Source organism: Aegilops tauschii, chromosome 3, assembly GCF_002575655.3.
Source record: "Aegilops tauschii subsp. strangulata cultivar AL8/78 chromosome 3, Aet v6.0, whole genome shotgun sequence".
In the NCBI taxonomy this organism is placed as follows: domain Eukaryota; kingdom Viridiplantae; phylum Streptophyta; class Magnoliopsida; order Poales; family Poaceae; genus Aegilops; species Aegilops tauschii.
In genome coordinates this window covers 51,461,032-51,533,120 of record NC_053037.3, presented here as the reverse complement: position 1 = coordinate 51,533,120, position 72,089 = coordinate 51,461,032, and the positions used below count along the sequence as shown (strand labels likewise).

Here is a 72,089-nt window from a genome sequence, read left to right as displayed (position 1 = left end):
GTCGAAAGTTGTGCTCCGAGGTTAAGGACCAGGTAGCACAATTAAAAAGTTTGCACGATTATGATATAGCCGTTAAGGCTAGGAATGACTTGAAGGATTATTAAACTCGTAAGCAACAAGAATTACTTAGAGTTATTGAATCGGAGTGCGGAATCGATTCACTTATCGGTGTTCTCGAGTGACTAATAACTCAGAGCCCGTGGAAAATTGGAATCGGTGAGAATGTAGCACTTGATGAAAAACTCATAAGAAGTTATGCAGTTCCATGATAATCTCGAGATACCAGGGGGTAATACTCGACGACAGATCAAGGTAAAGGTTGGACTAGGGTATTGCCCTGCAGAAGACAAGTGCTCAAACTTGCACGAGAAACGGAATCAAGGAGAAACATGGTCGGAACCACGTCCACGGATACCAGATGAACTTATTACAAGGGGGTAATTATTATAAGAGAAGCTTCCATGATAAGGTATACATCGTGTCCATGGGCATGAACACAGGGTTCAAGGTTGACTCCCACTTGTTCAAGGCATAACCTTTCATTTACCTCTTGTATTTCGAAAATGACATTAGTTGTTGAAAGTTTTTACCTGATGCAATACCAGATAAGTATGACCCGTGAAATCTTTCGGGTTCACACGGATTAGGGAAAGAGTAGGTTCAACCCATCAGGGCATCTTAGGAACATATACCACAAACTTCGGAGTAAATAATACAAGCTCGAAAGTAGAGCATGGTTCACAAAGCAGAGGATACAATTTACCAAAGGCATCATGTATCCGAGGAAAAGCTCACAAGCTTATTTAATATGAAGGACATTGTCGGATAAAATCCAACAAAGGAACTGGTGGTCCACAAGGGATCTGACGTGAGCAACGGTACTCCAGTAGAGGAAGAAGAATGCAAGGAGATCAGGTTATAGAAACAACTGACTAACTCAAAGCTCAATGCAAAGGAATTTATAATTTCAAATCCAAGGGATCAGAAGCAAACACTCTGATTGAGGATGGATAAGTCGAGTAAACTTACGGGTACAATTGATGGCAAATTTGATTAGTCGAGAACCAGCTCACGTTTCAAATGACGTCTGAGCCGGAAGGATGAATTCTAGGCTATGATTGAGGATTGCGAGCCTTCGCAACAAATTGAATCAACGGACTCAAAATGATAATGACAAGAGATGCCAATAAGATTATAGACTTATGGGATTAACCATAATGCAAGCAAGTAAGAATTTCATGAGCAATAGGCTACTCAGGATTTTTGGAAGTTCAAATAGTATTTTGAAGACTTTTGTGAAATATATGAATCAACTGGGGATGAGCGGATACTCGGTAAGTGTGAGAATTATCCGTAGGGGTATTCAGGTGACAAAGAACAGCAAGGTAGTAAGCTCAAAGGATTCTCGGAACAACGGAGAGAATTTCGAGGTATCTTGTAATAACAAGATCAACTGGGAAACATTGTATGAATGGCGAGTATACGTGGTCATCTATAGGAGTTTATCGATGAAAGGGAATTGCAAAAGCGATGAACACAAGTTCTCGGGTTATCAACGGAGAGTATCTTTAGGGTCTTCACGTGTAGCAGACGATCATCAGTAATAAGGGGCTCTCCGGGTGAAAGTGATAACGAGATCCTAATGTTAGATTTAGCAAAACTCACTTAACCCGAATAGAAGAGAGATCAGAGTCCCAGAGTATAGACAAGGAGTAAAAGATCCTAATACCACCCAATGGCGACGTGGGCCCATAAGCCACACAACCATGTCAGTAAAAGTTTAGCAATGACTAGACTCGACTTCGGCCAAGGAGTTGGAAAGGGGGATTCCTACAGGCAGTTGGCTCTGATACCAACTTGTGACGCCCCCGATTTGACCGTACACTAATCATGCACGCAAATGTGTACGATCAAGATCAGGGACTCACGGGAAGATATCACAACACAACTCTAAAACATAAATAAGTCATACAAGCATCATAATACAAGCCAGGGGCCTCGAGGGCTCGAATACAAGTGCTCGATCATAGACGAGTCAGCGGAAGCAACATTATCTGAGTACAGACATAAGTTAAACAAGTTTGCCTTAAGAAGGCTAGCACCAACTGGGATACAGATCGAACGAGGCGTAGGCCTCCTGCCTGGGATCCTCCTAACCACTCCTGGTCGTCGTCAGCGGCCTGCACGTAGTAGTAGGCACCTCCAGTGTCGTAGGAGTCGTCGTCGACGGTGGCGTCTGGCTCCTGGACTCCAGCATCTGGTTGCGACAACCAGATAGAAAGGCAAAGGGGAAAAGAGGGAGAGAAGCAACCGTGAGTACTCATCCAAAGTACTCGCAAGCAAGGAGCTACACTACATATGCATGGGTATATGTGTAAGGGGCATATCAGTGGACTGAACTGCAGAATGCCAGAATAAGAGGGGGATAGCTAGTCCTGTCGAAGACTACGCTTCTGGCCATCTCCATCTTGCAGCATGTAGAAGAGAGTAGATTGAAGTCCTCCAAGTAGCATCGCATAGCATAATCCTACCCGGCGATCCCCTCCTCGTCGCCCTGTTAGAGAGCGATCACCGGGTTATATCTGACACTTGGAAGGGTGTGTTTTATTAAGTATCCAGTTCTAGTTGTCATAAGGTCAAGGTACAACTCCGGGTCGTCCTTTTACCGAGGGACACGGCTATTCGAATAGATAAACTTCCCTGCAGGGGTGCACCACATAACCCAACACGCTCGATCCCATTTGGCCGGACACACTTTTCTGGGTCATGCCCGGCCGCGGAAGATCAACACGTCGCAGCCCCACCTAGGCTCAACAGAGAGGTCAACACGCCGGTCTAAATCCTATGCGCGCAGGGGTCTGGGCCCATCGCCCATTGCACACCTGCATGTTGCGTGCGCGGCCGGAAGCAGACCTAGCCTAGTAGGCGTTCCAGTCCAATCCGACGCGCGCCGCTCCGTCGCTGACGTCAAGAAGAGCTTCGGCTGATACCACGACGTCGGGATACCCATAACTACTCCCGCGTAGATGGTTAGTGCGTATAGACCAAATGTCCAGACTCAGATCAAATACCAAGATCTCGTTAAGCGTGTTAAGTATCTGCGAACGCCAACCAGGGCCAGGCCCACCTCTCTCCTAGGTGGTCTCAACCTGCCCTGTCGCTCCGCCACAAAGTAACAGTCGGGGGCCGTCAGGAACCCAGGCCCACCTCTACCGGGATGGAGCCACCTGTCCTTTCAGCCCCCTCATCAGAATCACTTGCGGGTACTCCTCGAGCCGACCCGACTTTAGTCACCACATGTGTCATGTATATAATGTATATGGATATACCCGTGATCACCTCCCGAAGTGATCACGGCCCAATAGTATAGCATGGCAGACGGACAAGAGTGTAGGGCCACTGATGGAACACTAGCATCCTATACTAAGTAGTAGGATAGCAGATAAGGGTAACAACTGTAGCAACAATGACAGGCTATGCATCAGGATAGGATTAACGGAAAGCAGTAACATGCTACACTACTCTAATGCAAGCAGTATAGAGAAGAATAGGTGATATCTGGTGATCAAGGGGGGGCTTGCCTGGTTGCTCTGGCAAGAAGGAGGGGTCGTCTTCGATGTAGTCGAACACACGAACACCGGCAGCGGTCTCGGAGTCTACCGGAAAGAAGTAACGGAGGGGGAACACAATAAATAACAGAGCAATCAAATGTAACACAAAGCAAGACGCGGCGATACGTTGTGCTAGGGGTGACCTAACGTAGGGATAGGTGATACCGGCGAAGGGGGGAAACATCCGGGAAGGTATTCCCGGTGTTTCGCGTTTTCGGACAGATCAACCAGAGGTGAAATGTTACAGGTTCACTATGCTAGGGATGTGTGGCGGGCGAACGGGCTGCGTATCCGGATTCGTCTCGTCGTTTTGAGCAACTTTCATGTAGGAAGTATTTTCATCTGAGCTACGGTTTATTTTATATGATTTTCTAAAGATTTAATCATTTTCGGATTTTAATTATTTATTTAATTCCAACATTATCCAGAATAGTGCATGCTGTCGTCAGCATGACGTCAGCATGACATCAGCAGTCAACAGGGGAGTTGACTGGTCAACTGACGTGTGGGTCCCATTCGTCAATGACTGTTTAGTCTAATTAGGGTTAACTAATCTAATTGCTATTTAATTAAACTAAATAGTTAATTAGATTAATTTAAATAGGATTAATTAATTAATTAATTAATTAATTATTTATTTTATTAATATTATTTTTAATTCTCTCTTTTTTTACGTTCTAGGGCTGGGCCTCTGTGTCATTGGGCCAAAGGACCACAGCGGGTCGGGCAACGGGCGCCGCCCGAACGGGCGCGGGGAAAGCGGGCGATGGGCGAACGGGTGCTCGCACCCGAGGCCAAGGGAGGTGAGGGCGAGTGCGCCCGGGGTCTCGGTGGCCGGCGACGGTGGGAGCGGTGCCGGGCGCGGGGAGCAGCGGGGCCGCGTGGGGCCAGTGGCGGAGCAGCGTACGACAGCAGCGGCTGCACGCAGGGCTGGCCGACGTGGTCGGCGAGCAGGGGGGTGTGCGAGCACGGCCGGACCTGGAGCGCACGGGGTACGGGGCGGGGCGTGCTCGACCGCAAGGCAGAGACGGGGCGGAGGTGAGCGCCGTGGGGGGAGGCAGGAGGGGCCGTGCGGTCTGAGGGCTCCGGTGGCTTGCGGCCGGTGGGAGCGAGGCGGCGCGGCGGAGCAGATAAGAAGAGGGGAGTAGGGGCGGCGAGCGGTCGCGGTGGCGCGGCGAGGCGGTCAGCGTGCGGGGCCGGCGACAGGAGGCGCGGCGCGACGGGACGGATGCGGCACGGGTCAGGCGACGACGCGTAGCGAGGCAACGACGGGCAATGGGGCTGCGGAGCGGAGGCAGGGAAGGGGGAGGGCGATGCCCTCACCGGTGTTTGAAGAGGAGCGGGGCGGCGAGTCTCGACGTGGTCCGGTGGGGAGGAGGTCGGAGACGAGCGACGGGGACGGGGAGCGCCGGCGACGGAGTCGGGTCGGCGACGAGGCGAGGCCGCGGCTCTAGGCGGGCATCGCGCGAGGGAGAGGAGAGGCACGGAGGAGGCCGGGGGTGGCGGTGCTCGGCACCGGCGGCGGCCTCTGGGGGCGCGGCCGCGGGGCAGCATCTGAGCCCGATCCCGATTGGATCGGGGGAGAGGGAGGGGGAGAGTGGGGGCGCGAGTGGGGGGGATTGGTGGTGGCTGCGGGTGGGAGCTAGGGTTACGGGGGATAAGGGGAGGGAGTGGGCCGGCCAGTTGGTTGGGCCAGGTGGGCGGTCGCCTGCTGGACCTAAGCTTAGTGGGGGGAGGGTTTGCTTTTTTTTTTGGCTTTGTTTTCTGTTTTCTTTTATTTTTTTCTTTTAATTCCTGTTTTATAAAATATAAATACAACTCCTAAATTAATGTTATAATTTATTCTACTACCCCAAAAAGTTTGACACCTAATTAAAATAGTTTGCATTATTATTATTTTTAAAAGGCATTTAATTAATTGTCATAGCTGCTGTTTTAATTACTTTAGAGCCTTTAAACATTTTATAAAAGTGTGGTTTCTCCACAATAATTACCTATGCATTATCTGGCAACACCCCAACATTTTAGTTTTAATATTTGAAAATCTTTACCATTTGACTTTATTTTAAGTTTGAATTTCGAATCGATTTTGAACTAACACGAGATTAACAACAGTAACCGTGGTGACGTGGCATCATTAACGTGGGATTACTGTAGCCTAATTATCCGGGCGTCACAGGTGGCTACAGAGGCTTGCGGCGGCGGAACTCCCGATCTATTCTGTTCCCCGATGTTTTTAGGGTATATTGATATATATAGGAGGAAAAAATACGTCAGGGGAGCCACGAGGGGCCCACGAGGGTGGAGGGCGCGCCCAGGGGGGTGGGCGCGCCACCATACCTCGTGCCTTCCTCGTTGCTTCCCTTACGTGCACTCCAAGTCCCCTGGATTGCTTCCGTTCCAAAAATAACTTTCCCGAAGGTTTCATTCCGTTTGGACTCCGTTTGATATTCCTTTTCTGCGAAACACTGAAATAAGGGGAAAACAGGAACTGGCACTAGGCTCTGGGTTAATAGGTTAGTCCCAAAAATAATATAAAAGTGTTTAATAAAGCCCATAAAACATCCAAGATGGATAATATAATAGCATGAATACTTCATAAATTATAGATACGTTGGAGACGTATCAGCATCCCCAAGCTTAATTCCTGCTCGTCCTTGAGTAGGTAAATGATAAAGGAAAGAATTTATGAAGTGTGAATGCTAGCAGGTGCATAAGTTTGATCAATGATAATTTCAATCACCTTTTCTAGCATCATTATATGTCACAACAGTAGCTCATATCATAAAACTTTGCATGATCAAGTAACAAACTATTCACATGTTAAAGTATAGATCATAAACTTTCTTGAAAACTAGCAAGCCGTGTTATTAGTCATGAAACAATTACAATTCATCTTATTGTCAGGAAGAGTCTATGTCAGATTTGATTGAGCAAACTTCACATACTCGACTATCATTTAGTCTTCCATGATTGCTACCACTTGATGACCCACAAGTATAGGGGATCTATCGTAGTCCTTTCGATCAGTAAGGGTGTCGAACCCAACGAGGAGCAGAAGGAAATGATAAGCGGTTTTCAGCAAGGTACTCTCTGCAAGTACTGAAATAAGTGGTAACAGATAGTTTTGTGATAGAATAATTTGTAACGAGCAACAAGTAACAAAAGTAAAAAAAAGTGCAGCAAGGTGGCCCAATCCTTTTTGTAGCAAAGGACAAGCCTGGACAAACTCTTATATAGAGAAAAGCGCTCCCGAGGACACATGGGAATTATCGTCAAGCTAGTTTTCATTACGTTCATATGATTCGCGGTCGGTACTTTGATAATTTGATATGTGGGTGGACCGGTGCTTGGGTGTTGTTCTTACTGTTGGGAATCGTAGCATAATTTTAAAATTTTCCTACGCTCACCAAGATGCATCTATGGAGTCTACTAGCAACGAGGGGAAAGGAGTGCATCTACATACCCTTGTAGATCGCGAGCGTAAGCATTCCAATGAACGTGGATGACGGAGTCGTACTCACCGTGATCCAAATCACTGATGACCGAGTGCCGAACGGACGGCACCTCCGCGTTCAACACACGTACGGTGCAGCGACGTCTCCTCCTTCTTGATCCAGCAAGGGGGAAGGAGAGGTTGATGGAGATCCAGCAGCACGACGGCGTGGTGGTGGATGTAGCGGGTCTCCGGCAGGGCTTCGCCAAGCTTCTGCGAGAGAGAGAGAGGTGTTGCAGGGGAGGAGGGAGGCGCCCAAGGCTGTTGTGTGATGCCCTCCCTCCCCCCTTTTATATAGGCCCCCTGGGGGGGCGCCGGCCCTGGAGATCAGATCCAAAGGGGGGGCGGCGGCCAAGTGGGGGGGAAGGGGTTGCCTTGCCCCCCAAGGCAAGGGGGAACTCCCCCCTAGGGTTCCCAACCCTAGGCGCATGGGGGGAGGCCCAAGGGAGGCGCCCCAGCCCACTAAGGGCTGGTTCCCTTCCACTTTCAGCCCACGGGGCCCTCCGGGATAGGTGGCCCCACCCGGTGGACCCCCGGGACCCTTCCGGTGGTCCCGGTACAATACAGGTAACCCCCGAAACTTTCCCGGTGGCCGAAACTGGACTTCCTATATATAATTCTTCATCTCTGGACCATTCCGGAACCTCTCGTGACGTCCGGGATCTCATCTGGGACTCCGAACAACTTTCGGGGTTCCGCATACATATATCTCTACAACCCTAGCGTCACCGGACCTTAAGTGTGTAGACCCTACGGGTTCGGGAGACATGCAGACATGACCGAGACGCCTCTCCGGTCAATAACCAACAGCGGGATCTGGATACCCATGTTGGCTCCCACATGTTCCACGATGATCTCATCGGATGAACCACGGTGTCGAGGATTCAATCAATCCCGTATGCAATTCCCTTTGTCAAACGGTATGTTACTTGCCCGAGATTCGATCGTCGGTATCCCAATACCTTGTTCAATCTCGTTACCGGCAAGTCTCTTTACTCGTACCGCAATGCATGATCCCGTGACTAATGCCTTAGTCACATTGAGCTCATTATGATGATGCATTACCGAGTGGGCCCAGAGATACCTCTCCGTCACACGGAGTGACAAATCCCAGTCTCGATCCGTGCCAACCCAACAGACACTTTCGGAGATACCCGTAGTGCACCTTTATAGTCACCCAGTTACGTTGTGACGTTTGGCACACCCAAAGCACTCCTACGGTATCCGGGAGTTGCACGATCTCATGGTCTAAGCAAAAGATACTTGACATTGGAAAAGCTCTAGCAAACGAAACTACACGATCTTTTATGCTATGCTTAGGATTGGGTCTTGTCCATCACATCATTCTCCTAATGATGTGATCCCGTTATCAATGACATCCAATGTCCATAGTCAGGAAACCATGACTATCTGTTGATCAACGAGCTAGTCAACTAGAGGCTTACCAGGGACACGTTGTGGTCTATGTATTCACACATGTATTACGATTTCCGGACAATACAATTATAGCATGAATAATAGACAATTATCATGAACAAAGAAATATAATAATAATCATTTATTATTGCCTCTAGGGCATATTTCCAACACTTACTTGAACAAGCATCCCACTTATGATTAACCTCTATTTCAAGCATCCGCAACTACAACAAAAGTATTAATGTAAACCTAACCATAGCATGAAACACATGGATCCAAATCGGCCCCTTACGAAGCAACGCATAAACTAGGGTTTAAGCTTCTGTCACTCTAGCAACCCATCATCTACTTATGACTTCCCAATGCCTTCCTCTAGGCCCAAATAATGGTGAAGTGTTACGTAGTCGACGTTCACATAACCCCACTAGAGGATAGACAACATACATCTCATCAAAATATCGAACGAATACCAAATTCACATGACTACTAATAGCAAGACTTCTCCCATGTCCTCAGGAAAAAACGTAACTACTCACAAAGCATATTCATGTTCATAATCAGAGGGGTATTAATATGCATATAGGATCTGAACATATGATCTTCCACCAAATAAACCAACTAGCATCAACTACAAGGAGTAATCAACACTACTAGCAACCTACTAGTACCAATCCCGGACTTGGAGACAAGAATTGGATACAAGAGATGAACTAGGGTTTTGAGAGGAGATGGTGCTGGTGAAGATGTTGATGGATATTGCCCTCTCCCGATGAGAGGAGCATTGGTGATGACGATGGCGATGATTTCCCCCTCTCGGAGGGAAGTGTCCCCGGCAGAACAGCTCTGCCGGAGCCCTAGATTGGTTCCACCAAGGTTCCGCCTCGTGGCGGCGGAGTTTCGTCCCGAAAGGTTGCTTCTAATTGTTTCCTCGACGAAAGACTTCATAGCAGAAGATGGCCACCGGAGAGCCAACAGGGGGCCCACGAGGCAGGGGGCGCGCCCCCACCCTCGTGGCCAGGTGGGGCCCCCTCTGACGTACTTCTTCCGCTCAATATTTTTTATTATTTCCAAATTTAACTTTCGTGGAGTTTCAGGACTTTTGGAGTTGTGCAGAATAGGTCTCTAATATTTGCTCCTTTTCTAGCCCAGAATTCCAGCTGCCGGCATTCTCCCTCCTTATGTAAACCTTGTAAAATAAGAGAAAATAGGCATAAGTATTGTGACATAACGTGCAATAACAGCCCATATTACAATAAATATCGATATAAAAGCATGATGCAAAATGGACGTATCAACTCCCCCAAGCTTAGACCTCGCTTGTCCTCAAGCGAAAGCCGATAACAATAAATATGTCCACATGTTTAGAGTTAGAGGTGTCGATAAAATAAAATACGGACATGAGGGCATCATGATTATTCTCATAATAGCAACATATATGGATATTGTCATATGATTTCTTATGCTCAAGTAATAACCTATTCACAATGCAAATGTATGAATCAGAAACTTTATTGAGAACTAACAAACTATAACCTCAGTCATTGAAGCAATTGCAATTTATCATAACATCAGAATGAGTCTATGTCAGAGCTTTATAGCAAGTCCACATACTCAACTATCATTTAGTCTTTCATAATTGCTAACACTCACGCAATACTTGTGGTTACGGAGTTTTAATCGGACACAGAGAAAGATAGGGGCTTATAGTTTCGCCTCCCAACCTTTTACCTCAAGGGTAATGTCAACAATAATAACTCATGCTGACTTACATCCGATTAGATATATCTACAGGATCTTTCCAACACCCTGTGCTTGCCAAAGGATAAAATGTAAAAAAGGAAAGGTGAAGATCACCATGACTCTTGCAAAAGGTAGAAGATAATAATAAAAGATAGGCCCTTCGCAGAGGGAAGCAGAGGTTGCCATGCGCTTTTATGGTTGGATGCACAAAATCTTAATGCGAAAGAACGTCACTTTATATTGCCACTTGTGATATGAACCTTTATTATGCAGTCCGTCGCTTTTATTTCTTCCACATCACAAGATCGTATAAAGCTTATTTCCTCCACACCAATCAATCATACATATTTAGAGAGCAATTTTTATTGCTTGCACCGATGACAACTTACTTGAAGGATCTTACTCAATCCATAGGTAGATATGGTGGACTCTCATGGCAAAACTGGTTTAAGGGTTTTTGGAAGCACAAGTAGTATCTCTACTTGGTGCAAAGAATTTGGCTAGCATGAGGGGGAAAGGCAAGCTCAACATGTTGGATGATCCATGACAATATACTTTATCTCAGATATAAGAAAACATAACCCATTACGTTGTCTTCCTTGTCCAACATCACCTCTTTAGCATGTCATATTTTAATGAGTGCTCCCAATCATAAAAGATGTCCAAGATAGTATATTTATATGTGAAACCTCTCTTTCCTTATTACTTCCTATTAATTGCAACGATGACCAAAGCTATGCTTGTCAACTCTCAACAATTTTTAATCATCATACTCTTTCTATGTGAAGTCATTACTATTGATAAGATCAATATGATCTCTTTGTTTCTTTTTATTCTTTTTCTCTTTTCTTTTATTCACTCAAGATCATGGCAAAATAATCAAGCCCTTGACTCAACACTAATCTTTATTATATACAGCTCTCAGACTCGATTACATAGAGAGATCATAAAGCAAACTCAAAACTAGATCATGCCATAACTTTATTCTACTAGATCAAGATACTACTAATGGGATCAAACTAAGAAAAATGGTAAAGATAGGAGTGTGATGGTGATACGATACCGGGGCAGCTCCCCCAAGCTTGGCAGTTGCCAAGGGGAGTGCCCATACCCATGTGATTATGTCTCCTTCTTTGGTGATGGTGTAATATTCTTGGCGATGATGCCCCTCAGGATACGATTCTCCTCCTCGAGCTTATTGACTTGCTGCTTGAGGTCCATTATTTCCTTACGAAGCTTTCCTGTAACGGCTAAAGCTCCTTGCACCCAAGGGTGTTGCATAGCTGCAGGAGAACAAGCGACACTCTTCTTCATATTTTCATAAGAAAGAAACCTAACAGTGGAAGGGATAACCGAGTTTGGAATGGCTGAGCTCTGTAGTTCTCCCATCGTGAACCCAGCTCGGAAGCGAGAAGTGACTTCTTGATCCTCCATGGCATCTATCCTCATCAAATCAGCCTCCATCTCTTCCTCTGTTACTGGCCCAAAGTGGTCAGCGTCGCTGTTTGTCCTTGGTTCCGATGCCGGATGAGACACCCGGCTCTCCCCGACTGACTCTTGAGAAGAAATCTTGCTCTAATCTGCAGCAGCAACAGCTCAAAACAAGAACAGAGAATATTTGCGTGATACAGGAGTCAAAACCTTCGGGAGATTATATAATGAATTTTTACCAACCAAAATACGTATCGTGCAAGAAAACAGAGTCCAGAGAGCACACGAGGTGCCCACGAGGTAGGGGCGCGCCCAATAGGGTAGGGCGTGCCCTCCACCCTCGTGGATCCCTCGTGTCCTTCCCGGACTACTTCTTATTTTTCTATTTTTCTAAATATTCCAAAACGGAGAAATATTGCCTTAAAAACTGTTTTGGAGTCGGTTTACTTACCGTACCACATACCTATTCCTTTTTGGAGTCTGAAACGTTCCGGAAAGTGTCCCTTATGTATTCCTCCGGGGTTACGGTTTCAATAACATTGGTTTCAACATTTATGGGATTACCTGAGATATAATGTTTGATTCTTTGACCGTTCACCACCTTTGGATTGGTGCCTTCGAAGTTGTTGATTTTTATGGCACCGGAACGATAGACCTCCTCGATAACGTAGGGGCCTTCCCATTTAGAGAGAAGTTTTCCTGCAAAAAATCTTAAACGAGAGTTGTATAGCAATACATAATCACCTACATTAAACTCACGCTTTTGTATCCTTTTGTCATGCCATCTTTTAACTTTTTCTTTAAACAACTTGGCATTTTCATAAGCTTGGGTTCTCCATTCATCAAGTGAGCTAATATCAAATAACCTATTCTCACCGGCAAGTTTGAAATCATAGTTGAGCTCTTTAATATCCCAATATGCCTTATGTTCTAGTTCGAGAGGTAAGTGACATGCTTTTCCATAAACCATTTTATACGGAGGCATGCCCATAGGATTTTTATATGCAGTTCTGTAGGCCCATAATGCATCATCAAGTTTCTTGGACCAATTCTTTCTAGATCTATTAACAGTCTTTTGCAAAATTAATTTGAGCTCTCTATTACTCAATTCTACTTGACCACTAGACTGTGGGTGATAAGGAGATGCAATTCTATGATTAACATCATACTTAGCAAGCATTTTACGAAAAGCACCATGAATAAAGTGTGAACCACCATTAGTCATTAAATATCTAGGGACTCCAAACCTCGGGAAAATAACTTCTTTAAGCATTTTAATAGAAGTGTTATGATCATCACTACTAGTTGGAATAGCTTCTACCCACTTAGTAACGTAATCAACAGCAACTAAAATATGTGTATAACCATTAGAGGCAGGAAAAGGTCCCATATAATCAAAGCCCCAAACATCGAATGGTTCAATAACAAGTGAATAATTCATAGGCATTTCTTGACGTCTACTAATATTACCAATTCTTTGGCATTCATCACAAGATAAGACAAACTTACGGGCATCCTTGAAGAGAGTAGGCCAATAAAAACCAGATTGCAATACCTTATGTGCAGTTCTATCTCCAGCGTGGTGCCCTCCATAAGCCTCGGAGTGACACTTGCGTAGGATCTGTTCCTGTTCATGCTCAGGTACACAACATCTAATAACACCATCCACTCCTTCTTTATAAAGATGTGGGTCATCCCAAAAGTAATGTCTCAAATCATAGAAAAACTTTTTCTTTTGCTGGTATGTGAAACTAGGTGGTATAAATTTAGCACCAATGTAATTAGCATAATCAGCATACCATGGAGTACTACGAGAGGCATTTATGACATTTAATTGCTCATCAGGAAAGCTATCATCAATGGACAGTGGGTCATCAAGAACATTTTCTAACCTAGACAAGTTGTCTGGAACGGGGTTCTCAACTCCCTTTCTATCAACAATATGCAAATCAAATTCTTGTAGCAAGAGAACCCATCTAATAAGTCTAGGTTTAGCATCTTCTTTTCCATAAGATATTTGATAGCAGCATGATCCGTGTGAATAGTTACCTTAGAATCAACAATATAAGGTCTGAACGTATCACAAGCAAATACAACTGCCAAGAATTCTTTTTCAATAGTAGCATAATTTCTTTGAGCATTGTCTAGAGTTTTACTAGCATATTGAATAACATTTAATTTCTTATCAACTCTTTGCCCTAGAACAGCACCTACAACATAATCACTAGCATCACACATAATTTCAAAGGGTAAATTCCAATCAGGTGGCTGAACAATAGGTGCAGAGATCAATGCTTTCTTAAGTATTTCAAATGCTTCTACACAATCATCATCAAAGACAAATGGTATATCTTTTTGTAATAAATTAGTCAGAGGCCGAGAAATTTTTGAGAAGTCCTTAATGAACCTCCTATAAAATCCGGCGTGACCAAGGAAACTTCTTATACCTTTGATGTCCTTGGGACATGGCATCTTTTCAATAGCATCAACCTTGGCTTTATCAACCTCAATACCTCTTTCAGAAACTTTATGCCCCAAGACAATGCCCTCATTAACCATAAAGTGGCACTTTTCCCAATTCAAGACAAGGTTAGTTTCTTCACATCTCTGCAAAACTCGATCAAGGTTGCTCAAGCAATCATCAAAAGAGGATCCATAGACGGAGAAATCGTCCATGAAAACCTCACAAATCTTTTCACAAAAGTCAGAGAATATAGCCATCATGCATCTTTGAACGGTAGCAGGTGCATTACATAAACCAAAAGGCATACGTCTAAGCAAAAGTACCAAAAGGGCAAGTAAAAGTAGTCTTTGATTGATCATTGGCTGACACAGGTATTTGAGAGAAACCAGAATAACCATCTAGAAAGCAAAAATGTGTATGTTTGGATAATCTTTCTAGCATTTGATCGATAAAAGGAAAGGGGTAATGATCTTTGTTAGTAGCTTTATTTAATTTGCGGAAATCAATTACCATCCTATAACCTGTAATAATTCTTTGCGGAATCAATTCATCTTTATCATTAGGAACAACGGTAATACCTCCCTTCTTAGGGACACAATGGACAGGACTAACCCACTGACTATCAGCAACGGGATAAATTATACCTGCCTCAAGGAGCTTGAGTATTTCCTTTCTTACCACTTCTTTCATCTTAGGATTCAACCTTCGTTGATGATCACGAACCGGTTTGGCATCTTCTTCCAAATTTATTTTATGTTGACATAGAGTGGGACTAATGCCCTTAAGATCATCAAGAGTATATCCAATAGCAGCACGGTGCTTCTTCAGAGTTTTCAATAGTCTTTCTTCTTCATGCTCTGAAAGGTTAGCACTAATAATAACAGGATATATCTTTTTCTCATCAAGATAAGCATATTTAAGAGTATCAGGTAAAGGTTTGAGCTCAAACACGGGATCACCCTTGGGTGGAGGAGGATCCCCTAGGATTTCAACAGGCAAATTGTGTTTCAGGATAGGTTTCTGTTTAAAGAATACTTCATCTATTTCCCTTCTTTCATTCATAAACATATCATTTTCATGGTCTAGCAAATATTGTTCTAAAGGATCAGTAGGAGGTACGGCAATAGAAGCAAGACCAATAATATCATCCTTACTAGGCAATTCTTCTTCACGGTGTTGTCTACTAAATTAGAGAAATTAAACTCATGAGACATATCACCCAAGCCAATAGTAACAACACTTTTTTTGCAGTCTATCCTAGCATTAACTGTGTTCAAGAAGGGTCTACCAAATATAATGGGAAAAAAGCTATCTTGTGGGGAACCAAGAACAAGAAAATCAGCAGGGTATTTAGTTTTCCCACACAAGACTTCAACATTTCTAACAATCCCAATGGGTGATATTGTATCTCTATTAGCAAGTTTGATGGTAACATCAATACCTTCTATCTCAGCAGGTGCAATTTCATGCATAATTTCTTTGTATAAGTCATGAGGTATAGCACTAGCACTAGCACCCATATCACATAAGCCATGATAACAATGATCTCCTATTTTAACAGAAATAACATGCATGCCTACCACAGGTCTATGTTTATCTTTAGCACAAGGTTTGGCAATTCTAGCAGTTTCACCGCAGAAATAAATAACATGCCGATCAATATTATCAGCCAGGAGATCTTTAACAATAGCAATATTAGGTTCAACATGCTCAGGAGGTGTATAAGTTCTAATATTGCTTTTACGAACCACAGTTGAAGCTTTAGAATGATCCTTTATCCTAACAGGGACAGGTGGTTTCTCAACATAAGAAGTAGGAACAATAGGATCATCATAAGTGATAGTCTTTTCTTCAACTTTAATAGGTGCAGCTACTTTTACTTCTATGGGAGGATGATATTTAAACCACTTCTCCTTGGGGAGATCAACATAAGTAGCAAAGGATTCACAGAAAGAAGCTACTATCTCAGAGTCAAGTCCATATTTAATGCTAAATTTACGGAAAACATCGGTATCCATAAAAGATTTAACACAATCAAACTTAGGTGTCATACCTGACTCCTTACCTTCGTCGAGATCCCAATCTTCAGAGTTGCATTTAATTCTATCCAATAAATTCCATTTGAATTCAATAGTCTTCATCATAAAAGAGCCAGCACAAGAAGTATCGAGCATGGTGCGATTATTACTAGAAAGTCGAGCATAAAAAGTTTGAACAATTATTTCTCTTGAGAGCTCATGATTGGGGCATGAATATAACATTGATTTGAGCCTCCCCAAGCTTGAGCGATGCTTTCTCCTTCGCGAGGCCAAAAATTATATATATAATAGCGATCACGATGAACAAGATGCATAGGATAAAATTTCTGATGAAATTCCAATTTTAATCGTTTATAGTTTCATGATCTCGTATCATCACATAGCCTATACCATGTTGATGCATCTCCCTTCAAAGATAAAGGGAAGACCTTCCTCTTAACAACGTCACCGGGTATACCTGCAAGCTTAAATAATCCACAAACTTCATCCACATATATTAGGTGCTCATCAGGATGCTTTGTTCCATCTCCTACAAAAGGGTTAGCTAGCAGTTTTTCTAACATACCCGAAGGAACTCCAAAGGGAACATTTTCATTATCAGTAGGTTCAGTAGGTTGAGGAGCAACTCTTTGCTCTACTGGTCGGGGTGAAGATACCCCGAACAAGCCCCTCATAGAATTACTTTCCATAGTAACAAGTGACAGTAAATTTCAGCACACTATATAAATTTTTCCTTACCAAATTCCACCTACCAAAGGCGCTTCACTCCCCGGCAACGGCGCCAGAAAAGAGTCTTGATGACCCACAAGTATAGGGGATCTATCATAGTCCTTTCGATAAGTAAGAGTGTCGAACCCAATGAGGAGCAGAAGGAAATGATAAGCGGTTTTCAGCAAGGTACTCTCTGCAAGTACTGAAATAAGTGGTAACAGATAGTTTTGTGATAGACTAATTTGTAACGAGCAACAAGTAACAAAAGTAAATAAAGTGCAGCAAGGTGGCCCAATCCTTTTTGTAGCAAAGGACAAGCCTGGACAAACTCTTATATAGAGAAAAGCGCTCCCGAGGACACATGGGAATTATCGTCAAGCTAGTTTTCACCACGTTCATATGATTCGCGTTCGGTACTTTGATAATTTGATATGTGGGTGGACCGGTGCTTGGGTGTTGTTCTTACTTGAACAAGCATCCCACTTATGATTAACCTCTATTGCAAGCATCCGCAACTAAAACAAAAGTATTAAGGTAAACCTAACCATAGCATGAAACAGATGGATCCAAATCAGCCCCTTACGAAGCAACACATAAACTAGGGTTTAAGCTTCTGTCACTCTAGCAAGCCATCATCTACTTATTACTTCCCAATGCCTTCCTCTAGGCCCAAATAATGGTGAAGTGTTATGTATTCGACATTCACATAACCCCACTAGAGGATAGACAACATACATCTCATCAAAATATCGAACGAATACGAAATTCACATGACTAGTAATAGCAAGACTTCTCCCATGTCCTCAGGAACAAACGTAACTACTCACAAAGCATATTCATGTTTATAATCAGAGGGGTATTAATATGCATATAGGATCTGAACATATGATCTTCCACCAAATAAACCAACTAGCATCAACTACAAGGAGTAATCAACACTACTAGCAACCTACTAGTACCAATCCCGGACTTGGAGACAAGAATTGGATACAAGAGATGAACTAGGGTTTTGAGAGGAGATGGTGCTGGTGAAGATGTTGATGGATATTGCCCTCTCTCGATGAGAGGAGTGTTGGTGATGACAATGACGATGATTTCCCCCTCCCGGAGGGAAGTGTCCCCGGCAGAACAGCTCTGCCGGAGCACTAGATTGGTTCCGCCAAGGTTCCGCCTCGTGGCGGCGGAGTTTCATCCCGAAAGGTTGCTTCTGATTTTTTTCCTCGACGAAAGACTTCATATAGCAGAAGATGGCCACCGGAGAGCCAACCGGGGGCCCACGAGGCAGGGGGCGTGCCTAGGGGGGTAGGGCGCGCCCCCCACCCTCGTGGCCAGGTGGGGCCCCCTCTGACGTACTTCTTCCGCTCAATATTTTTTATTATTTCCAAAAATAACTTTCGTGGAGTTTCAGGACTTTTGGAGTTGTGCAGAATAGGTCTCTAATATTTGCTCCTTTTCTAGCCCAGAATTCCAGCTGCCGGCATTCTCCCTCCTTATGTAAACCTTGTAAAATAAGAGAGAATAGGCATAAGTATTGTGACATAACGTGCAATAACAGCCCATATTACAATAAATATCGATATAAAAGCATGATGCAAAATGGACGTATCACCACTCAAAGCATATTTTTAAAACAAATATTATTCATCGAACACAGAGAAAGATAGGGGCTTAATGTTTCGCCTCCCAACCTTTTACCTCAAGGGTAATGTCAACAGTAATAATTCATGCTCAAATATATTTGAATGGCCATATATGCTTAGATTTTTCCATCACATGATGCTTGCCAACTAAAGAGTAGGTTGGAATGAGAAGGAATACTACTGACTCTTGCATAAAAGTAAAAGATAGGCCCTTCACAGAGGGAAGCAAGGATTTGCAGAGGTGCCAGAGCTCGAAGCAAAAACAGAGATGAAAATAATTTTGAGAGGTATGCTTTCATTGTCAACATAACGACCAAGAGTTCCCAATATCTTCCATACTACATACATTATAGGCAGTTCCCAAATAGAAAGGTAAAGATTTTTACTCTCCCTCCACCAACAATCATCAATCCATGGCTTTCCCGAAACAACGGGTGCCTCCAACTAACATCAATCCTGGGGGAATTTTGTTTGCAATTATTTTTTATTTGATTTCGATCTTTTGATCATGGGACTGGGCATCCCAGTTACCAGCCATTTTCTCGTGAATGATGAGCGGAGTCCACTTATCGTGAGAATAACCCACCTAGCATGGAAGATACTGCTAGCCCCTAGTCGCTACATGAGCGATTCGGGCATACAAAACAGATTATTATTTGAAGGTTTAGAGTTTGGCACATGCAAATTTACTTGGAACGGCAGGTAAATACCGCATATAGGTAGGTATGATGGACACTCATGGAAGAAACTTGGTTCAAGGATGGATGCACAAGCAGTATTCCCGCTTAGTACTGATATTTTGGCTAGCAAAGGATTCTAAATAGCAAGCACCACATGTTAGAGGATCCATAACAATATAACTTCTATACAAATATACCCAAGGATAACTCATTATGTTGTCTTCCTTGTCCAACTTCAACTAATTTGCTCAGGTTTGAAAATAATTAATGGGGATCACAATCATAGAAGATGTCCAGGATAGTATATTTATATGTGAAATCTCTCTTCCTTCAATATTCTTTCATGAATTGTTCAAGTGACCAATACAATGTTTGCTAACCTTCAAAAAATTTACCACCTCTACTTCTTATATGTAAAGGCATTACTCCCCATGGGAAAGGCATATGAAACATATATAATTTCAGATTTATGATATTCAATTCATTCAACCATTTACTCAGAGGATATAAGTGAAGCACACAAGCAAATGACAAACTACTCCAAAAAGATATAAGTGAAGATAAATGAGTAGTTAAATAATTATGTAGCTATGTGAAGACTCTCTCTCAATTAAGAAATTTCAGATCTTGATATTTTATTCAAACAGCAAGCATGACATTTCAAGGATAGCACTCATCATGTGAAGAAGCAAAAACTTAGGATCAACCGATACTAACCAATAGTTGTCGAAGAAGAAAGGTGGGATGCCAACCGGGGCATCCCCAAGCTTAGACGCTTGAGACTTCTTTAAATATTATCTTGGGATTCCTTGGGCATCCCCAAGCTTGAGCTTTTGTGTCTCCTTAATTCCTCTCATATCACGATCTCCCTAAATCTCAAAAGCTTCATCCACACAAAACTCAACAAGGACTCGTGAGATAGGTTAGTATAAATCCATGCAAAACCTTATCATTCTCTACTGTAGAAAATCACTAAAATTATTATTCAACATTGCATACTAAATGCCTCTGAATATTTAATAGTCCTATCCTCAAATAGAATCATTAAAGAAGCAGACATATGCAAACAATGCAAACATAACAGCAATCTGCCTAAACAGGACAGTCTGTAAATAATGCAGCAAGATCCATACTTCCCCAGCTCCAAAAATTATGAAAGAAAAATCCCACTGTACTAAATTTATCAGAGCTTATTATGCAAAAGGTTTCAACATTTTATCACATTCTGACATTTCTAGGGAATTTTTGCAACAGCGGTAAACTTTCTGTTTTGAAACAGCAACATGTATACTTGCAAAATAAGCATGGTAAAAGCTATCCTTGACATTTTTATTGAAAATAAAGATGCAAAACATTAATCTAAATAATAGCAAGCAAATTCTAACAAAAGAAAATGACGCTCCAAGCAAAACACATATCATGTGGTGAATAAAAATATAGCTCCAAGTAAAGTTACCGATGAACGAAGACGAAAGAGGGGATGCCTTCCGGGGCATCCCCAAGCTTAGGCTCTTGGTTGTCCTTGAATATTACCGGGGTGCCTTGGGCATCCCCAAGCTTAGGCTCTTGCCACTCCTTATTCCATAGGCCATCGCATCTTTACCCGAAACTTGAAAACTTCACAACACAAAACTCAACAGAAAACTCGTAAGCTCCGTTAGTATAAGAAAATAAAACCACCCCTTAGGTACTGTTGTGAACTCATTCTAAATTCATATTGGTGTATTATCTACTGTATTCCAACTTCTCTATGGTTCATACCCTCTGATACTACTCATAGATTCATCAAAATAAGCAAACAACACATAGAAAACAGAATCTGTCAAAAATAGAACAGTCTGTAGTAATCTGTATCAAACGTATACTTCTGGAACTCCAAAAATTCTGAAAATAAATTGGTGGACCTGAGTAATTTGTCTATTAATCTTCTGCAGAAAGAATCAACTTAAAATCACTCTTCTGTAAAAAAATGACAGCTAAACTCGTGAGCGCAAAGTTTCTGTTTTTTACAGCAAGATCACATTAACTTCCACCCAAGTCTTCCCAAAGGTTCTACTTGGCACTTTATTGAAACAAAAGCTATAAAACATGATTACTACAGTAGATTAATCATGTGAACACACAAAAACAGTAGGGGTAAATATTGGGTTGTCTCCCAACATGCGCTTTTCTTTAATGCCTTTCCAGCTAGGCATGATGATTTCAATGATGCTCACATAAAAGATAAGAGTTGAAACATAAAGAGAGCATCATGAAGAATATGAATAGCACATTTAAGTCTAACCCACTTCCTATGCATAGGGATTTTGTGAGCAAACAACTTATGGGAACAATAATCAACTAGCATAGGAAGACAAAACAAGCATAACTTTAAAACTTTGAGCACATAGAGAGGAAACTTGATATTATTGCAATTCCTACAAGCATATGTTCCTCCCTCATAATAATTTTCAGTAGCATCATGGATGAATTCAACAATATAACCATCACATAAAGCATTATTCTCATGATGCACAAGCATATAAATTTTACTACTCTCCACATAAGCAAAATTCTTCTCATTCGGAATAGTGGGAGCAAACTCAACAAAATAACTATCATGTGAGGCATAATAAAATTGAAAATTAAAATCATGATGACAAGTTTCATGGTTATTTTTATTCTTTATAGCATACGTGTCATCACAATAATCATCATAAATAGGAGGCATGCTTTCATCATAATAAATTTGCTCATCAAAGCTTGGGGGACAAAAAATATCATCTTCATCAAACATAGCTTCCCCAAGCTTGTGGCTTTGCATATCATTAGCATCATGGGTATTCAAAGAATTCATACTAACAACATTGCAATCATGCTCATCATTCACATATTTTATGCCAAGCATTCTATGTAACTCTTCTCCTAGTACTTGAGCACAATTTTCCTTCCCATCATTCTCACGAAAGATATTAAAAAGATGGAGCGTATGAGACAAACTCAGTTCCATTTTTTGTAGTTTTCTTTTATAGACTAAACTAGTGCTAAAACAAGAAACAAAAAGATTCGATTGCAATATCTAAAGATATACCTTCAAGCACTCACCTCCCCGGCAACGGCGCCAGAAACTACTTGATGTCTACTACACAACCTTCTTCTTGTAGACGTTGTTGGGCCTCCAAGTGCAGAGGTTTGTAGGACAGTAGCAAATTTCCCTCAAGTGGATGACCTAAGGTTTATCAATCCATAGGAGGCGTAGGATGAAGATGGTCTCTCTCAAACAACCCTGCAACCAAATAACAAAGAGTCTCTTGTGTCCCCAACACACCCAATACAATGGTAAATTGTATAGGTGCACTAGTTCGGCGAAGAGATGGTGATACAAGTGCAATATGGATGGTAGATATAGGTTTTTGTAATCTGAAAATATAAAAACAGCAGGGTAACTAATGATAAAAGTGAGCACAAACGGTATAGCAATGCTAGGAAACAAGGCCTAGGGTTCATACTTTCACTAGTGCAAGTTCTCTCAACAATAATAACATAATTGGATCATATAACTATCCCTCAACATGCAACAAAGAGTCACTCCAAAGTCACTAATAGAGGAGAACAAACGAAGAGATTATTGTAGGGTACGAAACCACCTCAAAGTTATTATTTCCGATCAATCCATTGGGCTATTCCTATAAGTGTCACAAACAACCCTAGAGTTCATATTAAAATAACACCTTAAGACACACATCAACCAAAACCCTAATGTCACCTAGATACTCCAATGTCACCTCAAGTATCCGTGGGTATGATTATACGATATGCATCACACAATCTCAGATTCATCTATTCAACCAACACATAGAACCTCAAAGAGTGCCCCAAAGTTTCTACCGGAGAGTCAAGACGAAAACGTGTGCCAACCCCTATGCATAGGTTCATGGGCGGAACCCGCAAGTTGATCACCAAAACATACATCAAGTGAATCAATAGAATAACCCATTGTCACTATGGTTATCCCACGCAAGACATACATCAAGTGTTCTCAAATCATTAGACTCAATCCGATAAGATAACTTCAAAGGGAAAACTCAATCCATTACAAGAGAGTAGAGAGGGAGAAACATCATAAGATCCAACTATAATAGCAAAGCTCGCGATACATCAAGATCGTTCCGAATCAAGAACACGAGAGAGAGAGAGATCAAACACATAGCTACTGGTACATACCCTCAGCCCCGAGGGTGAACTACTCCCTCCTCGTCATGGAGAGCGTCGGGATGATGAAGATGGCCACCGGCGAGGGATTCCCCCTCCGGCAGGGTGCCGATTGGTTTTTGGTGGCTACAGAGGCTTGCGGCGGCGGAACTCCCGATCTATTCTGTTCCCCGATGTTTTTAGGGTATATTGATATATATAGGAGGAAGAAATACGTCAGGGGAGCCACGAGGGTGGAGGGCGCGCCCAGGGGGGTGGGCGCGCCCCCTGCCTCGTGCCTTCCTCGTTGCTTCCCTTACGTGCGCTCCAAGTCCCCTGGATAACTTTCCTGAAGGTTTCATTCCGTTTGATATTCCTTTTCTGCAAAACACTGAAACAAGGGAAAAAACAGGAACTGGCACTGGGCTCTAGGTTAATAGGTTAGTCCCAAAAATAATATAGAAGTGTTTAATAAAGCCTATAAAACATCCAAGATGGATAATATAATAGCATGAATACTTGATAAATTATAAATACGTTGGAGACGTATCACTGCACTTTATTTACTTTTGTTGCTTGTTGCTCGTTACAAATTATCTTATCACAAAACTATCTATTACCTATAATTTCAGTGCTTGCAGAGAATACCTTGCTGAAAACCGCTTATCATTTCCTTCTGCTCCTCGTTGGGTTCGACACTCTTACTTATCGAAAGGACTACGATAGATCCCCTATACTTGTGGGTCATCAAGAATCTTTTCTGGCGCCGTTGCCGGGGAGTGAAGTGCCTTTGGTAGGTGGAATTTGGTAAGGAAAAATTTATATAGTGTGCTGAAATTTACTGTCACTTGTTACTATGGAAAGTAATCCTCTGAGGGGCTTGTTCGGGGTATCTTAACCCCGACCAATAGAGCAAAGAGTTGCTCCTAAACCTACTGAACCTACTGAAAATGAAAATGTCCACTTTGAAATTCCTTCGGGTATGCTAGAAAAACTGCTAGCTAATCCTTTTGCAGGAGATGGAACAAAGCATCCTGATGAGCACCTAATCTATGTGGATGAAGTTTGTGGATTATTTAAGCTTGCAGGTATACCCGGTGATGTTATTAAGAAGAAGGTCTTCCCTTTATCTTTGAAGGAAGATGCATTGACATGGTATAGGCTATGTGATGATACGGGATCATGGAACTACAAACGATTGAAATTGGAATTTCATCAGAAATGTTATCCTATGCATCTTGTTCATCGTGATCACAATTATATATATAATTTCTGGCCTCGCGAAGGAGAAAGCATCGCTCAAGCTTGGGGGAGGCTTAAATTAATGTTATATTCATGCCCCAATCATGAGCTCCCAAGAGAAATAAGTATTCAAAGTTTTTATGCTCGGCTTTCTGATAACAATCGCACCATGCTCGATACTTCTTGTGCTGGCTCTTTTATGATGAAGACTATTGAATTCAAATGGGATTTATTGGATAGAATTAAACGCAACTCTGAAGATTGGGATCTCGACGAAGGTAAGGAGTCAGGTATGACACCTAAGTTTGATTGTGTTAAATCTTTTATGGATACCGATGTTTTCCGTAAGTTTAGCACTAAATATGGACTTGACTCCGAGATAGTAGCTTATTTCTGTGAATCTTTTGCTGCTTATGTTGATCTCCCTAAGGAGAAGTGGTTTAAATATCATCCTCCCATAGAAGTAAAAGTAGCTACACCTATTAAAGTTGAAGAAAAGACTATCACTTATAATGATCCTATTGTTCCTACTACTTATGTTGAGAAACCACCTTTCCCTGTTAGGTTAAAGGATCACGCTAAAGCTTCAACTGTGGTTCGTAAAAGCAATATTAGAACTTATACACCTCCTGAGCAAATTAAAGTTGAACCTAATATTGCTTTTTAAAGATCTCTTGTCTGATAATATCGATGGGCATGTTATTCAATTCCGTGATGAAACTACTAGAATTGCCAAACCTTGTGCTAACGATAAACATAGACCTGTGGTAGGCATGCATGTTATTTCGGTTAAAATAGGAGATCATTGTTATCATGGTCTATGTGATATGGGTGCTAGTGCTAGTGCAATACCTTTTGACTTATACAAAGAAATTATGCATGATATTGCACCTGCTGAGATAGAAGATATTGATGTCACAATTAAACTTGCTAATAGAGATACTATTTCACCAATGGGAATTGTTAGAGATGTTGAAGTCTTGTGTGGGAAAACTAAATATCCTGCTGATTTTCTTGTTCTTGGTTCCCCACAAGATAGCTTTTGTCCCATTATATTTGGTAGACCCTTCTTGAACACTGTTAATGCTAGGATAGACTGCGAAAAGGATGTCGTTACTATTGGCTTGGGTGATATGTCTCATAAGTTTAATTTCTCTAAATTTAGTAGACAACACCGTGAACAGGAATTGCCTAGTAAGGATGAAATTATTGGTCTTGCTTCTATTGCCGTACCTCCAAGTGATCCTTTAGAACAATATTTGCTAGACCATGAAAATGATATGTTTATGAATGAAAGAAGGGAAATAGATGAAGTATTCTTCAAACAGGAACCCATCCTGAAACACAATTTGCCTGTTGAAATCCTAGGGGATCCTCCTCCACCCAAGGGTGATCCCGTGTTTGAGCTTAAACCGTTACCTGATACTCTTAAATATGCTTATCTTGATAAAAAGAAGATATATCTTGTTATTATTAGTGCTAACCTTTCAGAGCATGAAGAAGAGAGATTATTGAAAACTCTGAACAAGCACCGCGCTGCTATTGGATATACTCTCGATGATCTTAAGGGCATTAGTCCCACTCTGTGTCAACATAAAATAAATTTGGAGGAAGACGCCAAACCAGTTCGTGATCATCAACGACGGCTGAACCCTATAATGAAAGAAGTGGTAAGAAAGGAAATACTAAAGCTCCTTGAGGCAGGTATTGTAGGGGAACGCGACAGAAAACAAAAAATTTCCGACCTACGCACCAGCCCAGGACCACTATGGAGACTGCATAGATGGTTTGATCTTTTTCGTTACCGACTCGTAGCGCAGCGGGAAGTAGAGTCGATAACGATCGGCGGTGCAGATCCCCGCGGCTAGGATTTACAACCTCCCAACCACGAGGATGTATACCCTCATCTGCTCCTCAGACAGCCCTCCGGGAGGCGGTCAAACAGCCCCCCGGACGGTGTCGCGGACAGCCCTTCGGGAGGACCTTCGAAACACGAATGGTCACTCGGACAGCCCTTCGGGAGGATCTTCGAAACTCGGACGGTCACACGGACATCCCTTCGGGAGGCACTCACGAACTAAGACCGAAACTACGATCTCTCTACAGAGTTGCACACATACGGTGTCATCTATCCGGCAGGGCTTCGCCGTCCAGAACTAGTTCCTTCCGGAACCCAGACAGCCTTACGGCTCTACGAAACTATTTCGCTGGGAGGGAGAGAGAAGCCAGATCATGCATGGCACTTGTATGTGAGAAAGAGTGAGTGTGTAGGGCTGCCCCTCCACCTCTATTTATAGGAAATCCCAAGGGGTAGGGTAGTTTAACACAAAAACCCAAAATGCACATGAATGAAGTCCTTCCTCAAGGGCATAAGAGTGAAACCAAGGAACAAGAGGGGCTCCAAGGTGGAGCCCCAAGTGTGGCCGGCCACACCCCTTGGGGGGCCCCCATGAGGGCCTCCCAATCCATCCATGTCATCCCTAGATCTTTTGGGCAAAGCCCCAAAAGGTGGCTTTCCATAAAATATCCCAAAAGGCACTTTCACTATTCACAACGACATTTTTCAGCGTCCGTTCAAACTGAAAATATTTATGTGGGCTTAGAACATTTCCAGTACCCACCACAATAATTTTCAACGCGTTCTGGAACAATTCCAGTTTAGTGATTTTCATCTGCGAAAAGCATCTGAACCGGTTCCTGCAGCTCCGGAACATTTCCAGTTTTTATTTCTGAAAATTCCAAAAAGTTTCCATTATGATTCTGGCACCCTCCAAGAATTATCAGGCATGTTCCAAAACCATTTTGACTTAATGGCATACCCCAAAACAACTATTTCGGTTTCACCAAAACTCATCCGGTGACCTCTCTCTGCGGAACTTTTCCGCTGTCTGAAACTTTTCGGTGTCCGAAACTTTTTCGATGATTTTCTCTCAGACTCCCTGTCTAGTATTCAGTAGATAGATGACCCTTAAGCATGTGACCCTATAGGTTCGGTGAAGTATAGACATGACCTGGAACCCCTTCCGATCTATGATCAACATCGGAGCCGTGGACACCCATATTGACCCCTATACCCACACGAATGAATATTCGAGTGAACCTCCAGTTGCCGTGTGCTATTCCTGTTGCTTCGTGATATGTTACAAATACCCGAGGTGAGATTTACTTGCATCCCCGTGGATCAACGACTTGTCCACTATGCTAGTTACCTCGTTACCGGTTTTGTTCTCTTTTCTCGTTTCCGTGTTGCGGCATCCCTGTGATCAAATCACATTGTGTCTGGCCAGACGATTATGGATACCCTAACACCGAGAGGGCCCGAGAATATCTCTCCATCGTCGGAGGAGCAAATCCCAATATTGAGCTATCAAGTTACTTGACACACTTTTCCATGAACCCGTAAGCCGCCGTAATAGCCGCCCATTTACGGATGACGTTTAACAAACCCCAAAGTTCATGAAGCAAGCATGAAGAAACTCGATACTCTCATGGTCTAAGGAATCATGCAAACGTTAACCATCTCTGTGTTATTGCCCATTAACTTGTGACGAATGAATCTCTTAGCATAACATCAATCCGGGTCGATTCAACACAAATGTTCTCTTAACATTGTGCCCTCAAAATTGCTGGCATAGACACGCCCATGATCAGGAAAACAGAACCATCATGCAACACTTGAGCTAGTCTTAGAGGCCAGACTAGGAATACTTCTTACCGTTTATTATTCCACACGTGCATATGAGTCTTCCTCCGAGCCTCATGGATATTGCAGAGTCGAGAATCATTCAGTTATAGCATGGAACATAAACATAATTATGAACTCGGAGATAAATAATATCATTTATTATTGCCTCTAGGGCATATCTCCTACAGACTCCCACTTGCACTAGAGTCAATAATCTAGTTAATGCTAATGCACTTTACACCTATGGCATACTGGTGTAAAAAATGCTTCGCTTGTGGTATAGCCTTATATCCAACGGATCTGACGACTTCAGCTCCTTGTGTATCTTTGCATATCCTTGCGTTTTTACGCTTTCACATAATTCATATTTTGTGTGGACTTGGCTTGGTATGTATGCGAATCACAGGTCGAACCTGGATTCATCAGACTGAGTTATGGAGCAACTACTTGCAGTAGTGTCCCATTGACAAAAGCCATCTTGGAACCACACTAAGTTCATGAATGAACTATATGATTCAACATCTTCTTTGTCGCTTTAAAAAGCGGTAACATACTTTGCATTTGTTATAGAATTCGGCACATTAACTTGTTTGAACAAATTCCAACTAACTGTGCCACCATATTGTGTGTTACACAAAACCCTTAACTTAAATCAAAAATCGCATGGAGAAAAGATGAAGACTGTATCGATGTAACATTTTACAACGAACTCTTCATGATCTCCACTTGCGAGAAAACATATCATCAGTACTTACTCTAGTACTCAATGACATCTTTCACTGTTGTCCCACGATCAGTACTTTGATCACTTTAGTATCCATACTCGCAACACCTTGGGAGTATCGGACATATCTGGTTGTTTTACATACCATGGAATACATGATTAATCCAAACACAAAAGTGTGTGGAATCTGCATCATTTATTTTGCTCATCAGTGTTTTGGGACACCGAGTCTTGCAAAAAACTCTTCCATGTGAATCCGGCAAGAATCACTCCTTGGCGGTTTTAAATGCTAAAAGGTTTTAGCACCTTGTCAATATGTATTCATTGCTTAGCCCTATTAGGTAAATCTATCTCCATAGATCATTATGACTAATATTGAGGCTATTTAGCCTAAGCACTTCATCAAAAACTATTTTCAAATGAAGTCCTAATTCGTGTCAAGAAATTTATTTCCAATTAACAATGTGTCAAGCACACAAGGTTTTTAGAAATATTATTACGCTCCCACTTACTTTCTTGAATTACAAGCATCTTCGTTACACATTGATGAAGTCAAACCCCTTTGACCATTTCATCAAAGCACGAAGATTCCAACTCCATTTTGCTCTCTTCTGTCCATCGCTGGAACTCTGAAGTTTGCACCCTTACTAGCATCCTCTGGATAGACAAAATGCCTTGGAGTGTAACACATGCAAGTCCTTGGTTTCATTTCCATCAGATGGAAATCCTATTGTCATCCATGTTTCATATTCATGATTGAAATATGTATTAATTGCTAGTTCAACCCGAACCGACTTTAAGCATCGCTACGATGAAAACAACCTCATCGTAGTCAACTCTTGAACTTGTCATTTCAACAAGTCGTGCTTTATGGATAAAACATTTTTATCTGTATCAGTTTTAAGTTCCATAAATATTCATTAGACTCTAAGTCTTCCGAAAGGTGTATCAAGGTTTTAATCTTGAATCACTTATATGGAAACTAACTTGGCTTGTATTGGCATTTAGCCAATTCCGGAGTCAGGGCCCATCAACACTTCCTTGTGTATCGTAGGTATACTGTTGTCCAACAACAATATCTCGTCTGCGATCCTGAGAGGTTTGCACGAGCCTTGCCTACGTGGTTCAGCTGCAAGTTCGACCGAAGTCCATACATTTTATTGTAGAGACTTCCATATCAGTCGCAGTAGGAAACTCTGGAATTTCTTCCAAGGTCTCTTTCCTTTGACCTGATGACGAAGATACTGTTTATCTCATCGAGTTGCAGTATTCTCCCACTCACCTTTTTGAAAGAACCATTCTCTTTAAAAGCATATTGTTTCGTGGCAAAACTATTTGCCTCGGTATAGTGAGGGAGGAATACCCAAAATTTTGGTATAACCTACAAAGTGGCACTTGTCTGATTTGGAATAGATTTGTAACCTTTTACACAAGCCCCATATTCCAAATGTTAAGAAAAGATATAACATGGTTGGGCGTACCATACCATGCCGTCATTTCAACAGACTTGATGGAGCTCTTGTCAGTGTAAAAGCCGCAGTCTCTAAAGCATTACTCTTTAAAAGTGATAATGGCAAATTTATTTATGTCATCTTTGATCTTACCATGTCATAAATGGTTTGGTTACATCTTCACAGACATTCCACTCATAGTGGTGTTCCGGGAGTTGTAAGTTATGAAACTCTTTTCACAACTCATCAGACATTCGCTAAACTTGTAACGCAAATATTCCTTTCTGCAATAAAATTGCAGAAACATAATTTCCTTGTTACAATAACTTCTACTTCATTTTTGAAAACCTTTCGAATGATTTCAAAAAATCCAGACTTACGTCTCATCAAGCAAATATCCATATATCTACTTGAGTCATTTCTGAAGATATATAAATCCACTACTTGCAACAACATTTATTGAACTACACACATCAAAATGTATGCTCACCAATAAGTTTGTTGCTCGTTCCTTATGGCATGTGAACGGTATTTCAGTCACTTCACTTTTCGGGGAAAAGTTGCAAGTGCCAGATGATTCAAAATCAAACGACTTCAAAATCCATCATAATGGAATTTTTCCATGCGGGTTTCTCCAATGTGACCAAATGCAGTGCCACACATGTGTGGTATTCTCATAGTCTTGCGACATTTAGCATCAGTGTTATGGATGTATCATTTTACCATCAATATTCATAACATACATCCCATCTTGGATGGAAGCATGGCCCTTCATGTTATTCATAATACTTAACAACAATTGTTGTTTTTATGAACAACTCTTTTGCAACAAACATTGTGCAATGGGCTAGAGTGTATGAAACTCTAAAATGAATTATGAAATAAACCCAGAGGTATTGTATTATTATCAATATTCATAACATACATCTCATTCATAATGAAAGTATGGCCCTTGTGTTATTCATAACATCGAACATAAAAAGTTCTCTTATGAACAACCTTCTTGCAAGATACCTTATGCAATGGGCTAGAGTTTGTAAAACTCTAAATGAATTATGAAAATAAATACAGACGACAATACACTGATGGAAGGTATAGTAACATTTACTATGTTCCCTATGTATACCTTAACCTCATTTCTGGCTAGTCTTTTTAGGCCATAGTAGCTCTTACATTGATTCGTAACAGAATGCAATCGAGCGGGTATCTTTGTGATTAACTCACAATACCCAAGAATTAGTGATTAACATGTTTAACCATAATTCCCAAGAACTATATCTTTGACCAGCCTACTATACATCAAAAACTTGTATGACATTCATACATGAGCTGGATATTCCAGTCATCTTTCTTTTTGCCTTTATACTTCTAACAGTTTAACTTTTAGTATTTCTCCTACTCGCAAAAGAAGCACCCAACTTAAGAGTGGCGTTAGCCCCGGACTTCCTAGGCGTGTAAGTCATACTAACACCCTTTGGACACTTCCTTTCTCTTTAAGTTGTTGTTTTATTCACCTTTCATTATATGACAGGCGTTCTTCTGGATCCCTTTCCCAACAGTCAAATGCATAGTAAACACTTTTACTAATACTTGCAAACAAACATTGCTTTGTTTGTATCTGAAAATAATTTTCATTTCCATGAATATCATATAACTATCCCAACTTTCGAAGTTTGGGTTTCATGGAAGCAAACATATTCCACTTGACCGTAACAGAATTCTAGCTTTTGGTTCGAAGGACGAGAGTCACATGATCCATAGCATTAGCGGGAGGATACACAAAGCATGCGATAGGAAAAAATCCTTCTCGACACTTTTGAGGACAATCCTCACATTACGTTACCAAACGTAAAGTTTTAACCAGATATTTAACAGCTATTCAATTTTAACAGGGAAGGTGGAAACGCGAGCCATTATTCTACAACTATTTTGCAAGAAACACTTAGACAGTGTTCATAATTAATTGCACTGAGAATTAAACATGTTAATTCAACAGTGCGCTCCCACTCAAATCAATATCTCTCATAATTGATTTAGAGTGATTCAAGATCCATATTTCTATTCGATGCCATTGACGGGTTCATCACTGATGACACGAATTTCAATCAGTAGGCCAACTTGCCAATGACATCTCTATGTGATTCTTGTTCATCTTTCGATGGGCGTGTTCCGAGCTCAGGACTCTCCTGCCTGAACGTCAAAGACAACCAAGTGATCTTGCTGTGAGGTCTGACCTCACCCGCCTCATTCCTCTCGATTCATTCGTGCTCATGTGTACATGGCGCACCCCGAAAAGATACGAATTTCAGACGGTGCTACACTTGGGTGAACACTAACTACTTTGATATTTTAAGTGAGAGATCACCCTAATAAAAAGCGACTACCGCGCAATCAAGAAGGGTGCATCATAAGGGATAAACATCTCAGGCAATTCATAATAGCATGATATGGTATAGCCCTTTCTGACGAAGAAGTATTTCATTTCTTCGTCTTCGGCATTCGCGTCGGTGTTCACCTTCACGAAGATTGCCACCACCCTGTTGATGCACCAGATAATATTGCTATCTCTATAGCTAATAAAATAAGTGCATTACTTAAGGTTGACACGCAGGTCATTAAAGTGACAATCATATGGCTCCAGCCATCATGCCGAATCATGACACGCAGGTCATGTTAATTACATCATATAGTCATCTCATACATAATCAAATTGAATATGAGCATTGCTATACCACATCACATGCACATCCTGCAAAGCCAAGTTAGACGCCTCTAATCGGTTTATGCAAAAATTTATTTTACGTGGCTTCTAAGGTTTTGACTTAAACCGCAGCTACCAATGTTTTATCATCAAGTATGATTATTCAAGTTACTAGATTAACATCTCGGGGTGTATGAAACACGAGATAATTAAATCTCGAGCCCCATACTAAACTTCGTCATACGCATGACCCCCGTGCAGATCATATCTGCAATGCCCTTTCATCTGCGAATTTCATCTTTCTTTTGACTATGGCAGAACCCAAAGAACTGGTAGCACTTCCATGATCAATCAGGATCACGGATTGCCAGAACTTTGTCAAAATCCACCATGCTGTCTCGAGATTGAGCAAACACAAATTCTAGGGAAGCAACAAGAACGTCGGGTAACAGATTTCATCTGTCACCCGCATAAATAATTTTCAGCAATAGACCTCATCTACTACCTAATTATATTATGCAATACCCATACATCTCTATGTATTCTAGATCGCAACCTGCATCTACGCATAGCACGGCTCTTGATGCCACTGTAGGGGAACGCGATAGACAACAAAAAATTTCCGACCTACGCACCAGCCCAGGACCACTATGGAGACTGCATAGATGGTTTGATCTTTTTCATTACCGACACGTAGTGCAGCGGGAAGTAGAGTCGATGACGATCGGCGGTGCAGATCCCCGCAGCTAGGATTTACAACCTCCCAACCACGAGGATGTATACCCTCATCTGCTCCTCAGACAGCCCTCCGGGAGGCGGTTGAACAGCCCCCCGGACGGTGTCGCGGACAGCCCTTCGGGAGGACCTTCGAAACTCGAATGGTCACTCGGACAGCTCTTCGGGAGGTCCTTCGAAACTCGGACGGTCACACGGACAGCCCTTCGGGAGGCACTCACGAACTAAGACCGAAACTACGATCTCTCTACAGAGTTGCACACATACGGTGTCATCTATCCGGCAGGGCTTCGCCGTCCAGAACTAGTTCCTGTCGGAACCCAGACAGCCTTACGGCTCTACGAAACTATTTCTCTGGGAGGGAGAGAGAAGCCATATCATGCATGGCACTTGTATGTGAGAAAGAGTGAGTGTGGAGGGCTGCCCCTCCACCTCTATTTATAGGAAATCCCAAGGGGTAGGGTAGTTTAACACAAAAACCCAAAATGCACATGAATGAAGTCCTTCCTCAAGGGCATAAGAGTGAAACCAAGGAACAAGAGGGGCTCCAAGGTGGAGCCCCAAGTGTGGCCGGCCACACCCCTTGGGGGCCCCCATGAGGGCCTCCCAATCCATCCATGTCATCCCTAGATCTTTTGGGCAAAGCCCCAAAAGGTGGCTTTCCATAAAATATCCCAAAAAGCACTTTTACTATTCACGACGACATTTTTCAGCATCCGTTCGAACTGAAAATATTTATGTGGGCTTAGAACATTTCTAGTACCCACCACAATAATTTTCAACGCGTTCTGGAACAATTCCAGTTTAGTGATTTTCATCTGCGAAAAGCATCTGAACCGGTTCCTGCAGCTCCGGAACATTTCCGATTTTTATTTCTGAAAATTCCAAAAAGTTTCCATTATGATTCTGGCACCCTCCAAGAATTATCAGGCATGTTCCGAAACCATTTTGACTTAATGGCATACCCCAAAACAACTATTTCGGTTTCACCGAAACTCATCCGGTGACCTCTCTCTGCCGAACTTTTCCGCTGTCCGAAACTGTTCGGTGTCCAAAACTTTTTCGATGATTTTCTCTCAGACTCCCTGTCTAGTATTCAGCAGATAGATGACCCTTAAGCGTGTGACCCTATAGGTTCGGTGAAGTATAGACATGACCTGGAACCCCTTCCGATCTATGATCAACATCGGAGCCGTGGACACCCATATTGACCCCTATACCCACACGAATGAATATTCGAGTGAACCTCCAGTTGTCGTGTGCTATTCCTGTTGCTTCGTGATATGTTACAAATACCCGAGGTGAGATTTACTTGCATCCCCGTGGATCAACGACTTGTCCACTATGCTAGTTACCTCGTTACCGGTTTTGTTCTCTTTTCTCGTTTCTGTGTTGCGGCATCCCTGTGATCAAATCACATTGTGTCTGGCCAGACGATGATGGATACCCTAACACCGAGTGGGCCCGAGAATATCTCTCCATCGTCGGAGGAGCAAATCCCAATATTGAGCTATCAAGTTACTTGACACACTTTTCCATGAACCCATAAGCCGCCGTAATAGCCACCCATTTACGGATGACGTTTAACAAACCCCAAAGTTCATGAAGCAAGCATGAAGAAACTCGATACTCTCATGGTCTAAGGAATCATGCAAACGTTAACCATCTCTGTGTTATGCACCATTAACTTGTGACGAATGAATCTCTTAGCATAACATCAATCCGGGTCGATTCAACACAAATGTTCTCTTAACATTGTGCCCTCAAAATTGCTGGCATAGACATGCCCATGATCAGGAAAACAGAACCATCATGCAACACTTGAGCTAGTCTTAAAGGCCAGACTAGGAATACTTCTTACCGTTTATTATTCCACACGTGCATATGAGTCTTCCTCCGAGCCTCGTGGATATTGCAGAGTCGAGAATCATTCAGTTATAGCATGGAACATAAACATAATTATGAACTCGAAGATAAATAATATCATTTATTATTGCCTCTAGGGCATATCTCCTACAGGTATAATTTATCCCGTTGCTGATAGTCAGTGGGTAAGTCCTGTCCATTGTGTCCCTAAGAAAGGAGGTATTACCGTAGTTCCTAATGATAAAGATGAATTGATTCCGCAAAGAATTATTACAGGTTATAGGATGGTAATTGATTTCCGCAAATTAAATAAAGCTACTAAAAAGGATCATTACCCCTTACCTTTTATCGATCAAATGCTAGAAAGATTGTCTAAACATACACATTTTTGCTTTCTAGATGGTTATTCTGGTTTCTCTCAAATACCCGTGTCAGCCAATGATCAATCAAAGACCACTTTTACTTGCGCTTTTGGTACTTTTGCTTATAGACGTATGCCTTTTGGTTTATGTAATGCACCTGCTACCTTTCAAAGATGCATGATGGCTATATTCCTCTTTTGATGATTGCTTGAGCAACCTTGATCGAGTTTTGCAGAGATGTGAAGAAACTAATTTTGTCCTGAATTGGGAAAAGTGCCACTTTATGGTTAATGAAGGTATTGTCTTGGGGCATAAAGTTTCTGAAAGAGGTATTGAGGTTGATAAAGCCAAGGTTGATGCCATTGAAAATATGCCATGTCCCAAGGACATCAAAGGTATAAGAAGTTTCCTTGGTCACGCCGGATTTTATAGGAGGTTCATTAAGGACTTCTCAAAAATTTCTCGGCCTCTGACTAATTTATTACAAAAAGATATACCATTTGTCTTTGATGATGATTGTGTAGAAGCATTTGAAATAATTAAGAAAGCATTGATCTCTGCACCTATTGTTCAGCCACCTGATTGGAATTTACCCTTTGAAATTATGTGTGATGCTAGTGATTATGCTGTAGGTGCTGTTCTAGGGAAAAGAGTTGATAAGAAATTAAATGTTATTCAATATGCTAGTAAAACTCTAGACAATGCTCAGAGAAATTATGCTACTACTGAAAAGAATTTTTAGCAGTTGTATTTGCTTGTGATAAGTTCAGACCTTATATTGTTGATTCTAAAGTAACTATTCACATTGATCATGCTGCTATTAAATATCTTATGGAAATGAAAGATGCTAAACCTAGACTTATTAGATGGGTTCTCTTGCTACAAGAATTTGACTTGCATATTATTGATAGAAAGGGAGCTGAGAACCCCGTTGCAGACTACTTGTCTAGGTTAGAAAATGTTCTTGATGACCCACTACCTATTGATGATAGCTTTCCTGATGAGCAATTAAATGTCGTAAATATTTCTCGTACTGCTCCATGGTATGCTGATTATGCTAATTACATCGTTGCTAAATTTATACCACCTAGTTTCACATACCAGCAAAAGAAAAAGGTTTTCTATGATTTGAGACATTACTTTTGGGATGACCCACACCTTTATAAAGAAGGAGTAGATGGTGTTATTAGACGTTGTGTACCTAAGCATGAACAGGAACAGATCCTACGCAAGTGTCACTCCGAGGCTTATGGAGGACACCACGTTGGAGATAGAACTGCACATAAGGTATTGCAATCCGGTTTTTATTGGCCTACGCTCTTCAAGGATGCCCGTAAGTTTGTCTTATCTTGTGATGAATGTCAAAGAATTGGTAATATAAGTAGACGTCAAGAAATGCCTATGAACTATTCACTTGTTATTGAACCATTTAATGTTTGGGGCTTTGATTATATGGGGCCTTTTCCTGCCTCTAATGGATATACACATATTTTAGTTGCTGTTGATTACGTTACTAAGTGGGTAGAGGCTATTCCAACTAGTAGTGCTGATCATAACACTTCTATTAAGATGCTTAAAGAAGTTATTTTTCCGAGGTTTGGAGTCCCTAGATATTTAATGACTGATGGTGGTTCACATTTTATTCATGGTGCTTTCCGTAAAATGCTTGCTAAATATGATGTTAATCATAGAATTGCATCTCCTTATCACCCACAGTCTAGTGGTCAAGTAGAATTGAGCAACAGAGAGCTCAAGTTAATTTTGCAAAAGACTGTTAATAGATCTAGAAAGAATTGGTCCAAGAAACTTGATGATGCATTATGTGCCTATAGAACTGCATATAAAAATCCTATGGGTATGTCTCCGTATAAAATGGTTTATGGAAAAGCATGTCACTTACCTCTAGAACTAGAACATAAGGCATATTGGGCTATTAAAGAGCTCAATTATGATTTCAAACTTGCCGGTGAGAAGAGGTTATTTGATATTAGCTCACTTGATGAATGGAGAACACAAGCCTATGAAAATGCCAAGTTGTTTAAAGAAAAAGTTAAAAGATGGCAATGACAAAAGAATACAAAAGCGTGAGTTTAATGTAGGTGATTATGTATTGCTATACAACTCTCGTTTAAGATTTTTTGCAGGAAAACTTCTCTCTAAATGGGAAGGCCCTTACGTTATCAAGGAGGTCTATCGTTCCGGTGCCATAAAAATCAACAACTTCGAAGGCACAAATCCTAAGGTGGTGAACGGTCAAAGAATTAAACATTATATCTCAGGTAATCCTATAAATGTTGAAACCAATGTTATTGAAACCGTAACCCCGGAGGAATACATAAGGGACACTTTCCGGAACGTTTCAGACTCCGAAAAGGAATAGGTACGTGGTACGGTAAGTAAACCGACTCCAAAACAGTTCTAATGGCAATATTTCTCCGTTTTGGAATATTTAGAAAAATAGAAAAATAAGAAGCAGTCCGGGAAGGACACGAGGCCTCCACGAGGGTGGAGGGCGCGCCCTACCCCCTGGGCGCGCGCCCCTACCTCGTGGGCACCTCGTGTGCTCTCCGGACTCCATTTTCTTGCACGTTACGTATTTTGGTCGGTAAAAATTCATTATATAATCTCCCGAAGGTTTTGACTCCTGTATCACGCAATTATCCTCTGTTCTTGTTTCGAGCTGTTTTCTGTCAGGGTTGTCAAGGCCAGGCATCATGTCGTCCCCCACCTCCAACAATGGTGACAATGATGCTTGGTAAATGAAGATAGAGCTGAAGAGGGAAGAACCCATGGAGATCAACAAGGATGAAGGGACCAAGAAGGCTAAGGAGGACCAAGTTCCGGCAACAGAAGACACCCTTCAACTCGATCACAATCTTCTTACCCCAACTGAGATCGAAGCTTTCAAGATGATTGAGCTAGCTCGTATACAAAACAAGTATCTCACACATGAAAATATTTTGTTGAAGGAGCGTATTGTTGCACTCAAGGGCATTATCCGCAAGTTGGAGAATCTTTTACGCTCGATGTGCGACTACCCATCATCACCACCATCTTCTTCACCAACAAAGGAGACATAATCACATGGGTATGGGCACTCCCCTTGGCAACTGCCAAGCTTGGGGGAGGTGCCCCAGTATCGTATCACAACCACATCTCCTTTCTTTACCGTTTTTCTTAGTTCGATCCTATTAAGTAGTATCTTGATCTAGTAGAATAAAGTTTTGGTATGATCTAGTTTTGAGTTTTGCTTTATGATCCCTCTTTGTAATCGAGTCTGTGAGCTATATATAATAAAGATTAGTGTTAAGTCAAGGGCTTGATTATTTTGCCATGATTTTGAGTGAATAAAAGAAAAAGAAAAGAACAAAAAGAAACAAAGAGATCATATGGATCTTATGAAGAGTAATGACTTCACATGGAAAGAGTATGATGATTAAAAATTGTTGAGAGTTGACAAACATAGCTTTGGTCAACGTTGCAATTAATAGGAAGTAATAAAGAAAGAGAGGTTTCACATATAAATATACTATCTTGGACATCTTTTATGATTGGGAGCACTCATTAAAATATGACATGCTAAAGAGTTGATGTTGGACAAGGAAGACAACGTAATGGGTTATGTTTTCTTATATCTGAGATAAAGTATATTGTCATGGATCATCCAACATGTTGAGCTTGCCTTTCCCCCTCATGCTAGCCAAATTCTTTGCACCAAGTAGAGATACTACTTGTGCTTCCAAAAACCCTTAAACCAGTTTTGCCATGAGAGTCCACCATATCTACCTATGGATTGAGTAAGATCCTTCAAGTAAGTTGTCATCGGTGCAAGCAATAAAAATTGCTCTCTAAATATGTATGATTGATTGGTGGAGAAAATAAGCTTTATACGATCTTGTGATGTGGAAGAAATAAAAGCGATGGACTGCATAATAAAGGTTCATATCACAAGTGGCAATATAAAGTGACGTTCTTTCACATTAAGATTTTGTGCATCCAACCCTGAAAGCGCATGGCAACCTCTGCTTCCCTCTGCGAAGGGCCTATCATTTATTATTATCTTCTACCTTATGCAAGAGTCATGGTGATCTTCACCTTTCCTTTTTACATTTTATCCTTTGGCAAGCACGGGATGTTGGAAAGATCCTGATATATATATATATATATATATATATATATATATATATATATATATATATATATATATATAATTGGATGTGGGTTAGCATGAATTATTATTGTTGACATTACCCTTGAGGTAAAAGGTTGGGAGGCGAAACTATAAGCCCCTATCTTTCTCTGTGTCCGATTAAAACTCCGTAACCACAAGTATTGCGTGAGTGTTAGCAATTATGAAAGACTAAATGGTAGTTGAGTATGTGGACTTGCTAGAAAGCTCTGACATAGACTCTTTCTGATGTTATGATAAATTGCAATTGCTTCAATGACTGAGATTATAGTTTGTTAGTTCTCAATAAAGTTTCTGATTCATACTTCGCATTGTGAATAGATTATTACTTGAGCATAAGAAATATTATGACAATATCCATATATGTTGCTGTTATGAAAATAATCATGATGCCCTCATGTCCATATTTTATTTTTATCGACACCTCTACCTCTAAACATGTGGACATATTTATCGTTATCGGCTTTCGCTTGAGGACAAGCGAGGTCTAAGCTTGGGGGAGTTGATACGTCCATTTTGCATCATGCTTTTATATCGATATTTATTGCATTATGGGCTGTTATTACACATTATGTCACAATACTTATGCCTATTCTCTCTTATTTTACAAGGTTTACATAAGGAGGGAGAATGCCGGCAGCTGGAATTCTGGGCTGGAAAAGGAGCAAATATTAGAGACCTATTCTGCACAACTCCAAAAGTCCTGAAACTCCACGAAAGTTATTTTTGGAAATAATAAAAAATACTGAGCGGAAGAAATACCTGAGGGGGGCCCACACCCTGGCCACGAGGGTGGGGGGCGCGCCCTACCCCCCTGGGCGCGCCCCCTGCCTCGTGGGCCCCCTGTTGGCCCTCCGGTGCCCATCTTCTGGTATATGAAGTCTTTCGTCCGAAGAAAAATCATAAGCAAGCTTTCAGGACGAGACTCCGCCGCCACGAGGCGGAACCTTGGCGGAACCAATCTAGGGTTCCGGCAGAGCTGCTCTGCCGGGGACACTTCCCTCCGGGAGGGGGAAATTATCGCCATCGTCATCACCAACGCTCCTCTCATCGGGAGAGGGCAATCTCCATCAACATCTTCACCAGCACCATCTCCTCTCAAACCCTAGTTCATCTCCTGTATCCAATTCTTGTCTCCAAGTCTTGGATTGGTACCTGTAGGTTGCTAGTAGTGTTGATTACTCCTTGTAGTTGATGCTAGTTGGTTTATTTGGTGGAAGATCATATGTTCAGATCCTAAATGCATATTAATACTCCTCTGATTATGAACATGAATATGCTTTGTGAGTAGTTACGTTTGTTCCTGAGGACATGGGAGAAGTCTTGCTATTAGTAGTCATGTGAATTTGGTATTCGTTCGATATTTTGATGAGATGTATGTTGTCTATCCTCTAGTGGTGTTATGTGAACGTCGACTACATAACACTTCACCATTATTTGGGCCTAGAGGAAGGCATTGGGAAGTAATAAGTAGATGATGGGTTGCTAGAGTGACAGAAGCTTAAACCCTAGTTTATGGATTGCTTAGTAAGGGGCTGATTTGGATCCATATGTTTCATGCTATGGTTAGGTTTACCTTAATACTTTTGTTGTAGTTGCGGATGCTTGCAATAGAGGTTAATCATAAGTGGGATGCTTGTCCAAGTAAGGACAGCACCCAAGCACCGGTCCACCCACATATCAAATTATCAAAGTACCGAACGCGAATCATATGAACGTGATGAAAACTAGCTTGACAATAATTCCCATGTGTCCTCGGGAGCGCTTTTCTTTATATAAGAGTTTGTCCAGGCTTGTCCTTTGCTACAAAAAGGATTGGGCCAGCTTGCTGCACTTTATTTACTTTTGTTACTTGTTGCTCGTTACAAATTATCTTATCACAAAACTATCTGTTACCTATAATTTCAGTGCTTGCAGAGAATACCTTGCTGAAAACCGCTTATCATTTCCTTCTGCTCCTCGTTGGGTTCGACACTCTTACTTATCGAAAGGACTACGATAGATCCCCTATACTTGTGGGTCATCATCATGTTCCAGGTTGCACACTGCGACACGGCGGCCGAAGCATGGGTCGCCATCAGGAAGATCTTTATCTCCCAAACTCAGGCGCACGTCGTCAACACCAGAATCGCCCTCTCCACCACCAAGAACGGCAACTCAACGATGTCCGAGTACATCGGGCGCATGAAGGCGCTCGGTGATGAGGTGGCATCGGTGTGCAAGCTGCTCACCGACGACGACATGGTGTCCTACATCATGGCGGGACTCGACTACGACTACGTGTCCTTCGTCTCCACGATCTGCGCTCGCACTCAGCAAATCAAGGTGAGCGAGCTTTACTCGTAGCTGATCAGCTTTGAAAGCAGGTTGGCGATGTTTGAAGGTGAAGGGCAGTCCTCCCACTCCTCTGCCAACGCCGTGTCTCGCGGCGGACGCGGTGGATACAACCGTGGCGGTGGTCGCGGTGGCAACGGTGGCCGCAATGGAGGCAGCCGTGGCAACGGAGGCGGCGGTCGTGGTCGCGGCGGCGGCCGCGGCAATGGAGGAGGCCGCAACGATCTGCCTGAGGTCTTCTGCCAAATCTGCACCAAGCCAAACCACACGGCCATGGAGTGCTAGTCGCTTCGACATCTCCTTCAACAAGGAGAAAAGTGCAGCAGCCGTCAACACCAACTCCTCCTACGGGGTGGACACGAACTGGTATGTGGACTCAGGAGCAACAGACCACATCACCAGCGAGCTCGACAAGCTCACCGTCCGTGACAAGTACAATGGACACGATCAAGTGAACATGCCAAACGGCGCAGGTATGAAGATTTCCCATATAGGTCATGCTTATGTTCGTATCCCTACTCGCAATCTTCATCTCAAAAATATCTTGACTGTGCCCAAAGCCACTAAAAACTTGATCTCTGCTCATCGTCTAGCTAATGACAATCATGTGTTTCTTGAAACTCATCCTCATTTTTTCTATGTCAAGGACAAGGCAACGAGGAAAACCCTTCTCCACGGCAGGTGTAGAAACGGGCTCTATCCCCTATCATCAGCTCCCATAAGCTCGGGCAGACATGCACTTGGCGCCACCAAGATCTCTCCATCAAGGTGGCACGATCGCTTAGGACATCCATCCTCGGCAATAGTTCAACATGTTCTTAGACAAAATAAAATTTCCTTTTCTAGCAAAGAGTTGAATAAAGAGGGAGTGTGTGATGCTTGCCAACAAGGCAAGAGCCATCAACTTCCCTATCCAAATTCTAGTAGTTTTCTCTGATGTATGGGGGCCTGCCCGAGATTCGATCAATAAGAAAAATTATTATGTGAGTTTCATCGATGACTTTAGCAAATTCATGTGGATATATATTCTCAAACATAGATCAGAAGTTTTCAAAGTATTTCATGAGTTTCAAGCACTTGTTGAACGACTCTTTGATCGCAAGATTATCACCATGCAAACAGATTGGGGCGGCGAGTATGAGCGCCTCAACTCGTTCTTTCGTCAAATAGGGATCACACATCACGTATCATGCCCACATGCCCATAAACAGAATGGGTCAGCCGAGAGAAAACATAGGCACATTGTAGATGTGGGTCTCTCTCTTTTAGCTCATGCTTCCATGCCCTTAAAATTTTGGGACGAAGCTTTTCTAGCCGCCACCTATCTTATCAATCGCACTCCTAGCAAAGTGATCAATCTTGATACTCCCTTGAAAAAATTGTTCCATGAAAAACCCAACTACCATGCTCTATGCACTTTTGGTTGTGCATGTTGGCCAAATCTTCGACCCTTTCATGCTAAGAAGCTAGAATTCCGTTCAAAACAATGCGTTTTTCTTGGCTATAGCAATCTCCATAAAGGGTTCAAGTGTCTTGATGTCAAAGAAGGACGTGTCTATATTTCTCGTGAGTTGACGAAATGATTTTTCCGTTTGCTTGGCTCAATCCAAATGCCGGCGTTCCCCTTCGTTCTGAAGTTCTCCTTCTTGCTGAAACTACTTCATCTGAACCTCTTGATCATGGGGACGAACAGACAGCTGATCCTTCGGTTAATCTTCATAAAAATCCTGCTGTAAATTTTGGTGGAAATTCTGTTTTTGGTCATGATTTTATGCAGCAGGTAGGCGCATAACACGAAGCAGATTCAGGTGCTGCTCCAGATCCTGCCAGCGGCGATCCCGGGGAGGATTCTCCCTCGCCTTCCACGCTGGACAACGGGATCCGCACCGCATTAGCCTTGGGGGCGGGCGACCCAGCCTCACCGCGACGCGTGTCCCCTCGCGGGCCCGTGGGCGCGGATGCTGCAGCGCACTCCGGGTCAGGCGGACCCACAAGCAGCGAGGCGCCGCCCTACACGCGCCAAGTGGCGCGGCCCTCTTCGCACGGTGGTGCGGGCCAATCAGGTGGGCCGCATGCAGGCGACAGCATCCGCCTCGGATCTGCGGCTGTTGGGCCAGGCGCGGACGCTGGCGATGCTGACAGGATCCTTCTTGGATCTGGTGCGGCTGGGTCAGGCTTCGGATCTGCTGTGCAGGGCTCCGGATCGTCTGTGCAGCCGCCTTCTGCGATGATTTCTGTGTCTCCACCAAGAACAAGATCTCAGCATGGTATTTTAAAACCGAAAGTACGTACGGATGGTACGGTCAGGTATGACAAAGGGCGTCGGTTTGCTGGTCTTGCTGTCACGGGAGAACCAAATACTTTGGTAGAAGCTTTGGAAGATAAAAATTGGAAAAATGCAATGAATGAGGAATATAATGCTCTTATGAAAAATAGAACATGGCATCTAGTTCCTCCAGCGAAAGGGAGGAATTTAATTGACTGGAAATGGGTCTATAGAATTAAAAGAAAAGCAAATGGAGAAATAGACAGATACAAGGCTAGACTAGTTGCAAAGGGTTTTAAACAAAGATATGGTATAGATTATGAAGATACCTTTAGCCCTGTTGTGAAAGCAGCTACTGTTAGACTTGTTCTCTCTATTGCAGTATCAAACAATTGGAGTCTTCATCAATTGGATGTGCAGAATGCGTTCCTTCATGGCGTTCTAGAGGAAGAAGTGTATATGAGACAACCACCTGGGTATGAGGTAAAGGACAAGTTATTATGTGTGTAAGCTTGATAAGGCTTTATATGGTTTGAAACAAGCACCTAGAGCATGGTACTCCAGGCTGAGTGTGAAACTCCAAAGACTTGGTTTTCAGCCGTCCAAAGCTGACACATCACTATTCTTCTATAGAAAAGGCAAAATCACCATTTTTATGCTAGTGTATGTTGATGATATTATTGTTGCAAGCTCATCACAGGATGCAACCAAAGCATTGCTTACGGATCTAAGGAGAGATTTTGCTCATAAAGATCTTGGTGATTTGCACTACTTCTTGGGAATAGAAGTAAAAAAGGTTAAAGATGGCATGGTCTTGAGTCAAGAAAAGTATGTGTCAGATGTGCTAAAAAGAGCAGGTATGATGAATTGCAAGGTATCAAATATGCGCCTTCCAACTTCTGAAAAATTATCTAAGGAAGAAGGAGAGGCTTTAAGTGCTGAAGATTCTACAAACTATAGAAGTGTTGTAGGTGCCTTGCAATATCTAACACTTACAAGACCTGACATATCTTTTCCTATCAATAAAGTATGTCATTTTCTGCATGCCCCTACTCTTGCACATTGGACAGCAGTAAAGATGATCTTAAGATATCTGAGGGGTACTATGAGTACATGTTTGAAAGTCACAAGGTCAATGTCAACTTTGGTGAGTGCATCCTCTGATGCAGATTGGGCAGGTTGTCCTGATGATAGAAGATCAACAGGGGGTTTTGCTATTTTCTTTGGACCAAATCTTATATCATGGAGTGCACGGAAACAAGCTACTATATCAAGATCAAGTACAGAAGTTGAGTACAAGGCCTTAGCCAATGCCACAGCAGAGTTGATATGGGTTCAAACCTTGTTGAATGAGCTTCGTGTTAATCACTCCCCTGTTGCACGGTTGTGGTGTGATAACATTGGTGCCACTTATCTATCAGCAAATCCAGTGTTTCATGCCAGAACAAAACACATTGAGGTTGATTATCATTTTGTGCGAGAAAGAGTAGCTAAGAAGCTTCTTGATATTCGGTTCATTCCCACTAATGATCAAGTTGCAGGTGGTTTCACTAAAGCCTTATCATGGCGCAAGTTAGAAGAGTTCAAAAACAATCTCAACTTGGTGAATTTATGATCGAGGAGGTGTGTTAGAATATAATGTATGTATATACGGTTGTGTATATAAAACCGTATATACCTCGCGTGCGTGATCTTGTAACATGGTAGTTAGGTTGCTTGAATCCTTATCTCGTAGGTAGCTTACTTGAGGATCAAGTCCAAACCTAACTACCGAATCTTGTAAACCCTAGCCTATGGCTATATATAACACGTAACGCGTCCCTGCTAGGCATACGCTTCAAGCCCTCTTTCAATGGCGGCATGGCCCCGCCTCCGCGAGGCAGCTTCTATTTCTCTTCCTTCCCGCAGCCAGGATCTTCGACGCCATCCGCTGTTACGACACACGTGCATAGCTATCCACTGTGCTTTCCAATCACACGCTACCTTAGCTTAGCTGGAAACGACGTTGATCCAGGATGTGTACATATGAGCCGGACCGGAGAGTCGCACGGCGTCACCATCCACCGCTCACTCCATCATCACGCACTCCATACGTGCGTGGGTTGTTCGTTGCACTCTCTTGCCAAAGCCACATGAAAACAAAGCATTCATCTATTCTATCCTGCTACTCTCTTGCCAAAGCCACATGAAAACAAAGCATTCATCTATTCTATCCTGCTACGTAGTACCAACCGTCTACGTCGCTGATGTTGTCACTTTTTTTTTGCGGGTGATGTTGGCACGTTGTTGTTGGTCCCCTCGATATCGGTTGGAAGGAGGAGGACATATACAAGATCTATCACTGCAGATTGCAAAATAGTATTACTTCCATCCTAACTTATATGTTTTAGATTTGTCTAGATACCAATGTTTCTAACACTAAACATGTCTACCGTACATCCGTATTTAGACAAATATACTTATAACCAAAGTGAAACGGGACGATGTATAGAACGCATACTTATGCAAGAGTAGTTGTTAAGCGTGTTTTGAGCCTGCTACCATGTCTTCTTAACCACTAATGGAAAGCCAGCAAGGTTTGAGTGGAAGTCACATTTCGCGTACATGCATAGTCCCCATCTACACACTATTTCAGTAAAGGACGCTCTATTGATACATACATCAACGCGCTATAAAATGGGTCGGATCTCTGCAACAAACACGGCATCAAGTGGACGATGAGATACATATATGGTGCACACAATGTCACAACCAACCCTATCAACATCGCGCCAAACATTCCGGCTTCGTTTTCCTATACATAGTTGCAGCCTTTTCTAGAAATGATTGGAAACATTGTACTGTATGACATAGGGCCTAAAGGCATCTTCAAGGTAGACCCTCAAACCTCCCATAATCGTAAGGATCGCGGAAGCCATCCAATGCCGATCTGTATTGGTTCGCGGAGCTGTCCTGATGCGATTTCTCCCATAAACCGGAGACAAAAGTGGGGGAGGTTTGCGGGAGTTCGGACCGCTCCCAAGCCCGCTTCTGACCATCCTGATCCACCAAAAAAACCTTGCCCCCTCTTGCGCGCGCTCCCGCCCGGCACCGCCTGCCCGCATTCATGCCGCTGTAGAGCGCGTAGCTCCGCATTGAAGACGGCTCAGGGCCGACGCGACCTCTCACTGCCTCCACCATTGAAGCGGCGCGCCGGCCGAAGGCGCCGCCAACTGCACGCCCAGCTGAACACGCCTTCTCGCCACATTCATACCCATTAACCCCCCACGTGGAAGCCGAGAAACCTACTCCGACCACACGTCCGTTCAGGAGCGGGCCGACATTAAACGCCACGCCGGCCGAGCTCCTCCCGTCCGCCCTCTATTTTGATGGCATGCGCCGGGCAAGAATCGCACCCCTCCGCCGCTCCCCCCATATCCTCCTGCACCATTTTCTTCACCATTTCGATGGCATCCGAAGGGCAGGAAGAGGAGTTCTCCAGCATAAAAGTCGGCATGGTGGCCCGCCAAGCCCGAAGGATACGAACGAGGCAGCGAGCTGCTCCAACTCCCTCCCCTAGGCCGCCGGAGCAAGTTGTCGCCCCAATCTGGCGCGTGGTTCAGCAACTCGCCGCTCCAAGCAAGTTTGCGGAGGAGTGGCGAGTTGCTCTAGGCTGACACGGAGGGGAGCACGGGGACACGAGCATGGACGACGCCGCGTCGTACTGCCCCTCCAGTGCCTACGACCGCTCCATCTGCCGTCGACGCGCACGTAGCCGGCGTGATGCAGACAGAGAAAGAAGGCGGGTGCGCGGAGGAGATCGACGAGTCGGTGGCTAGCTCATCCCCGGCCACGTCCGCTGGCAACTTCGAGGGGAAGTAGAACATGGGAGGTCGCCGCCACTTTGGTCCCAGGAAGGCCACCGCTGGCGCATCGCTGGCTTGTACAACCGGTGTCCGGTGACGTGGTGGCTTCTTCTTTATCTTAGTTGGTTGGACATGGACATGCGAATGCAAGCTCTAGTATTAGGGATGCTTACGCCGTGTTTGGTTACCTACAGCCATTTGACCTCATTACATATGTGGCTCGCTGGAGTCTGGCCAAGCTAGTGCGCCCTCTAGTTGCTTCTTGCTCGCCGTTCATCATCTCGGTGTTGCTCTTGTCCATCTTGTACACGCCAGTGTGCACCTTGATGCGGCGGTTGTACCTTGGCACCGCAGAGTTGTCGTCGTCGCCGTCCGAGGGCTCCTCGAGTTCCAGTTTTCAAAAAGGGAGCTCGCTCATGACCTGATCGATGTCTCGAAGGCCTCCATGGGAAGAACCGCAACAACCATGCTCCTTGGTAGCCGAAGCACTGATCGCAGCAGCGGCACTGAAGGGGAAATTGGGGCGCCACTACCATGACCTCGGTGGGCGGCGTTGGAAGGGGAACAAGGGCTTGACGCCAGGACTGGTAGGGCGAGAAGGAGGTGAAGCATGGACCATTGGGGGGGAGGAGGAGAAGATGCTCTTTATAGCCATGTACGGCGGTGCTGGACTCGACATGACCCTTCGCGCGCGAGACAGAGTGTAGCAAACAAAAAAGCTGAAACCATCATCTAAATCATTGCACCACCAATCGACTGATAAAATCTCAAGGCACATGCAACCCACGTGCATAGTCATATCCCAAACTAATGCACGTGTCAATTCCTGATTAATCAGTTTAAGGCTGAATTTAAAAAAAACTGGAAATAGAGATGTTAGTATATGAAGCTAGCCCGGCAGATATTTGGTTTGTTTTATGTATGTATGAGCACCTATTGATTTGGGTTAGTTGAACTGTCTCGGAGGCTGGGCTGGGCTGGGTTCTGAAAGGCCATCCGCAGGCCCAGGTAGGCTCGAGAGAAGTAACCCTCGTGTCTGCTTGGCCGAGAGCTCCTAGTTGACACTCATGTGTATCAACTGTTTTTAGAACTTCGTGTGCATCAACTAGGAGTGGCTTCGCTGAAGCCTACACGAATGGGCCGGCCCACTTTTCCCATGAAGAGGGTTTTTTTCCTTTTTGATTTTTTAGTCGGTTTCGCCCAAAAATACAACTGTTGTTTTTTAGAAGCTAGAAATTTTTATAATCTATTAAAAAGCAGAAAAAAAATTCAAAAACTTTTCGCTATATTTTTTTTATAAAAAGTCCACCGTATATTAAAAATTGTTTGGTGTGTATTAAAAAATGTTCAATGTATATAGCAATAATGTTCAACGTATATAGAAAAATTAAGCATGTATTTTGAAAAACATGTTCACCATATGCTAAAAATAGTTCAGTGTGCATTCGAAAATAGTTCACGGTTTGCTAAAAAAAGTTCGGTGTGCATTTAAAAAAAGTTCACCGTATACTGCAAACCTATAAAAAAGAAAAATAAAAAGTGCAAAAACAAAATACAGAAAAGGAAGAAGAAAACCCAAGATCTGAAAAAAGGAACAAGAAATATAGAAAAAAAAAGAAGGGGAAAAACAAAACAGAAGAAGCTCGTCAGTTGAGGCGGCCCATCTGGAGGTTCTACATGACGCGCGCACGGGCGTCATATATAGGATTGGCCACCTCAAGAAAAATTTTAGGATTGGCCTGATTGGCCCCCTCCCTGGTGCACTCCCCGCGCGCCACAAGCAAATCGAACGCCGCGAGTCTCTCCGCCCGCCCGCCGCAGAGCACGCGCTCCGGAGCGTCGGCGCGCGGGCTGGCCCAGAGCTCGCATCTCCCCGGCGGAGCGTTCGCCGCGTGTGCGCGTACGTGGTGCGCATCTCCCACACGTAGCAGCAGTACGTCCTGTCGGAGGTACGACGAACGCGGCCGTGCCTGGATCCATCCGTGATCCGTCGGTCGATCGGGGGTGTTGATTGCGGGCGCCGGTTCCGTTGGGCATTCAATCCGGCTGTAGCTGCAGGACATCAACCAAATCTCGGGGCTGTGCCCAGTGGGGCTGAGAAACCAGCGAGGAAGCAAGCACGTACGCGCGCGCTAGGTCGACGCCCTCACCGACGGCGACATGGCGACATGGCTCCGCCTTCGCGGCAGCTTCTTCCTTCCTGCAGCATCGTCTTCAATGCCATCCGCCCGTCTCTCTTTTGTTTTTTGTTTAACAACATGAAACCGGGCAGCTATCTACCCTGCTACGTACCAACCCTCTCCGCCCTCGAGCTGATGTTGGCATGTTGTTGTTGGCCCCCTCGATTTTGGTTGGGAAGAAAAGGGCAGATGCAAGACCGATCGCTGCTGACTACAACCAGACATGAAATGAGATGACATGCAAATAAGACGTTTTTTTGGTATTACATCAGTGTCAAAAACATCTTAAATTAATGGATGGAGCAGTACTTATGCAAGAGTCGCCGTCGAAGCGTGTTGGTTCGATTCTTCCATGGATCGTATATTCTTAACCACTAATGGCAAGCAACCATGCCTTGTGTCTAAGTCACATTTGCGCATACATGCATGGACACACCAAAAATGCTAAACACATGGACGTTTTACAGGGCTGTTATGTGACTCTTCGATAATACCACCCCCCCAAACCCAACCCCCCCCCCCCCCCCCCCCCGCGCCTCCCTGAATTTCACCAGGATGGGCCCCAGCCTCCCCCTTAATCCAATTAAAAAACGCCAGGCCAATCTTAGTCTGTAATCCTTAAGTAAACTTTTGTTGATGTAGCATTGTTGTGGACACACTTCTCCGATAGCAAGCACTCCGTTAATGCAAAGACACGTTATAAAATGTGTCTGATCTCTGCAACAACATGACATCGACATCAAAGTGCACAATGAACGAAATCAATCGGCTAGCCAATGGGGTGGCTCATGAAATCATGAAGTTTAGCTTTATTAGTAGATCTGATGGGATTTCTTCTTAATAGTGTTCCGCCTTGCATGGCTAATTTTGTAATGAGCGATGTAATAACCTTTTTACTTAATTAATATATGGCGGTTTTTCAAAAAAAAAAAAAATGCACAATGAGACATCGGATGCTACGTCCACATCGTGGCAACATCATTTCCGTCTCCATTTCCTGTATACGGCCGTAGCCTCTTTTTTTTTAGAAATGACTACTAGTAGCGATATAACTGTGACATAGGGTCTAGCCCAATGATTAACGACGACATCTTATCTCCTTTCGGTTCTTTCTTTAATCTTAGCTGATGTTATCCATATCTATATTGTTTCCTATTTGATCAAACACGTTCTGGCCATGAGCTTGGCCTTGGCTCGCCAAACAACTCTTTCTTCTTTCTTTCATCGACCGACAGATTCCTGAGAATTATTGTGCTGCTTCCACAAATGTGCTTGATGGTACGGCGCGAGACAAAAAATTAGGAGTAGTACTATACTAAACTGGATATTAGTCTAGGATGGACAACGAACTAAATAATCAGGTTGTTAACAAGTGTTTCCGGCATGGCGTGTCGACCTTGGTATGTTTCATTGTTTGTTTAAAGGTGCACTGTCTGAGTCACTCCCTCCGTTGGTTGGACATGCGAGCTACTACTGCTGACGAGTGCTTATCTTCATCTGGTCTGGCTATAGCTGGTCGAGTGTTCACGATTCTCAAGGCACTAGGATACGTTATCCCCTCGGTGTCACGTATGGAATCTCTCTCTTGTTTTTCCTTCGGTGACAATAATTAAGGTTAATTCTTACTACTTCCCTTGGAATATCAAAACAATGGGAACGATAATAATTTTTACGCTCAATCACTAGTAGAAAAAAGGCTATTTGTCCCGGTTCGTAAGGCTCATCTGTCCCGGTTGTGAAACCGGGACTAGAGGGTCGTTACTAAAGCCCTAGGCCTTTAGTCCTGGTTCTTATACGAACCGGGACAGATGGACCTCCACATGGCCGCTGCGGCGAGCCCAGGCAGGAGGGCTTTTGGTCCCAGTTGGTGGCACCAACCGGGACCAAAAGGCATCCACGCGTCAGCAGCTGGCAGGAGCTGATGTTTTTTTTGACAGGTGGGTTTAGGGGGTTTGGGGGGGTTAATTTAGGTGTTTCATATATTGTATTAGCTAGCTAATTAATAGAGAGAAGTGTCCTCTCTTATCTCCGTGCTTGGTCGACGCTACGTCCTATACGTATAGAGAGGACTCGACACGCTATCTAGTAAGCAAATGAAGGGAACAGAAGATCGTCATGAACATATGCATACAGAGAGAAGTGATATCGACCTCTCCTTCTCCGAGAGATTGGTCGAACAACAAGTTTTCGTATATCTATCCGACGCTACTGGCTACATATATACAATATAAGATCTCTTACAATATAATCCCCTAATTATATATGAACTCAGGGTCCACATGGTATTCTCCGTCTTTATCGATCACGTGGTCAAGAAAGAATGCCGCCAATTCCTCTTGAATTGCTCGCATGCGATCTGGTGCTAGGAGTTCATCCCGCATCCGAAACATCTAATTTGAAGAAGGGGGGTCAATACATATATATGAATGAATGAAACTCAACACAAATGATGGTAATAAAATAAAATATTGAATATTATTGCTTACGCACTTCATATTGTTTGTTAGAGTAGCCCCGCTCACAGGTCATGTGGCGGATGGACTCGCAAACGTAGTATCCACGGTAATTATTTTCGGCTTCCTGCCACAACCAATTTACAAGAAATAGAGGTCAATCAAACTGATAAGCAAGCATGCTAAATGGTATTGATGAAACTAGCGCTTGAATCACTAGGAACTTTCGGGTGTGTAAATCGCAGCTTCCTCGGCAATCCCGGAGCTTTTGAGGTGAACTTTTTCCAAACCCTGCCAGACAAAGAAAACAATTACTTGATATCAGGAAATGAACAAACTTGCCGATATGGTGCGATAATGATCGATTTAACTTACTTCTCGAGCATTTCAGTCATGTCCGCATACTCCTGGGGATCTTTTCGTCTCGAGTCTAAGTCGGTTACTAGTCCCTGCTCAAGCTTAATCTCTAGGAGAATATAGTGGAACCTGCCCATGCATGCATAACTCATCATTTACATTACTATAACCTCGACTAATAAGGGAAACCGAATATGCACAAGACAGTAACACTCACTTGAAGTTGTAAGGAAAGAGTATTATATCTTTGTTTTGATTTATTACCAACAATCGTAGCAAGTTGGCATCGGTATCTTTGGCTTGAAATTCAACCGTAAATTGATCTATGAGATTTGTGTTAATGAACCCAATATCATCGATTTGTCTTTTCTTCAATTCGGCGATCTTTAATATGCATAATATAGTGAGGGTAATTATATATACATGCAATGAAAGAGCTGAGCTATATATAGAGACTTAATGACAGAAGTAGTACTTACAGACAGTAGCAAGTGGCCGTTAATTTATCGAGGGCCTTTTGATTGAAAAACTGGAAGAACTCCTCAAATGGAACAGACAACAGTTCAATTCCAACGAGGTCATGCTCCTCTTTAACTCTCAGCGTCAAAGTATTCATCCCCCAGACTTTATGCAGGTTTTCATGTACCAATCATGGAATCTTCGCATCATCGTTGTTAGAGATCTTTCATCTTTGACGAGAGGCTTCCCGTAATGGTATTTGTGTTCGTCCACCTCCAAGAAATCATAATGTACATCGTCGGGTAGGTAATCTCCAAGATTGGTATTGGGCAAAATCTCCGGATGATTAGCGACGATATCGCTAGACACCTTGAGCGGGGGGCACGATTGGTTCGCTTGTTCGCCAAGCTGGGCAATTTTTTCCCCAGCTCGTTGTTCGGCTAACCTTCGATCACTGATAGTACTTCCCGACCGCTCCGCTTCGATAAATGACCTTTCAATAATGCGATCATAGTTGGATTGCGGCAGAGAAGGTGGTGCTCGCTTCAGGGCATCGATAGTGCGCTTTGCTTTCACCGGATCTATCTTCTCCTCCGGAGGTGGATGTTTCTTTGCTTTCACCCCTTGAAAGTAGTCCCTCACTTCGGCTTCCACGATCTTCTTGTTTTCCTCCATGGTCATCTTGTATGGTAACTTCTCTAGAGGCTTGAGAGATGGACCGAATCTGTATTGCCTCCCGCCTCTGGCTGTACTGCTAGACGTGGGAGCAGACGGAGCGGCTGCGGCTGTCTTCTTTCCTTGCTTACGAGGCGGAGGAGAAGGACTACGACGCGCCGGAGCGGCGGCGGGTCTCTTCCGCCCTTGCTGACGAGGCGGAGAAGGAGGAGGCTCGCTGCTCGGGCGCGCTGGCGCAGGCGGAGAAGGAGGCGGAGTGCCGCCACGCACCGGGGAAGGAGGCTGAGTGCCCTGATCACTCGCCGGAGGAGGAGGCGGAGGAGGAGGCGGAGTGCCCTGACTCACCGGAGGAGGAGGAGGAGGAGGCAGAGGCGTCCAGTTCGGAAGGTTGATGAGCTCCTTCCGCCATAGGCATGGAGTCTTCAGAGCAGAACCCAGCCGAGTCTCCCCTTCACTGGTAGGGTGGTCAAGCTCGAGGTCCTCAAATCCCTCCGTTATTTCGTCCACCGTCACCCTAGCATATCCTTCTGGAATCGGACGGCAGTGAAAAGTTGTGTCGGGTTCAGGAGGTCGAACAGAGCCGACAGCTGCCTTGACTTTGAAGTTCTGCCATTGCGTCATAAGGTGGCAATGTTGAGACTCCGTGATAGCATCCACGGGGTAGCTAGCAGGAGCTGTCAAGACATGCTCCAGCTGAAGCAGCTCGGTGGAAGTCACGCTGCTTCTCCGCTGAGATGGCGGGGTACCTTCGGCAGGTCGCTTGCTGCGAACTGTGTCTCATTCCTCTAGCGCTTGTACCCTTTCGTGCAGCTTCTGCAGTTGGTTCTGCTCCACTTTCTTCCTCCCCTCCTGGTATTTGTAACCGCCTGCGTCCGGAAACCCATCCTTCCACGGAATGGAGCCTGGCGTGCCTCGTGTCCGTCCAGGGTGCTCAGGATTCCCGAGGGCCATTGTGAGCTCATCGTTCTCTCTGTCTGTAACGAACGTCCCTTGTTGCGCTGCATCAATATACTGCTGAAGCTTCTTGACGGGTATGTTAAGTTGGTCGTTCGTCCAAACGCACTTCCCTGATACAGGGTCCAAGGTTCCGCCAACCCCGAAGAACCAAGTCCGGCAACGGTATGGCCAGTTCAATGTCTCTGGTTCGACCCCTTTATGAAGCAGGTCATTCTCAGCCTTGGCCCATAACGGCCGGGCTTTGAGGTACCCACCTGACCCCGTGCGATGGTGAAGCTGCTTCTTCGCAACATTTTTCTTGTTTGTCGCTGACATCTTCTTACTCTTGTCCGATGTCCTGTGGGCCACAAATGCGGGCCAGTGATCTCTGATCTTCTCATACCGGCCGGTGAATTCTGGTGTCTTTTCTTGGTCGACAAACGATGTTTTCAACTCATTCTTCGACCTCCTGAATAGTTCTGCCATCTTCTTAAGAGCATGAGACTTGTTCAATTGCTCTTTAACTGGCTTCTCCGGATCCTCCTCTGGCGGTAGGGTGAAATTTTCCTTCAACGCGGTCCAAAGATCATTTCTGCATATCATTGACATAAGACACCTCAGGGTCTTCCTTCTTAGGCTTAAACCATTGGTGGACGCTGATTGGGATCTTGTCCCTAACAAGAACCCCGCACTGAGCAGAAAATGCTTCCTTGGTCCGGATGGGTTAAATCAGTTGGCCATCGCGCGCGATTGTTGTGATCTCAAACCTTTCATCCGAGCGCAACTTTTTCTTCGGGACTCGTTTCTTTACCGAAGTTGTGCTCGATCCGGAGGGCTAGAAAAAAGAAGAAAGACGAGAGTTAATTAATAAGTGTACATACCAAAACAATGAATGCATCAATTAGCTAGTCAGCACAGGCTTAATTAATATATATATACCTGGCCGGACTCTGTTCGGTCACCGGAGCCGTCATCACGGTCTCCTTCTTGCACCGGCATTCTGTTGGGGAACGTAGTAATTTCAAAATTTTCCTACGCACACGCAAGATCATGGTGATGCATAGCAACGAGAGGGGAGAGTGTTGTCCACATACCCTCGTAGACCGACAGCGGAAGCGTTATCACAACGCGGTTGATGTAGTCGTACGTCTTCACGATCCGACCGATCAAGTACCGAACGCACGGCACCTCCGAGTTCTACACACGTTCAGCTCGATGACGTTCCTCGAACTCCGATCCAGCCGAGTGTTGAGGGAGAGTTTCGTCAGCATGACGGCGTGGTGACGATGATGATGTTCCACCGACGCAGGGCTTCGCCTAAGCTCCGCAACGGTATTATCGAGGTGTAATATGGTGGAGGGGGACACCGCACACGGCTAAGAGATCTCAAGGATCAATTGTTGTGTCTCTGGGGTGCCCCCCTGCCCCCGTATATAAAGGAGCAAGGGAGGAGGAGGCCGGCCCTAGGAGGGGGCGCACCAAGTGTGGAGTCCTACTAGGACTCCCTAGTCCTAGTAGGATTCCACCTCCCATATGGAATAGGAAAAGAGGAAGGGAAAAAGAGAAGGAAGGAAGGGGGCGCCCCCTTCCCTAGTCCAATTCGGACCAGACCAAGGGGAGGGGTGCGGCCACCCTTGAGGCCCTTTTTCTTCTTTCCCGTATGGCCCAATAAGGCCCAATACGTATTCTCGTAACTCCCCGGTACTCCGAAAAATACCCGAATCACTCGGAACCTTTCCGAAGTCCGAATATAGTCGTCCAATATATCGATCTTTACGTCTCGACCATTTCGAGACTCCTCGTCATGTCCCCGATCTCATCCGGGACTCCGAACTCCTTCGGTACATCAACATACATAAACTCATAATAAAACTGTCATCGTAACTTTAAGCGTGCGGACCCTACGGGTTCGAGAACTATGTAGACATGACCGAGACACGTCTCCGGTCAATAACCAATAGCGGGACCTGGATGCCCATATTGGCTCCCACATATTCTACGAAGATCTTTATCGGTCAGACCGCATAACAACATACGGTGTTCCCTTTGTCGTCGGTATGTTACTTGCCCGAGATTCGATCGTCGGTATCTCGATACCTAGTTCAATCTCGTTACCGGCAAGTCTCTTTACTCGTTCCGTAACACATCATCCCGCAACTAACTCATTAGTCACAATGCTTGCAAGGCTTATAGTGATGTGCATTACCGAGTGGGCCCAGAGATACCTCTCCAACAATCGGAGTGACAAATCCTAATCTCGAAATACGCCAACCCAACAAGTACCTTTGGAGACACCTGTAGAGCACCTTTATAATCACTCATTTACGTTGTGACGTTTGGTAGCACACAAAGTGTTCCTCCGGTAAACGGGAGTTGCATAATCTCATAGTCATAGGAACATGTATAAGTCATGAAGAAAGCAATAGCAACATACTAAACGATCGAGTGCTAAGCTAACGGAATGGGTCAAGTCAATCACGTCATTCTCCTAATGAGGTGATCTCGTTAATCAAATGACAACTTATGTCTATGGCTAGGAAACATAACCATCTTTGATTAACGAGCTAGTCAAGTAGAGGCATACTAGTGACACTCTGTTTGTCTATGTATTCACACATGTATTATGTTTCCGGTTAATACAATTCTAGCATGAATAATAAACATTTATCATGATATAAGGAAATAAATAATAACTTTATTATTGCCTCTAGGGCATATTTCCTTCACATTCGGTCACCGGAGCCATCATAATCAGGTCTTTCCTCCTCCATTATTCGATCGCCATAGCCTGCTTCTTCACCATGTCCTTCCAGACCATCATTGTCGTTAAGGTACGACAAGACATCAGCTCCGGCTAAGATTATGTCCCCCAACACCTCTTCTGCTGCCTCGTCTCGTCCGTACTCCATTGTTTCTGCAAATATTACAACATGGCAATTATTATACAAACATGATAGCAGGTGGATATATTAGTGGCAAACGTAGACCTAGCTACCTAATCACAAGAAGGAATCATATTAGTGGCCTCGACGCTTCTCTAGGGTTTGGGGTTGCCTCGGCAACGCTTCAAAGGTTCGGGGTGGCCTCGACGACAACGCTCTTTTAACTTGGTAAATTTGGGTGGCCTCAGCAACGCTTCAAGGGTTCATATGCAAAAGTCATGGATTTATTCAATACTTTGACCCTCGAACCCTCGGCGACCCTCGACCCTCTACCGTAGCTAGTTCCCGACCCTCGCCCCCTCGAACCCTCGTCAACACCCTCCCCCCCCCCCTCATGTCGAAGTTATCGGGGAGGGGGTATATCGACCCCCCCTCATGTTGAAGTTATCGGGGAGGGGGTATATCGACAACGACATACCCGATAAAAAATAAGAAGACGGAGAAGAAAAAAAGAGGAGAAAAGGAAAGGAATAGAGGAGAAGATCAAAGAAAAAAAGAAGAATAAAAATAGAAGAAGAAAGGAATAGAGGAGAAGAAGAAAAAATAGAAAATATTCTATTTTTTCTTCTTCTCCTCTATTCCTTTCTTCTTCTCCTCTTCTTTTTCTTCTTTTTTCCTCTTCTTAATTATTTATTTCTCCTCTTCTTCCTCTCCTCTTCTTCGCCTTTCTTCCTCTTCTTATTTTCCTTTTTCCTCTCCTTCTTTTTCTTCTTCTTCCTTCTTAATATCACTTAGCAACTTTTGCAACGATAGGGGGTGCTCCCGTGGTCTAAAATCGGTCTATGCATGATAGAGAATTCTGAAAAAATACATCTATGATCCCTCATACATACATACATACATACAAAAAATACATCTAAAAAAAGAGGAGAAGAAGAAAAAAAGAGGAGGAGGAGAAGAAGAAATAGAAGAAAAAAAGAGGAGAAGAAGAAGGAATAGAGGAGAAGAAGAAAAAATAGAAAATCTATTCCTTCTTATTCTCCTTTTTTTCTTCTACTTCCTCTTCTTATTTTTTTCCTCCTCTTCTTCTCCTTTTTCCTTCTTCCTCTTTTCTTCTTTTTCCTTATTTTCCTTCTTCCTCGATGACCCTAACCCTAAACAGTACAACTTCCTCGACGTCCCCGCCTCTCTTATGAACAAAAAAAATCTATGAATAAAAAAACATCATATTCTATGAACAAAAAACATCATATTTCATCCACATCCGTGCATACATCATATATATGATCATCTATGAACAAAAAAACATCATATTCTATAAAAAGATCATCATATATATGAACAACAACAATTATGATAACAAGCATATATATCATCATATATATGAAAAAACAAGCATATATATGAAAAAGCAAGCATATATATCATCATATATATGAAAAAAAGGACAGGGAAGGCGCCGGCCGGACCAAGGTGAGGAGGGGCGCGGGGTCGGCGGCGAGGACGGCGACGGGGCAGGGGGCGCGCGCTCGGGGTAGGGGCGATGGCGACGAAGGGGGCGGGGCAGGGCGACGGCGACGACGGGGGCGGGCCGGGGCGCCGCGCGTCGGGGCAGGGCCGGGGCGGCGCGCGCTCGGGGTAGGGGCGATGGCGACGAAGGGGGCGGGGCAGGGCGACGGCGACGACGGGGGCGGGCCGGGGCGGCGCGCGTCGGGGCAGGCACGGCGAGCGACGACGGCGTCGGGCGAGGGGCGCGGGCGACGGCGACGATGGGCACGGGCGACGGCGACGACGGGGGCGGCGGGCGGCGTCGATGTCGTCGGCGTCGTCGGGGCGGCAACTGCGAGATGAGAAGTGAAATTTTCCTAAGTGTTGGCCTATATAGCCACACCTTTGGTCCCGGTTGGTAGCACCAACCGGGACCAAAGCCCCCCTTCAGTCCTGGTTGGTGCCACCAATCGGGACCAAAGGTCTCTTTTCAGCAGCCCAAAGGGTGGGAAACACGGACCTTTGGTCCCGGTTGGTGGCACCAACCGGGACTAAAGGGGGGGCATTGGTTTCAGTTGGTTCCACGACCGGGACCGAAGGGCCGCATTGGTTCCGGTTGGTGTCACCAACCGGGACCAAAGGCCTTGTGCTGGCGTGGTGTGGTGGAAAGTTTAGTCCCACCTGGCTAGCTGAGAGAGCTCAGCACCTGTTTATAAGCTGCGTTGCGGCTCAGGTGCTGAGCTCCTCTCTAATATGCAGGCAGTACTTGCCTACCCTTATCACTGCCATGTTGGGCCTATTGGGCCTGCGGGCCTGCATCCTGGCCCATGGACAGATGGGTTTCTAGTCGTATGCAGGCCGTGTGGCCCATTAGGCGGAATTTTTTATTTTTTTTCCAGTATTTCTTTTTTGTTTTTTGAATTATTTATTTTCTTTTGATTTTTGCTTTGTTTTTTTATTCCTTTTGCTTTTAGGTCAGAATAATTATAAACTTTTTGTTACTCCATTAGTTTCCAAATCTGAATAGTTTAAATTTTAATTCTTTGAAATTTGTGTGAATCACTAGTTTTTGAATAACTTCACTATAAAAATATTTTTTGAGTGATTCTTTTTCCTGCTATTTAATATTACTGTGTTTTATCCTTATATTCAAAAATAGATTTTGTTATTTTAGTTTCTATCAAAAAAATTCTTTATGAAAATTCTTTTTGCTACTAAAGTTTCTAACAAAAAAATCTTTATGATAATTCTTTCTGCTTTTCATGTTTTGAACATAAAATACTTTGATAATTTTAGTTGCATAAAATTTATATAATTTTAGTTTAAAAAATACTAGAGGTTTATAAAAGCTTTTTAGTTGATTCCTTTTGCTATTTGAGTTTTATAAAAGTTTTTTAGTAGATTTTCTTTTTGCTATTAAAGAATATTATAGTTTTGTTTTAGTTGATCATAACAGAATATTTTAATTGATTATTTTTAGTTCATTCTTTTAGCTATTAGTTCATTTTTTTGCTATTAGTTCATTCTTTTTTTATATTAGTTCATTCTTTTAGCTAAATGACCCTGAAATTGAAAAGCACTACAAATAAACTCTGAAAAGGTTGAAGTTGGCATGGTATCATCATTTCACCCACATAGCATGTGCTAAAAAGTTGAGAGGGTTACGGGAAATCTGGATGCACTTCGTGTACAAAATGGACAATCTTTTTCGAAGTATCATGGTTTCAGACGAAAATTCATCTGTTACAAAGGGATTTCATTTTTTTCAAACTTATTTGAACTCCAGACTTTTTGTGTGTTCAAAATGCACCATTCAAAGACACATCATCAATTTTCAACCCTTTCTGACTTCATTTGTTATTTTTCATGCATTTACTGATTTTTTGAGCTATAAGACCCTGAAATTGAAAAGCATTTCAAATGAACTCTGAAATGGTTGAAAGTTGGCATGGTATCATCATTTCACCCACATATCATGTGTAAAAAGTTGAGAGGGTTATGGAAAAAACTTGATGCACTTCGTGTACAAAATGGACAATCTCTTTTGAAGTATCATGGTTTCGGACGAAAACTCATCTATTACAAAGGGATTTCATTTTTTTGAACTTATTTGAACTTCAGATTTTTTGTGTGTTCAAAATGCACCATTCAAAGCCACATCATCAATTTTCAACCCTTTCTGACTTCATTTATTATTTTTCATGTATTTACTGATTTTTTGAGCTATAAGACCCTGAAATTGAAAAGCATTTCAAATGAATTCTGAAAAGGTTGAAAGTTGGCATGGTATCATCATTTCACCCACATAGCATGTGCTAAAAAGTTGAGAGGGTTAGGGCATGGACAACACATAAAACCATTCTGCTTGTTTTCCTCAGCCACTTCGGGAAAATTATGCAGGCCCTTAATGTACTCGGAGGTGTGTATGTCACCGTACATCTATTGCCGGTTCATCTGCGTGCATTATATATAATTATGTGTGTCAAAAACCATTACAGATTCACATGGATGGATAAGTGACCAAATTAATAGTAGTTCATCATCACATTAAAACCAAAGTACATACATAGTTCAAATTGAACAACGTATAGCTCTTCAGAGCATCTAGTTAAACCATACATTGAAACTATGTAAAACCTTTCAATGCAACAACAAATGCGATCATAATCACAACCAAGGTAACGATTGATCCAACGGCATAATGATACCAAGCCTCGGTATGAATGGCATATTTTCTAATATTTCTAATCTTCAACCGCATTGCATCCATCTTGATCTTGTGATCATCGACGACATCCACAACATGCAACTCCAATATCATCTTCTCCTCCTCAATTTTTTTATTTTTTCTTCAAGTAATTGTTTTTTCCTTCAACTAAATTTAACCTCTCGATAATAGGGTCGGTTGGAATTTCCGGTTCAACCACCTCCTAGATAAATAAAATATATGTCACATTGGTCGGCATAATTGTCATAAACAAGAAATGAACCAAATAGTTATAAAAAGATAATATATACCACATCCGAATCATAGACAGGACGAGGGTCGACGGGGGCAGATACCAAAACCATCGCACTATATAATAACAAGGAATAATAAAAGTAAGAAAATTAGACAAGTATCTATCTGAAGTAAGATTTTTTTTCTGTCAGAAAGAAGATAAGAACAAGAGGCTCACCACGGTGGTGCCGCCGACGAGATCGGCGCGGGCGATCGACGGCGGTGAAGGCGGGGACGGGACGTGACGGACCGCTAAACCTAGACAAATCTCGGAAAAAATGGAGCTCGGAGGTCGAGCTTCGAGAGAAGAAAGCTTAACTAGTGTGGCTCGGGCATTTCATCGAACACCTCATGTGCATAGGAGGTGAGCTAGATCACCCAAATGCCCTCCCCTCGCCGACCAGAAAAAACAGAGCACTGTGGAGTGCTCTGCTGCGGCGATGGGGTATATATAGGCAACTCATTTGTCCCGGTTCGTGGAAAAAACCGGGACTAAAGCTCCCCCTTCTGTCCCGGTTCTAGGCACAAACCGGGATCAATGTATGTGGGCCAGGAGCGAGGACCATTGGTCCCGGTTTTGGTCCCGGTTCGTGCCTAGAACCGGGACAAATGGGTCCAGACGAACCGGGACCAATGCCCACGAGGCCCCGGCAGACCCCCTGGGCTCACGAACCGGGACGAATGCCCCCCATGGGTCCCGGTTCGTGCAGAACCGGGACTAATGGGCTGGCCAGGCCCGAACCAAAGCCCTGTTTTCTACTAGTGAATGCTTGCTTTGATATTATTATTTCGGTTGCTCTTTTTTGGGCTACCCGGCCTGTTTAGTGAGGTGAGCCCTATGTTAATTTGTGCCTTTGTGGTTTCGTTTCTTTTTGTATGTGTTGCATTGTCGAATGATTTTTCACACAACACAACAATCAAAAGGTCGAACTAGACACGTGATGATTAATTAATTAAACCAACTCACAACCAACCATGGAAGGACGCGAAAGCAGACGGCGTATCTCCATCCGGCGGCAACTACATCACCAAGGAAAGTATCGGTGATACCAACCTTTAAATGCTCCCATGATCTCAGCTTTCAAAATGTAAATTTAGACATTTTAAAAAAATCATTTTTTGTTAAGGGTACATAAGACATGAGTTTACAACCTCTAAAAAATTCAGATCTAAATTCAAAATATGCATGGAGAACACAACGACAAAAGAAAAATGACGCTATTCACGTCAAGATTTGCTGTTTTTTTTTCACAATGTTTATTTGAATTTGTGTCTAGATTCTTGTAGGGGTTGTGGAAATAGGCCTTCTGAACATTACAATTTTTCTTAAGAAATGTCTGAAACATTTAAATGGTCTTTCTTGAAATGAGAGCATGGGAGCATGTAAGAGTTGGTAGCCGTCCCTCGTTTGCTTTCCGTTACGACACATGTGCATTATAGCAAGCCAATGTACCTTGTGATAATCACACGCTAGCTAGCTTAGCTGGGAACGACACTCACTTCATCACGTACGTGCACCGTACACGAGTGTGTGAGCACCGTGAGCGCCTTCTCCTTTGCACTCTCTTCACAGAAACAACATGAAACCCAACAGCTATATATCTACTTTGTCCCTGCTAGGCACCAACCCTCTGCCCTCACTGATGTTGGCATGTTGTTGTTGGTTCCCTTCCCTCGATGTTGGTGGGAAAAAAGGGCAGATGCAAGATTGTTCACCGCTAAGTACAAACCAAAAGTGATGCGAGATGATATATAAAAGCCTAGTCGCCGTGTCGAGCGTGTTGGTTTGATTCTGCTATCATATACATTCTTAACCACTGATGGCAAGCAAGGCACGGGGGACACATGGATCGTCTCCAATTCTCCATCAACATTTTTTCGGTAACAAGGACACATTTTCTTTAACACAATGCACATCATCTTAGATTAATGAAGTCACCAAAGACGCATCGTAGTCGATGGGAACGTCTGCTCCCATTGAACGTGCATCACCGAAAATTCTGAAATAAATTCAGGAATAAATGCGAGCATCAGGACTTGAACCCGACTGGACTGGGGATACCACTGTACTCCTAGCCAGTGGCGGACCCAGGCCCCAGGCAGCCAGGGCCTCAGCCTGGGGCGTGGCTGGCCGTTGCTTCGTTGGATGCAGGCATAGCTACAGTATTTTTCACTGTTTGGCACTGTACATACGTTGTTTGTCTGGGGCGTCACTTTTACCTGGGATCGCTACTGCTCCCAGCCATTCAACCACAGGTTGATTCGCAACGAGAACACGGTTGAAGCATCAAAATGTACCCCAATTCTTTGGGACTACGTGATGCATTTCAAAGAGTATATACACGGGATGCACATAGCCAAGTCTCTATCCACACAACGTGTCAAAACTCTCAATATCATTTCCATCTTTGTTTTCCTAGCCACTTAGAAAGGATCGAAAACAATATGACATAGGAGAGAGTATTTGTGGCATGCAGGTACTAGGGCACCGAGTCCCTTGCTCATGCTTTTTCTTTAGGCTTTCGATTTTCAAACTTTCATACCTTTTTTAATAAAAGAGTCTAAATTAAGTTATGTTTTCATATTTGTGTTTCTGGTGACGAGGGCTTTCAAATAAGATCCATTTTAAATACGTTTTAGCGAGTTTTGAAAAATAAATAAATTTCAACCCTTGAAACTTAGTACAAAGTTGTAAGTTTCAACGGTCAAAACCTAAAACTTATTGTGGGCTCGTGCGAGATTCAACTACTTCGCGATCGCGAGGCAATTGAGCGGTCAGGTAGGGCTTGGCAGGTGCGTGCCCCTGCGAATTTCCGTATGACATAGTGTCCGCCCAATGATTGAGGACGACCTCTTATCTCCTTTCCGTTCTTTCTTTAAGGTTACTCAATGATATTCATATCCATGTTTCCCATCACAAGCACATTCTGACCATGAGTTTGGGCTTGGCTAATAAACTAGCAACATCTAAAATACTAAATAAATAAATTACAAAAGTGCACGTCATGATGAATCTAATGATACCAATTTTGTATCGTTGATGTTGATATTTTTTCATTATACTTGGCCAACATAGACATAGTTAACATTAAAAAAACAGAGTATGCATCTCATTTTAAATGAGGGAATATGTGAGACAAACTTACTAAACTGAATTAGTGTAAGGAAGATGGTGTACTAAATAATCAGGATGTTAAACAAGTGTTTCCGGCATGGCGTATGGGCCTTGGCTTGGTTATAGATGGATTGGCTGGGTCACTCCCTCCGTTGGTTCGACATGGGAGCTACTACTGATGCTAGTTCTTCTTCTTCTTCTTTTTAAATGACTCGGATTTATTATAGAAGTTTATCAGAAGTACGAAACATCGCAAACATAGTAAAGATTACATCATGATCCTTGAACCACCGAGTGACTATTGCCATCGTCAGAACGAGTTGCCAGTGTGCTGATGTCGTCACTCCCACCTGAGCCGGCCGGACCCGTCGATGACACCCGGAAAATCTTTGTTCATGTGCTCCTAAGGACCACCGCTCCGGAGTCACAGTCGTCATCATCAAACCCTTGAATCTGATTCAATCAGAAGAACCTGTCAGGAATCCAAATCTCCGGCGGCGAGAAACCTTAACCTCGCCGCCCTAAGGAGCTGGCAGGAATCTATGATGGAGCTCCGTCTGTTCCATCACAATTGACGATGAACTTGATGAGGATTGGAACCCGAGAACTGACTCGAGGAAGGAGGGTCGCTATCCGTCCGAGCGCTGCCCATACAAGGACTAAAACCCTAACCTATCTAGCATCTAGAAGACAGAGCCAAGGCACCACTATATCGACGCAGAAAATAATAATATATTTTTACCGCTCAATGCCCGAGCTGATCCGGCAGTGTACGGGAAAGAAAAGACTCGCAGAACCAACCCTTCTTTTTTTTAGCTGATGAGAAGCAGTCCTTGTAGTAGCAGCGACGCCGACAGATTATGCAATTAATCAGGTCCTAATACAAAGTCTGAACCAGACAGATGATGATGATGATGATTAATCAACTGAACCAACCCGCAACCAACCAAAGACAAAGAGGCCGGACACGATCGACGCAGAGGCAGACGGCGTATCCCCATCCCCGCCGCGGCCACGTCACCCTCGCCTCGCCCAAACATAACCCAACCCGCGCCCACGCCCACGCCCGAGCCTTCCTCCGGAGAAGGGAGAAAAAAAAGAAGAGGAGAAGAGAAGGATCGGAAAGGCGGGCAGGCGTGGCGTACGGGCCAGAGAGAGAGAAATATCCCAAAACCAAAAGCCTCTCTCCAGGAACTCCTCGCGCCGCGACCGCGACAACCGACCAACCCGACGCCACCACGGCGACGGCGAGCCCCCTCCGCCGCCTCCGCCTCCGCCTCGCCGCCTGCCTCCGCGCCTCCCCTCCTCCGCCCCCGCCCTGCGACGCCGCCGCCGACCCGCCCGCGCTCCTCCGCCACCGCCGCAGGCGCCTCTGGAAGCCGCCGCCCCGGCCCGACGCCCCGATGATGGACGCGCCGCCGCCGCGGACGACGACTACGGCGACTCCCCCGCCGTCGCCGCGGCCGCCCCCGCTCCAGCCCCAGGCCTCCGCGGCCGTGCCGTCCAGGCGCTACGGCGTGCATTTCTCCGCCTCCAGCTTCATCCAGGCGCCGCTCTCCGCGCTGCTCGAGTACTCGGGCGTCCTCCGCGCCGACCCCGGCCCGCACCACCCGCCCGCCGGGGGAGGCGAGGTGTCGATCCGGATCGTGGGGCCGCCGGCGGCCGACGGGGCCGTGCAGGAGGAGGGGGACGCCGCGGGAGGGGCGCAACCCTCCGCGCCCGCGCCGGCGGCCGGCGCGGCCGGCGTCGACTCCTCCTCCTCCTACCAGAGGTACGACATACAGCAGGTGGCCCGGTGGGTGGAGCAGATACTGCCCTTCACCCTGCTGCTGCTCGTCGTCTTCATCAGACAGCACCTGCAAGGTCGTTACCCATCCACTCTGTTTATCTTTCCTTCATGATCCGCCAGTGCAAATTGATACTATGTTGTCGTCTGTGTATGGCCGCATTCGTTTATCCTGTGAACAAACGTGGGTGGAACTTATGATTGCATTTGTTTATTTGTGAACGGGAGGGTCACTGAGTAACCGTTGACTGATCTGGGTTGTTTCCTGCAGGTTTCTTTGTCACCATCTGGATTGCTGCCGTGATGTTCAAGTCCAATGACATCCTGCGCAAGCAGACTGCTCTCAAGGTAGGTTTGTGCCCGGTTTGTTGATTTTTGTTGGCTCTGGTGTAGTTTACCCGTAGCTTAGTGTGTCAAAACTAAAGACTAAAGAGTAACGGTTGATGAAATAAGTCCAATTCATTGTATGCAATCATGTTGCTTGGTGTGTTGTATCGATCTATGTTTCAGTTCAGTAATCTTTGAACAAATGCGATGGTGATATTTTTGTTACGTGCTTACATGGTAACATTATTGTCGTGTTGAGCACTTTATAGATTATTAACAGCGCAAAAGCCCCTGTTACATTTTCATAGAACACGAAATCACACCGTGCCATCCACATTGAGTTCAGGAAGTTAGAAACAAACCAAAACCTGGGCAGCCAACACTATGAAATCCATCGCAACCATCCATAAGCCAGACTGTGTCGAGCATTTTCATGAATTCTCTGTATTCACGCGTTACCATTACATGCCTGTGTATGCCATGTTCTTCTTTGCATCAGTTGTGTTGTCCTGTTGACTGCAAGGTAAATTAATTGGATATCTTTGTTGGTTTATGCCCTTGCCCTACACCAAAGAAACTCCAAATGGAAATGGTTACATGCGGTCCATTAGTTTGATCATTACTGCAGCAATTAATTGGTTCCTGGAATTGCGGGAGTTCTATTTGTATACGTAGTTGTAGCTTGCAAGCATCTTTCATGCCCCTGCCTTTCTCTTCATCTTCTACGGAAACCTATTAGCTATTTATGTTCCTTGTATGAGGATGCTTACTGTTGTTATCATTTGTGCTTAAGTGTTTAACTAGGATCCTGTTACCATCTGGCTAACTTTGCTTCTTTTCTTCTGCTTGATGCAGGGGGAAAGAAAAATGTTAATTCTTGTTGGGATTACAATATTGTTTGTCGTTCATGTATCTGGAGTGTACTGGTGTTACAAGAATGGTGATCTTATCAGACCTCTGGTCATGCTTCCTCCAAAAGAGATACCACCATTTTGGCATGCAATATTCGTAATCCTGGTGAATGGTATGTTATTTTCACCTATGAATCTATGATGCTTGAACATATTTAGTTTGTGCCACTTGCATTGCTTCTAAATTCATTCTGTGGGCGTCATACTGCCTGGAAACGTTTAATTGCTGGTACTAGGGTCCTTTTAATTTTAATTGTGTTAACTGGCTCAAAAGTTCATCAGATTTGTTTCATGTGGATATGTACAAATAAAGTAGGTTGTTTTCTATGTATAAGTGGTGATGCATCGCTATACTTCAAGCATGAACATCTATGTTCAGTGGATAACATAGACTAAATTAGCCATACTGTCTAGAACTGATACTTTCTTCATGAGGTTTGTAATCGTGTTGGTTTTCTTCTAAAATTTGTTCAGATACAATGGTGCGCCAAACTGCTATGATCGTGAAGTGCATACTGCTAATGTACTACAGGAACACCAAAGGCCGTAGCTATCGTAGGCAGGTAATAAATCATTCCACATTTGTAATCCTAGATTCATGCGAGTACATCTTGGTGTTTTTCTTGATAGCTCTGCAGTGCTATTATTTCTGTATAATCAAGGAGCTATAACCGATTTTCCCTTTTTGGTCAGGGTCAAATGTTAACACTCGTGGAATACTTTCTACTTCTGTACCGTGCCTTATTGCCTGCTCCTGTATGGTACCGTTTTTTCCTGAACAAGGAGTATGGGAGCCTATTTTCTTCTCTAACCACCGGACTGTATCTTACTTTCAAGTTGACATCTGTTGTGGAAAAGGTGATATACCTTCCATTATACAATTTCAGCAGTGATACTGAGTGGATGCCATCTAACACTTAACTGTTTGCTTGGCAGATCCAATCATTTTTTACATCACTGAGAGCATTGTCCCATAAAGACTTCCATTATGGCTCATATGCAACGAGTGAGCAGGTAATTTTGTATGCTTTATACACTAAGAAGTTGTTGGCTGCAACTTGTTACTGAATGTTTGTAAGTAACAATGATGACATGTGAATATGTGTTGAGTAGTGGAACTTTTGGAATGCATCTTTCCTGTACTTGACTACTGATGCGGTGTCTGTGCACTCAGGTTGCTGCTGCTGGTGATATGTGTGCTATATGCCAAGAGAAGATGCATGTCCCCATTCTTTTGCGCTGTAAACATGTCTTCTGTGAAGATTGTGTCTCTGAATGGTAACGCACGGGCATTCCTTCCACTCCCGTCTAGTTACAGTTTTTGTTTCATGATCTCAACATTCAGAGTATCTTGTGGAATTTCGTTTGTAACGTTTTTCCGGGTGATGGCAGGTTTGAGAGGGAGCGCACCTGCCCACTGTGCAGGGCACTGGTGAAGCCAGCAGACCTCCGGTCATTCGGCGACGGTTCGACAAGCCTCTTTTTCCAGCTTTTCTAGGCCGCAAACAGCAAGCAGGGAACCTCGCTTGCTTTGCGCTGTGCAGATAAGAAAGCAGATGTTATAGGTGTGAGTGAGTGTGTTGTGTTTGTCCGTGTTTCGCGAGCAGAGCGGCCCGATGAGGTGCTGAACGATCCCAACGCCCCCTTCCCAGCTGAAGGTGGAGGGTGCATGAGTGCGTTTGTTCCCATGTGTGCATATTATCCCCTGTATAGGCTATAAGAAGAAATCTGACCCTACTACGATTTACATAAATAGAAATGAGTATATATAGACTATTGTTATATACAGACTCTGAGATTGTGACAGGCAGATTGGTGAACTCTCTGAACCCTGGTTGAGTTGAAGAGTTTGGATCAGCTCCAGAAGGTAAGGCGTACTGGGAACTACTCTAGCTCTGGGTGCCGTGTTTTTTTCTGGAAGTGTAAATATGGCAGTAGCTGAAGCATGAAGCACCTGAGCCGCTGAGAAATAATCTCGAGTCATAGCTTATGTGAAGGCAGGTATGTGAATCCCTAACTAATTGACCAACATGAACACCAGTGACATATTCCTAGGCTTGCTGTTTCAATTTTCAGCAAAATGTGCAGATATTTTCCCCATTATGTGAAGTTACTTTGAAGCACTTGTCCGGTCCGAATGCTACTTGTAGGAGTTTTGACTTTGTGTTGTAAATACCTGCACTTTGCTTCGAAATTCCTCTGCTGAAGCAAGCAAGCAACTCCGACTTCGCCATCGACAACCATCAACAACGTCCTCACTGCAACTTTTTTTTTTTTGAGGAACTGGACAAGGGTATCCCGCACCCAAAAAGAAGAAGAAAAAATGGGTCAATCTGGCTCAGGTTCAGGGGAGTTCTCAGCATCTGAGACCCAATGGGCGGAGAGAGACGAGGATGGTGTCTTGCTTGATGAGATGCTGGAGTGCCGTTTCCCGTAGGTTTTTGTGCTTAAACACACGTCGATTTCGTTCCTTCCAAATGTTCCAAGCGGTGTAGGCCGCAGCAGTCTTGGCCATATCATTCCATTCCACCAATGTGTGATTGAAGTTGCATTCTGAGCATTCGTGTCGAGGGTGGGCATGTGAAGCCATAGGAAGACCCGCCAAGTAGTCGGCCACACCCACACTCAGGGCCGACAAGGCGGCTTCGAATCCATGGGCGAGCTACGAAGGGGAATGTGCAAGGTTGGTACCGCAGGAGATAACCATACGGCCACCTG

The 72,089-nt window shown here is 43.7% G+C and overlaps 1 protein-coding gene and 1 non-coding gene across 2 annotated transcripts; both read left to right on the top strand.

Moving 5' to 3' along the window:
- Positions 1-42,579: 42,579 nt before the first annotated feature.
- LOC120962221 (small nucleolar RNA Z247) lies at positions 42,580-42,718 on the top strand. Its single transcript, XR_005753063.1, has one exon. It is a non-coding gene; the product is annotated as a small nucleolar RNA Z247 (small nucleolar RNA).
- A 24,571-nt stretch (positions 42,719-67,289) lies between these two features.
- Positions 67,290-71,153, top strand: LOC109756939 (uncharacterized). Its single transcript, XM_020315778.3, has 8 exons — positions 67,290-68,210; positions 68,405-68,481; positions 69,316-69,484; positions 69,846-69,934; positions 70,065-70,229; positions 70,308-70,385; positions 70,546-70,649; positions 70,764-71,153. The coding sequence occupies exons 1-8, from the start codon at positions 67,751-67,753 to the stop codon at positions 70,867-70,869; spliced, it is 1,248 nt and encodes a 415-aa protein (XP_020171367.2). The 5' UTR covers positions 67,290-67,750; the 3' UTR covers positions 70,870-71,153.
- The last annotated feature ends 936 nt before the right edge of the window (positions 71,154-72,089 follow it).

What these genes read in the sequence shown, in the direction of transcription:
- LOC109756939 (XM_020315778.3), top strand. Translation starts at nt 67,751, where the DNA reads ATGATGGACGCGCCGCCGCCGCGGACGACGACTACGGCGACTCCCCCG. An exon ending in ATTCGTAATCCTGGTGAATG is followed by an intron (nt 69,485 to 69,845) that starts GTATGTTATTTT and finishes AAATTTGTTCAG; the next exon opens with ATACAATGGTGCGCCAAACT. An exon ending in CATATGCAACGAGTGAGCAG is followed by an intron (nt 70,386 to 70,545) that starts GTAATTTTGTAT and finishes CTGTGCACTCAG; the next exon opens with GTTGCTGCTGCTGGTGATAT.